Source organism: Puntigrus tetrazona, chromosome 23 (assembly GCF_018831695.1).
Source record: "Puntigrus tetrazona isolate hp1 chromosome 23, ASM1883169v1, whole genome shotgun sequence".
Taxonomy (NCBI): domain Eukaryota; kingdom Metazoa; phylum Chordata; class Actinopteri; order Cypriniformes; family Cyprinidae; genus Puntigrus; species Puntigrus tetrazona.
The window spans coordinates 5,683,031-5,755,119 of record NC_056721.1 but is presented as its reverse complement, the minus strand read 5'-3'; the positions used below and the strand labels follow the sequence as shown (position 1 = coordinate 5,755,119).

The 72,089-nt window shown below is 39.6% G+C and overlaps 1 protein-coding gene and 2 pseudogenes across 1 annotated transcript; all 3 read left to right on the top strand.

Moving 5' to 3' along the window:
- Positions 1-28,856: 28,856 nt before the first annotated feature.
- LOC122329292 (transcription factor PU.1) lies at positions 28,857-32,632 on the top strand. The gene is made up of 6 exons (XM_043225521.1): positions 28,857-29,180; positions 29,368-29,388; positions 30,157-30,307; positions 30,813-30,955; positions 31,070-31,214; positions 31,906-32,632. The coding sequence occupies exons 2-6, from the start codon at positions 29,368-29,370 to the stop codon at positions 32,211-32,213; spliced, it is 768 nt and encodes a 255-aa protein (XP_043081456.1). The 5' UTR covers positions 28,857-29,180; the 3' UTR covers positions 32,214-32,632.
- A 3,295-nt stretch (positions 32,633-35,927) lies between these two features.
- On the top strand, positions 35,928-40,186 carry LOC122329194 (annotated as a pseudogene).
- A 26,457-nt stretch (positions 40,187-66,643) lies between these two features.
- Positions 66,644-70,637, top strand: LOC122329291 (annotated as a pseudogene).
- Positions 70,638-72,089: the final 1,452 nt, after the last annotated feature.

The window sequence follows — 72,089 nt, the reverse complement described above, 5'->3', positions numbered from 1 at the left end:
GAACTGTGCAGTCACCATAACGCCCTGGGATGAGGGCCATCCACTAATCCAGAGGTTATGAACCAACACTAATGTTGTCATTCCTAATTGAGTAATGAAAGTCACAGGCAGCACACAGACAGAGGATGATTCTCTAGTGATTTTTGTAAAGCTTGTGCACAGATGAATCATGCAAAGCAAGAAATGTGTTATGTCAAGAATACTTGTAAAGTAAGCTGAGATCAAAGACCGTTTTCAGAGGATTGTTGTAATAGTGTTGCTGGGATGTTTTGAATTTGGATACATACACAAGAGTTTAAAAGTTTAGTGTTGTGATAGCAAAGCTGAATTTCAAGCAGCCATTAGAATGACCCTTCAGAAATCAGTCTTCAATGTAATTTTTAATCAAATATAATTCTGTAACGACTTATACTGTAATAGTGTCACCAAAACAAGTTCTAATAGAGACGTTGTGGTCATTGAGGAGCCACTCTTTGGGCTCTCAATGTACTGGCCCTTAGTAATTACAGGCATCTATCTTTCACTCAGTGCTGCTTCTAACAACATCGTCTTGGCCTGCAGCCAAACACACACTGAGCCGGCAGCAATGTGAGCAACATCAAACCGCACCCTGTCCTCCTCAACAGACTCCCTGTCAACACATTTCCTTTGAGTCTTCAAAGAGAGAATTGGTGATACTGTGAATGTACCTGCTTCTCACCGCATATTAGCGCTCTATGTACACATTCTGTGCTTTCAGACTACGGGGTTTACTCATGCTTAAATAATAACAGTAGAATACAAAAATTTATATTCTGGGTTCAATACAAATATGTGTCACAGAAAATAAAGCAGTGCACTTTACAATGGACAAGGCATTGTACATATATAAATGCTAAAACACATGACCATAAGGACTGGATATAACTTAGTTTAGAATCTTGATTAGCGTCTTTATAATTTCTGAATTAAGATTCAATTTGATATTTTTTGGGGTATAATGAGTTGACCTAATGCAAATGTTGCAAAATAATATCCTGACATCAAAATACCCACAAAAGCTATTAAAAGAGTGCTGCAGGAGACTATAGTTTTATAGATCAACTATAGATTTTACAGAGACATGAACTCCAATGAAATAACGCTTTGCCCCAGTAAATAAAACTGATAACTGAAAATGCAGAGATTACGTATACTGAGTAGCATTGCTTTTCGTGAGTTTATCAAAGTCCAGTGTAACAGGTTAGCCTTTTAGCCAGGTTAGCCTCTACATGTGAATTTTTATCTTCATGCATTGTAGATACTACAGCCACGTGGGAGAACCAGCCACAAGCCAACACCCAAACTAACACCCATTCCTTCCCGGTGAGACGGGGGCGGAGGCTCCGGGGAGTTTGAGAGGAACAGTCTGGAGCCAGCAGCCTGATGCTGGGGCTGATAGTGGCCTCACGTCCCGTCCGCCTGGCTTCAGCGCGGCTCCCTCTCTCCTCTGCCGCCTGCCTCTGGAACACAGTCCTGTTTACAGTGCTGCTTGACCTGGGTCAGCACCGAGGCAACCATCGCTCCACTGACATAATGGGCAATCCGCATGGAAACCATTTTTTCTTTACGGAGAAAGAATGCAACACGGAAGAGGGGAACCTAAGAGGAAGAGATTAAAGTTTGGAGGGGAAGTCTTTGAGAGAAGTGAGACTCTGTAGGCCAAGACACACGCAAATGTTTCCGACTGTGATAGGAATGTGTGTTCACGATTTCCAATAGCGCAGATTTGCTACGTCCCCAGGGACTGTGAGAGTAAACAAAATAGCTAATCTAGATGCTACCTGTGAAATGTCAACAATTGTCTCATTTGTGTCTATGTACAGCTTAACATGCAATCTTATTTAAGTATAACATGCAGCTTCCAAGTAATAAAAGGAACACTACATGATATAGTATATAGTATATACGTGAAGTGCCCAATGAAATTAACTTAGGGTCTCATGGGTTTGGCTTTAGTTTATACTGACCGCAAAGATAAGGGTGTGAGACCAAGAGAACAAGCAGAAAGCGCAATTGAGAAGGAGACAAAGGAGAAACAAATAGATCTAAAATATAGACAGAAAGTGAGGGAACGAGATGCGAAGCGGCAGAACAGAGTCGCTCCTGCTTGTGGTCTCACCCTCTGGTTATGAGAGTCTGGGTGGTCCACACACACACACAGGCCCTCAATTTCCCTCAGCTCTTAATTCGCTTGTCGTGATTTTTTCTCCACAGGCCAGACTCTGTTAGCCATCACCACTGCAATGCGTCACATAATGACAGCAATTTGTGGTCGCGTAAGGAGAAAAACGAGAGAAAAGAAGACAGAAAAAAGACATGAGTCTTACTCTTTTTGTGGAAGACAGAGCCACAAATATCCGAGAGTGAAGGGATGAGGAATCAAGTGGATGAGGAATGGAGAAAAATCTATGTGGAAGGACAGACAGACCCCAGAACTGTCTCGCGGCTTCTTTGACCATGCTTTGAAATGACATCAAAATATATCCACGAGATTGCTTATCGCAACTGATGTGTGGATTCAAAATCTGCCCAAACTGTCACAGAAAGTGGTTAGAGTTAAAATTACGCAATTGAGATGAGGCTACAAGCCACACTATGTACAGTATTCCATAACTTAAAAAATTCTTCTCCGCTTTCTTCAGGACTTAAGCCTCAGAATAGGCTGATCCACTTGTCACAATGTTTTGAGACTACAAATTGATTTTTTCTGTGGCGTGTCTTTTGCATAGCAATACAGTGCACAAATGATGGCACCATAAAATACCCTTGACTGTTTAGTCTTTAAAACAAGCCAGATTCAGTCCACATGGACACGCATGGCTATAGACACTAACAGCTTCAACAGTATCTCAAAACATGTACGGTCTAGCTGTCTCTTTGCCCCAAAAAGAGAAATTCTTGTTGTAAAATAATATCAAAGTTTGCATTGATCTGTATCTTGAACTTTACAATATTTAAAGCCTAGTTCTCCAAAATATGTCAATACATTTTAAAGTCATGTTTCAGATGTAGTCCAGACTTCATTTCAGTCTACAAGTGACTTTTTGTGCTGCAAAAGAGAGTTAGTAAATCACACATGTTTTCATTTTTATGATGCATTCAACATGTTCTACTCGCTGCTCATCCGAACGTGCAATAAATCATTACAGGGCCCAATCTGTAGTTTTGTTCAGTCTTTTACAAACAAAAATTATTTTCTGACAAATACAAGTTTACACTAAACCATGCAGACCAGCTTTCTAGGAAATATATAGAGTGAATTGATGTAAATATGATGCAGACATGAAATATGATCTAAAATACAATCTGGATACATTTAATATGTATGCTTGTAAATTATTGTAGTAAAAAAATATCTAATTTAAAAGCAATTCAAAAAGCCACTACCTTTATATATAGTAAAATAACCAATCAACCTCACTAACACCAAAGGAAGCAAAAAAAATTATTTTAAAAATGATCCAACAACTTCTCTACATGTTAAGACTGTTTGCTACCTCCTGCAAACTTCACTCTAATCAACTATCAAAGAGAAAGTCTTTCAAAGCCTTTTCAAAGCAGGAGTGCGCCATTTAATGTGTTGCCTAGAGAGATGATTATTGCAATAAATTTCCTGTTGTCCCCAGTGGCGAGCAGCTGAGACAGCTGCAGGTCGGGGTGGAGAAAACTCCTCTCCATCTATCCTTTTTCACTGGCTGGAGATCACCCTGTCCCTGGAGGTCCCAATCTCAACTCTACAGAAGATGTACGAGATGGATCGCCGGGACTTTGCAAGACACTGGCCGTGGGAAAGAAGGCGTGACAGATAAAGACTGTTCAGTGTGGCAATGACAAAAGTTTTTCCATTGACATTTGCTTTGAGTTTTGAGTTGGGAAACCTAATCTGCATGTCAAAGCCAATGGAAAAATCATATGGTGACCTCAACATCAGCTCTTACTCTTTTTTTCATTTATTTTCATCAGATACTGTATGCTGGAGCATCTTACTTGATTCTTAAGTCTCAAAGCACAACAAACTGTCCATATTCAAAGTGGCAAATCATCTGTAAATGCTTTGATGTTCACCGCAGTTTGGCAAGTAAGAACATACAGGTTTTAGTCGTAAAGATTATACCTTTACAAATGGCAAATGTTTTTGCCTGCATTAGTGGTATTATTGTAAACCGATCACATTCATTTATCAGCATTGGTCAGTTGGTCAGGTTGGGGACATGCTGTGTTCAACTTGAAAGTACACTAGCACTCCTATCTTCTCGGCACACATTCAAACAGGCCTTTTCCATCCTTCCGGGAAATAACTCCCAGAGTGGTAATTTTCACTTTATTACAAAATAATTGGCTTTGATTTGAATTATTCTCCCCACAGTCACTCCTAAAATGCACACCATGTTTTCTTTGGCACAACTTTACATAGCATCAAACTAAGTTACGATTTTTTCAAAGATCTTGTTTACAAGGTTCCTGATGTGTACATTCTTCACAGTTTAAGGTCACACCTGCATTTTCGGGTATATGCATGGTGAGGTATGAGCGTAGTTGGTTGGTTTTACGATGCAGTGGAAGGCACTGAATTGATTTCTTTGGACCGCAGTTCTACTTCTTTCAGAGATGTGCAGCTGCAAGTGATGCGACTCCGCATCGCCACGCATACTCATAGCTCCCCTTCCTAAGCAACCATTCTCTCATCTTTTCCTGCTAGACACAATGCCAAGAATAAACTAGCCATCCATCAGAAATGCCCTAGCTTGAGTCCTCCACAAAAGACTAAGAAAGTGTGACTCAATTTATATTCCTAGGTGATTCAAAAATATTTGTCCAATTTATGACGCAAAATATTCCTCTCTCTGGTATTGACATAGGGAAGCAGGTTATGAGATTTCCCCTTTCCTAGTTTGGTGAGAAAAGCTTCAAATAAACCTGATACATAGATAGTAACCAGGGATTCAGTGAGTAATCTTTCCTGATGCAAGGCACAGCCCTAAATAGTTCAGATAAGGAAAAAATTGAGTTAAAAAATTCCTGCTTTGAGCCGGCCTCAGTCTGGCCAGTGATGCTTCCTGGTCCACATATTGCAATCTTGGATGAGTTGTATATTCTCAATGTGGCAAATGTAAGCAAACTCATTAAAAAAAGCATTAAGAGGGGACTGTGTAACGCTGTAAGCTGTATGCATGTAAAGTAATCTATTTGGAAACCTTGAAGGTTTCATTTGCTCCCTCCATTTGAGTTGATGGCTTTTCACATGTGTGGATCCCAAGCATCTCTGGATGAACAGTTAACCATTCCCGCTTTGCTGTGACTGGGTTCTTTATGTTTAGGATCATGAATCTGAAATCTGAGCTTCTGTATAAACCATTTCCACTTAACAAACAATATTCTGGGTATCTTCTTTCCCAGCCATTGTCCTCCTTAAGGTTTCCAGTGGTGTTTGAAGAGGGTGAGAACAAGTCACCTCAAAAGCAGAGTTTATAGCTTCTGTCAGATCCAAAGAGCCGATGGTGAAATGTGGCTAAAGACTTAACTTACAGGTTAAGAGACCCCCACAGAGGTCTGTGATGGATTGTCAAGTTTGCCCAGGGGGTGATTTATGAACCTCTGCCATTAAAAAGGACAGAATCCACACTTAGCCACTGATTCAATTGTTATTCTCTCACCAGAACCCACAGGACAATTTTATTGTTCAGTGGTTGCTCTTTCATTCACCAGGCTAATTCTCACTTAGGTTCACTTAAGAATCATCTTTGTCACAGATGTTTTTCTTAGTATTTCTCTGAGTCAACCAGACCATCTTTCAATACATTCATATTGAGATGTCTTATGATGACCGATTGGGATATCTTATATGTCATATCTGACATCAGTCTGAAACTCTTCTGAAACGTGTTTATATACATTCATGTAAAAAGCAAAGTAAATGATTCCCTTTGTTCTGTACTGAAATATAAAATAAATTTAATTCTTTCTGTCCTTCACAAAAAAAAGAAAGAGCAAAGATGGATCAGGAACTCAGGAAGGAAATGGCCTGGAAGGAAAGTCTCAAGTTGATAACAGTTGATGATGTGACAAATTTCTACATATATGCAATCCTACTATAATTTTTAGGGGTCCCATACAGGGTTTGCTCATCAGGTTTGGTTTTTCTGACAACATGCTGAGTAGAAGCATCTGGTCTTCTCCTCTAGCTCTGGATCTATTTAAAGATGTTCTGGAGATGAGGCAGTCTGCGGTAGGTCCACTGGTTTATTTATCCTGCATGGGCTCTGACTATTTTCGGGCTGACTTCACAGGGCACTAATTGCTCTCGTTTCACTGTTAGGTAACGGGAAGAGAAGGAAATGAACAATCACTCCCATGTTTGTTTGAGGGTGAGGTTGAGTCTGCAACTCTGCATGTGTACTAGCTTGTACACAAATGGAGTCGTGTGTTAATGACAAGACGCTCTCTTGGAGAGAAAAAATGAACGGCCTGTTTTTTGTTTGTTTGTTTTTTCCATTCAGCCTTTTTATCCGGAATTTGAATTGAGGAAGTGAGGAATTTATGAAAGAATGTGTTATTTTTTTATCCTCTACAAATTGCATAAGTTGCATAGGGTAGTTTAAAAGTCATGTATCATGAATGTGATTTGGTTCTGCAGTAAGGTCATAACATTCTCAGGTGTAAACATACCTCTGTCTGTCCTACAGCCTGAGGGAGGGTATGTTGTACATCCTGACCCCTCTCACTCACTCACTACATTGCACATCGGTGTGGCAGATTCCTATGTCTGTTTGAATTGTCCATTGCTCTGAAAAGATCAAACCCTCCCCGGTGCCTTGTCCATGACCTGTCCTGACACACAAAGCAGGTAAACAGGCCACTGGGGTACCATGAGCTGAGATCTACGGTCAGAGGTCTAAGCCGTCTTCCCGCTTCTACCAGACATAATACATGACTTTCACCTTCTTTTCGCCGGTCACTTAACCCATGGAGAAATTTCTCACCCCAGCAAATATGCACATCTCTGTAAACTGTGGACTTCGTCAGCTGGGGCTTTAATAAACTCACCATTCCAGATATCCTGCTGACATTTGGGAGCCTCACTTGAAGAAAGTTTTTATTCTCTTTTCTGAGGAACAGTCAGCTGGAATGCCAAATTTGTCCATGTGTTTCATATATTTGTTAAATTTCAGTATTACTTTTTGGAGACTCTGGGTTTTGCAATGGCCTGTTGATGGAGGGTCTACGTACAGCAGTATAAATCCACTGAAGCACCTCAGCTGTGATGTTATTCCTCAGCTCTTTGCTCCCACGTGAATCCCGGCCTGTGTTGCTTTTGCAGTGGTACCATAAGCATCAAAGCTGTGAGTGATTGTCCGTGCAGTTTGTCTGCTAGCACTTCTGGAGGGATCAGCCTACAAACTTACCACATTATAAAGCTCAAAGCGTTCACCACTGCCAGGATGAAAAGACCATTATCACCCTGTTTCATTGAAGAGCTTAGGTGGTTAAACGCAGAGAACATTAGAGCCCTTGGAGCCGTTTAATGATGTAGGCTGCCAGAGTTGATTCACTAGGATTCAGAAGTGCATAAACAACCCTGAAGATCTGAGCCCCGATCCTGAGAGAAGTCCTTCTTCTAAACTTTTTGGTAATGTTTTTACCATTTTATTGACAGTATAGAAAGAAGACAGGAAACGATGCGACAAAGAAGCGGAAAGAGATCGCAAATGATGTAAGCCCTATTCAAACTTCTCTTCTCAGTATGAGCACCATGTACTAACCTGTGTGTGTTAGCTACTAGTTACTAGCGCTAGGTAAAATTTACATTTACATTTGACATCTCTTTTCACAACAGCATTTAAATCAAAAATAAATAAACAAAAGTAGTCTTTATCAAATTGTAGTTAGCTTTTGGAGTCAGTAGCCTCATGGGCAGTGCTTTTGGTGGCATGTCTTTGAAAAAAAAAAAACATTTATTATTTTTACTACTGACTTGCATATTAAAGTGCCAAAGATCTCGCATCCACTAAAAAGCAGTTCATGAAAATAAAATTTTTGTTTGTTTTTTGAATAATTATGAGACAAAAACATAATTAAAATAGGGCTGCTGGGTTAATATTTAAAAAAAAATAATTTAAGCACTTCTTTCTAATCAACCATACATCCCATAAATAAATGTCAGCAATGTAAAAGGTTAAAAATGCAACAACTTGCCAAAGATACCTCCTTTACTCACATTTATTCCCCTCGCTTAATATCTGTATTTATTCATAAATATATTAGTAACTGGCATTTTGTGCTGAACTAAATTAAAACTTGTCACATGGTCATGTGACATAATTGATAAGTGTATCTAAAATGTGTTCCAGCTGTTTGTAATATTTGTTACACAGTGATTTAGGTGTTAACTCTTCCTGTTTGACCCTTAAAATATAAATCACTGGCCAAAAGGGCTGCAAATAGATTTATGGCCCTCAAATCAGATAACACAACACACTTCAGAACTTGAAGGCATCTTTCACACACTCGCTCTGTTCTTGTTTCTGACTCTAAAAGGTTTCAAGGCCAAAGCACTGGAAGTTGAGGCAGACCAGTAAGTTTAAAACATGTGTCTCCAGCCTCAGCTCGAGCTCAGCATTAATTTGTGTTTGTGTAGAAAATTGCCCTGAGAGAGATGAAAATACATGGACCTTGGCTTCAGGGAATGGGCAGACAGCTTTGAGGTTTGAGCTGGATATATGATGATATTTTAGCTGGTTGATGCTTGTACTCATCTTCAGCTGAGCTAACCTGATGCTAACTGGTTTCAGTACAGCTCTAAAAGACATGTTTCTTTGAATTGAGTTTTATTTTTTTATCGTTAGTTGTATCTATTTACAGTTATTTAAATGTTGCCTTAAAGCACTCCTGCTTTCTAATATATAGGAAACAACTGTTATGTATGTGATTGTAATATAGTTTAGTTATAATATATTATACAGTTTTAAAACGCTCTTTAATCTCCTAAAGGCTAAAACGCTTCTATCTGCACCTGTACTGAAAGACAAACATTAATTTAATATTAAAAAAGACTGAAAGGTGAAAATTGTCATCTTTTACTCAACCTCAATATACAAAAAAACAACAATGACATTTTTTATTTATTATGTTTATATACAACTACAAAACACATATTTATTACGTGTATATTTTAACAAAAATATGTGATGTTTATATATATTTACATATAAATTATATGATAATTATATTTATTTTTTAAATTATATTTATTTTTTTATAAATGTTTACACACTGTATGTGTGTGCTTTCTGCTTTATATATGCACAATGAATATACAAATATTACGTAAACAAAAACCTTATTTTGGATGGAATTAATCATTAAACCATTTGTGTTCATTCAATGAAAGTCAGTGGGGCTCCAGTGTTGTTTTAGGCTGCATTGGACGTTACAGACAAAACAGTTAAAACATTCTTCAAAAATATCTTCTTTTGTGATCTGCAGAAGAAAGAAAGTCATACAGGTTTGAAAAGGAGGTTTAAATGAAGTTTGTGTGAAGACTTTGTTTCCAGGTTTTTAGATCTTCCATATCTACAAATATGCATCAATCAGCAGTCATTGTGTTTAGGAATGTGTATGTGAGTGTTATACATGTTAGTACAAAACAGCAATCTCTAACTTTCTCGTCTGATGTACCTAACGTCCACTGTGAAAACCAACAGAAACAAACAGAAATCAGTGCAAAAAACAGACTCTCTTGGTGACAGAGTTTTTCCGCGCCTCAGGGCACCTGTTGTCCCATATGGGCGATCGCTGCAGAGCGAGAAAGGACAGGCATTTAATACTGGCAGAATGTCCAGTGCTGCTGCCTGCTTTCTCAGTAGCACGTTCACACAGCTCCCACTTGTGCTTTACTTTTTGCTCTATAAACTATTTTATCTAAATATAATGTTAATCAAGACCCACCAAGCATAAAAACGGGTGAAGATGATATCTGCTTGTTAAGTGCTAAGAAAAAACAAGCAGTAATAAAAGCATAATATTAGTTGAATCCATTGAGTAAGGATGCCTTTGCAGAGATAATTTTTTCCTTTGCAATCTCAATAATTGCAAGACAAATTAAAATAGGGGGGCCAGGTTATTACTGTAAATAATACTCAATACATCACACAATTAAAATGTAAGCAATGCAAAATATTAAAATAGGACACAGACACTAAATGCATTTTAAAGTTTGGTGAGTTTTCAGTGCAGGCATTAGAAGTTATAGCAGTTCAAAGTGGAATAATAACGACAGGCCAGGGCGTAATAAAAGAAATCAGACCGGAAAGCAGTTGCATGTTCTGTACATGTCTAATGCAAACACTTTTTCTTTCGTTCGCCTAAAAGTTTGGGCATAAAAAGACAATGCGATGAATGAGCACTTTGAGTAAATGGCGTCAGTAGAACAGAGCTTTCTTGCAGAGCGGTCCCGGTCGTGCTTAAACACACACTTTGACATCTCAACAATGACATGCACTTCAAAGCTCAGTCAATATTTACATCAATCTGCGCTCCTCCGCGCGAAGAAAGCAAGTGTTAGACGAGGCACTGCATGTGAAAGACTGCTGGTCTGATTTGCACAGACTCATGATGAATTTAAAATCAATAACTTCATGAACGTTCGTGAAATACTTGGCAGAATCAGGTTGACCAATTATTCATTGAAAACAAGTGAGACTGCAATATTAAAGCTTCACTAAAATCCTCATTATATTAACGCTGCAGTGTTTGAGTACTAAATGCACACAAATTTTAAATATGGAGTCACTCGATACATTGCACAACGCAATAAAAATCCCTAAAACACTAGCGAATAAAAAAAGAGATACAATCTTATACACTTGCGACTGCCTAGAGACGCTGCTCAAGACGTTTCAATATGTTTATAAGGTTGCGGTACAAGTGTTTGCAATCCAATTCCCAACCATGAGCTATGCTTCCTCCGAAGCCTGAAACACAACTCTCTCCAGTTATTGATTCACGTGAGCTGCACAACGTTTTATGAGCGAACATTTGAGTCCTCCTTTGCGTCATCATTCACAATCAGGGGACATATGGCATGCCTTAGCGATTAGCATGGACTTAAACCCAACAGGCTTCCAGCTGACATGGAGAAACCCAATACTGTACGGAGCGCCCCACTGCATCACTCTACACACACGTTCCCATCAGATACCGCTGCACTGAGAACTGTCACAGGACACATGGGAAACAAGCACTGCTTTTCACGTACGGTAACGAACGGAGCAGTCTGTACGGGTCGCCAGCGCTGAAAGTGTCCTGTTGGGTTAACAGGGTTTCATATTTTTGAAACAGTCCTGATTAAAGGTGCACGCCAACACCGATCTCATGTATGTCGTACAACCTAAATGGGATCAGGTCATTTTGATCTAATTTCATGATAATAATTTAAATCATAAAGATCATTTAAAATATAAGCAATAAACAGAGGAGAAAAGCACTTCCCATATGGTTCTCAAGCTGATATGTAGGTCAAGCGCCAATTAAACAATGACATTTTAGCGCAAATCCATCTGTCACTTAGTAGAAACAGTCAAATCAGACAAATGCCAGATAGCCTGACTTGCACTCATCCTCATAAACCACAAACAAACTACTCAAGATAAAAGAAAACACGCCACAGACTACATTAAATACAGGTGCACTTGGGCATAAATATGATTTATGAAGCTCGAAATGTGTTTTGTGCAAACATGAAACCACAAAAATGTTCAGTCTATCTCTTGTTAATAACTTTGCGTATGTTTGTAGCTCAACAAATTCTAATAGACCTCTGAACAGTCGCTAATATTTGAGTGATACCAGGTCTGGGTCTTGAAGCAAAACCGGTTGAGAACCACAGAGTCTGTTATTAACCGAGAGCCTTTCATGTCTTCCAAACCCCTCATCCAGGCATAAAACGATAATCTTTCAGCGCCCTTTTGAAGTTATTTAAGGTAATCAAACCAAACATCCCTTGAGAACTATTCACAAGCCCTTACTGTCTCAGCAAAGCGGGTGATGGAAGCAGGAGGGTGTACTCACAGGTAAGACGTCAAAGGACTTAGGTCAGCTGGCACACTGGATAGTCCTTGTTCGGAGCAGTCCACGAGCAGTAGGATGCCATCCTCCTCACACTGGCACGCAGGCGGGCACTGTTTCCCAGGCAGGAGGCACCTCGCGCCCCCGTGAGAATGGGCACGCGAGACGGCATGCAGGATCAGCAGCACCACCAACATGACAATGACTCCAACTGTTGTCTTTCTGTATATCTGTCTGCCTCTCAGCAGTCTCCCTCAGCTGTAGCTCTGTTTGTGTGGACGTGTCTGTCCGCTCTCAGCTCTCTGAAATGTTATCCTGAGCCTCGTCTCTGTAGATTTATTCTGTCACTTCAAACTCCCATGGGTGAATGAGTCAGTTAGGGGCTTACACAGGTCTTCTCTCTCTCTCTCGTCTCATCTCACTTAGGAGACATTCACCTATTGTAGTGGAAGCTTGCAGCGCTCCTCTGATTGGCCGGAGCTTTTGGAGGGCGGAGCCGGCCGGCACAGCACTCCTCCTACTTTCTCTCGCGCGCTCTTTCTGCCTCGGGCAGCTGGAGCGGATGGTTGGAAGAAAGCAGGAGAGCCGAACTCTGAGAGGGGGGACTGCGTGCTGTATGCGGAGATTCATTTTCACTATGCCTGCCCGTCATACCTTTAGAGCTACCACAATCCTTCTACAACTTCTGTAATCCAGGCTTTAGTGAAAGTTCCCATAGATCCTGCAGCACAAATTTAGCTGTCAAGCACCGCTGACCGCTTCTCCTGCCGTTGCTTCATATAAATCATACGTGAATGTTGTTGCGCTCCATTTCTCTTGGAGCAACGCTTACATGGTGTTTATAACCCCAACAACAATAATTGAGTTAAGCTGCGGACTCCCCTCAACACCATGCTCAGCCAAACAAACTACAGATTTACTACTTTGCTGTCCCAGCTTGTACAGCGGGGTGTCTCTTTACCGCAAGAGGCATGAATATACAGAGCGAGAGACATTCTCATAGTTCAGTGGGTCTCTGTTTTAGCTAGCGGAAGGTACAGTTCATGAGTTGCAATGTTTCTTCAATTGGAAAAGTGGACAATGGAATTTTTCGGTTTGCTAGGCGAGAAATACTATTTGTTTATGTCCCGAAGGATCACGGAACTCCTGATCGATTGCCGTCAAGGGTCCTAACAGTGGCAACAGCAAAATGTTACATAAACATTTCAGGAAAAACACTATAGAGATGTACCACAACACATAGCCTCCAGGAAATATCCAGGATATTTCCAAAAGCTGTGGAAGTTTTCCTCCACGATGTGGCTCCAAATGTCTGTAAAACTCTTTAAGTACTTTTCACCGTGGCTCTATTGTTAAACAGGACAAAATGTGAATTGAGAAAGGATGCACTATTTATGCTTTTGTGATCATCTTCTACTATGTTGGCATTGGTCTCTGGAAAAATTCCCATTGTGGATCTTGCGTAGTATAGTGCCCAAAGCGCTATCCTCTCTCTTGTTCTGTTTCATTCGATTATTTTTAGGCTTGTTTTTGTTTTGTTCATGGGGGGTCTTGATTGTTGGCGTGACACATTTTCTTTTGTGAAACTGTGGCCAGTTTCTGAGAATCAAATAACATTAGTTTGAGTGCTTCAGTTGTTTTGCATTAATCTTAGTCATCCCATCTGTTTCAAAATCTCTTTCTAGTAGTTAATGCTTTTTATGCTTTCAACTTTGCAGTCCAGCATGAAGATCTCCAGCGCTGCTCATTCATCTGATTTAGAATCATTCACAATGGGCTCAAATGAATTCCTTTAATTCATTAAAATTCCTCAGCTGAGCCCATTTTCTGTGGACCCTTTGTTGCATTGCCTCCAAAAAAATGAACTGTAGTCATTGCTGCACATTATCTCTGCATTATCCACACACACACACACATCAGCAGATTGGTCGACCTTTCACACACCGAACACCATCAAGAGCTCAATTCTCATGCAAACACTCATTGCGGTAATTGCTTTGCCTGAGGACAGCCTCAATATAGATCCACAAACATGCAATACTCCCCTCTCTCTGAGGTATAATTTATGTCAGTTCAGTTTCCAGTCGTGTCATGCAAGACGTGATGAAAGGTAAGAGATGCTGAATAAAAAAGATTAAGTAAATAAAACATGAAGATTGCCTGTACCCAGAGGAAAAATTAATTGCTTAAAGGATGCATTGTCATAGCTCAGGATACTTAACAAAGCTCTCATTTATCTAATATTTCTTCAATAGAAGTAGAAATAAATAATAAAATTAATGTGAGCTCATGTAATTTGGTCAAGGAAGAATGTGAGTTTTGATAATGACATCATTTTTTTTTTTAAAGCATAATTTTTATGTTTCCATTTTCTTTATTTAATCTCATTTCTCTCTAGTAAAAGCAAGTGAAATATTAATATTATATTACTCAAATTTTTATTTGAGCTAAATCAAACACTCTGTAAAACATTTTTTTCCACTGTACTGCTTTTATAAATTAATATTTATCTTGTGTATATTTAGAATATCAACTAAACTGCATTGTTTAGATCATTTTACTGGTAAACTAGCTAAGGAACATACTAAGGCAACATTTTTGCAGTGCTTTGTGACTGTGAGGTTTGTGTTTTTCTCGCAGCATGAATGAGATCTGCTCTCACTATTTCTCCTCAAGAGCAAAACAGAAAGAACGAGCAATTCTGAAAAGCTCAGACGCTGAAAAGCAGGGATTTGTGAACAATGTGCCGGCAGTAAAGGAGAAGTTGAAAGTTAGACGTGCTGTCACCAAACACAGCTCTGCAAACAGTTCCCACCTCTGGGCACCTGCTCGCTGAGTCGGAGGCCAAAACAGGGTTGGGTTACCTATACGGCTGGAGCTACAGGGACCGCTGGAAGATTTGCCCCGTTCCCTGCCCCTGAAGATCAAAGGCCTACACTCCCCACTCAATCTCATATCCACCCACACACACACACACACACACACTCTATCCAAGCATCGGCAATCTTTTAAGACACAAAAGGGAAGCAGTTACCTGGCTCTCACCTGTCTGAATCTGCCAGAGGTTATTCGAGCTCCGTCAAGCACGGAAGTCCATTCAGCGGCTGCCTGATGAGAGGGAGAAACTGGAGACCTGGTTCTACCCACTTACCGAGGCTGGGAACAGACAATTACGGGTAAACGCAGTCATATCTGGCTGCTATGACCACCTGCTCAGTTCACTTGAGGCAACGTCTTACAATAAAAGCAAACAGCTAGCAAAACAACTCTCGGTTTCTATATTTCTAACTTTGCTGCAGTGATCAAAATGTTGTTTGTTTAAGTATCACTGTATGTAAGGGCTTTTAATAGGCTTTAAGTAAATTAAGTATTAGCTACTAGGGTATTACTGGATGCTTTTTATGTCATTACAAATGCATTATTGTTCTTATTAGGGAGATACTTGTGGTTGACTGGCCATTCATATAGAAATTTACCCCACTGTCTTGTTGAAAACTACAGCATATGCTAGGTTTGCATCTTAGGACCAGAACATGACCAGCTCAAACCAGCATCCCAGCTTCAAAACATACCTAAACAGCATATGGTTCATTGACAAAGCCCCAGAAATTAAATAAAGTCTATATCAAATGGACAGCATAACATTTTTAACCATATCTGTATCACTCCGATTATGAAGCTTGATTCTTTTGAACAACAGCTAGCCTAAAAGAAAAATAAATGAATATTGGCTAGCATTATAGTTACTGATTATATTAGGTTACTCAGCATTTTTCTACTTACATTTATGAAAGTAGTAACACGTTCAAAGTATCGTCGCGCTTCTTTGAGCAAAGTCGACACAGCCTTCCTCAATGAATATGATTTTGATTTAATTAACGATTCATTAATCGGTTAAAACAGGCAGTTATCGCCACCAACTGGCGTAAAGATGTAGGAAATCCCCACCTTTAATGTCCAGACAGCAGCCTGAGCACAGAAACGGGATATTAATCTCCTTTGTAAAGCCGCTTTGCTAAATTAACTTAGAGTACATGAACTTAAATCGAGTATAGCTAACAGTAGGTTAATTGTCTTTTGAGCAAGACACCCTCTGCAGCCATTCAAACGTAGTTTTGAGCTGTAAAACAACAAAAAGGAAGCAAAAAGTCCTTTATGTTGCACCTAAATGTTATCGTATTGTATTATCATCATTAAAACGACGTTGGTTTGTCGTGCAGATAGGCTTATTATTTGTTATAGTACTTTAAAGCACATCTGTACGTCTCGCACATTGACAGGAAATACTTAATCATTGACAAATAAGTGCATAGCCAAAGTGGTTACTTGTAATGGTCGTAGAGTCCATACGTTTTTTACATTTCTGAACATTTTGTCACCCGTTTTATTGTACGCCACTGAAAGGGGAAGCAAACAGGTTGCATGATAAGGACTGTAAAATACAACACTAGAAACATGGGAAGTTTTAGTTTAGGTTTTATTTTCAACGTTTCATCTTTTTCTTTCTTCATTTTGAAATGCCATTACCTCAAGACGTTTAGCTGTGAACCCCGCGCAGAGTTCATGTCCCATAATGTTTACCCCAAAGACGGCAAGCTGGATTCGTGTTGGCTCACTCGTGAGAATCACGCTGACAGTATAAAAATACAGTCAGCTAGTATACGTGATAACACTTTCACGAGTCGGAGCCTGCCGGGAGAACAGAGAAAAGAAAAGGATCTTATTTTGGATTCTATTTTAAGTCTTGCCATTGGCAGTCCAATTATAGTAGTAAAGGTAAGAAGGGGGGCATAAATTAAATAGCAATAGCCTAAATAAGGATGATAAATTATCGATTGTATCAAATTTTATTGCTTCAATTATTTCCAGGCAAAGACTTGTTGCACGTGTTACTTTGGGGCAAGTCAGACGGGTTATAGGCTTAGAATCTAAACTCTTTCGATGGCTCTGCATCACATTCAAAGATTTCTAAGAAATCTATTTAAGATTTAAGATGTGTTTTTTTGCAGGAATAATTTATACTTATCGTAGTAACAGAGGGAGAGAGAGAGAGAGACAAAAACACAGGTACAGTAAGTGATGATCGTATCTGGCATGCAAGCTGCGATTACAGCTCAGGTGGAATGTTAACATTGCCCGATAATATTTTACTGTCTCCATTTGAGTTCAGCCAACCAGAACCAGAGAAAAATGATAGGCCTGAAAAGCAGGGTGTTCGTGTCCATAAAGGAGGGACCTCTTCAATTTAGTCAACAACAACGAGACTAATCACGACATTAAAAAAAGAGATGTTACATTTATTTCTATATATCGATATCTTGATTTTTAGGTTCCTAGCAGATAAAAACTCTGTGTTTCTTTCATTCCTTCTGTTTTATTCAATGATGACAAACCAAGGTCCTTTAAGTGCATTTCTTCCGTAAGTGCTTATGACAATGTAACATTACGTGATGTTATTTTGTTTACATAAAGCTATAGTGAAAGTATGTGTTGATACTGTAATGTGACATCTCCGGTGTTGTTCGCATACTTTTTATTCAAATTAATATCCTGGAGCGCCTCCTAGAGCATAAGGTTTAGCATGACACTGAGGGACAACTCGGCAAAGACAGATTTGAACTAAATTAAATATAAAATTTAGAGTCCATCCTTTGCATTTTAAGCAGCGTTTGCCCTCTGTGCACTTGACGTATGTATTGGAGACATTGCCACAGTCTCAGTTTGTTCTGTTTCTGGACGGTGATTAGATGGATGCACTGGATTTTTACAATTGATAGCAAAATTGGACTGATATGTAAACTGATATTTAACTGATACTGACACATCTAACCATTGAAAATGCTAGCTTTTTAATTTTGGCCACCACTGTATGTATACCGTGCCCTCCACAAGAATTGGGGAACGGAAAGATAAAATCGCTTTGCTGTGATGTCCATAAAGAACCTGTTTCACAAAAGGTTCTTTTTGTGACAAAAAGAAAGTTGTTCAGATTACAAAAGCTATAGAGAAGCTCGAATGGTTCTTTTGGAACCAATAAATGGTTCTTCTATGGCATCGCTGTGAACAGTCACGGTTTTTCTGGGGGTTTATTTTTTTTTATAGCTTTTATGACTTGTCTGTCATCACCTCCTGTTATTTTTATGGTTACCACAGACTGCAACACTGAAAAAAAAAAATTATTGAATTTACTTTATTTAAGTTATTGCAATTCATTTATTTTATGTACATTTAAATAAAAGTTAAGACTACATTTCATATCTACACATCTAAAATAAATTGTTTGCAACCATATAACTTTAATAATATAGGTATTTTTTGTCCCACTTCATATTATTTCCATCATCGGTTTTGTGTTTACTTGGTTTCTCAGCTCAAAAAACAGATGCATTAGTAACTGAGACTGCCAGTCTGTGAATAGCCTTACTTTCCTACATCCTAATAATCTTTTAGTTTGTTTCAGTAAAAGAGGACAGCAACACGAAGGTCAACAAATCACGGACGTCTTGCAACCTTCTCAGGTGAGGTTAGAAGCCAGGTTATTTGTGTCTTTCACGTTATGTGGCATAAGCAGATAAACCGAGCGTCTGTTATCTGTGGCTCCCTCTTATGGCAGAAGAAAATACCGTCGTTGATTTGGAAGACTTAGAAAATGTCGGTCTCAGCCATAAAGATGTGTGATTCCTGAAGAAGGCTCATTATTATTCCATTCATCTCAAGGGTATAACTACTAAACGCATAAAGCATGTGCTTTCAGAATTGTTTCAGTCAGAATACATCAGTAGAGAAAGATGCTTTTTCGGTCAATAGCTTTTAACAGCCTGTTAGTTAAAACATTGAACAGCCCGGAGAAGTGTTTTTTAAACATGCTTTAAAGATCTTGGAAGAAACTGCATAATTACCTGTGATCAGTTTGTGGAAAAACTATACTATTGCCGGTATGTCTTTGCCCTTCCAGAAGAGTTTGCTTCTACTGTAGGTTGACAAATAATGAACAAATGATTGCTACAACAGCAGATGGAGAACGGGAGTAGGAAATAACCAGAGGGACTACTGTACGGTTTCATAACAAAGCCTGTGTGTGTGTGAGTGTGTGTGTGTCTGTGCGCTTCTTCATATCTCGTACCGTGGGTCTTTTCAGATCCGCGTGGTTTCAAGCTCGTCCGCAAGATGACGCTGGAAGGCTCTCTATCTTATCTTTCTCACTTGAGAAAACATGATTTACATTCATGCATGTTCTACTGAGCTACAGATAAAACGGGCTTTGTTTGTCTAGGAGGTTTATTGCCTTTGGATACCAGCTGGGAAAGTGTTGTCCGTGGGATACTGTACTGGATCCGTAGGGCTTCGTGTTTGATCACCAGCATTCCTAGTCCTAAATCATTTTTGGATAAGGGGCGCAATGTCGCATGCTACAAGGGGTCAGGGGTTAGGGAAAAGCTGGTGTTTGGTGTTATATCCACATTCGCCCTAATTAGTCTCAGATCATCGACTTTTATGACAGGTGTGAGTTGTCAGGACAGTGGAGTTATTGTCTTTTAAGTGTCATAGATCAGAAACAAGTGTCATAACGCTGCAAGAATCAATAGCACGGGATGATTCGGGCGTTGGAAGGGAAGGGTTTTCCCAGCTTTATAGTAGGCATTTGTGAAACAGCTTTTTCCTGCGTGTGCATTCATCAGAAGTTACACAGTAGTTAGATAAGCAATTATTGATCAGCATTTTACTGCACAGCTGCTTTCAAATGAATGATGCACTTTCTGCCAACCAACCAACCAGAAGCTGCAGGAATTAGTTTAGGCTTCATTCAGTTTTAGGCTTTCCAATATTGATTGATTATTTAAATTTCATTTCATTTAAAATGAGAGTAAACGCAATACTGAACAAAAAAAAATAGCAAACAAATATTGAAAAATAGTTTTTTTTACTTTCTGTTCATCTGATCATCTACTCATTCATCGATGTAGATATATTTTCAGCATATTCAAATGACTTCTGAAGAATCGTGACACTGAAGACTGGAGTGTTATGCTAAAAAAAATCAGCTTTGCTATCCTAAATATAAACTAAATTTGAAAATATATTGAAATGGGTAAGGTAACGTGATCAAATAAATGCATTTTGCAGACTCCAAACTCATAAATGGTAATTATATTAAAATATTATATGTTGTTTATCATGTTTACCCTATTTTCTATATATTTAAACATGACTTTTTTTATTTAGTGCATATACGAGGAGGGAGAGTATGATTTGGTTATTCATTAGATATTTTTTTATTTATTAGATTATTTCCTCTGTGATATTTTGACAGACACACTAAGAACTTGTTTTTAAATCAATAATTGTTTGTTTTGTTTTTTTTGTTTTTCATACATATAAACCAGTCCCCAGTTTTGCTAATTCATGCTCAGTCGGTGGCCTAAAGTGTAAATGCATCCAAAGTTGAATTTTTATACAAATACTGTGTATCACAATTTAAAAACCACCCCCTCAAATTTGGGTTTGTTTATACACAGCTCTATTTGTTCAGTGCTTGAAACTGTCTATATCACATGCCTGTGGGCCTTTAGGGGAAATTCCCAGCAAACCTCTATCTGCGTGTAGCTAATTTGCTTATAGTTTGCTATGTGTGAATTCGGTTGGGGCTCCTTTTTAAACTGTTAAGTACACCTGCACTGTGCTGACAATGATTCAATTACCCTTAATATTTCCGAGCAGCTAAGAGCCGTGAAACGCCAACCCCCAAACCACCAATATACTCAGACATACACAACATACAGTACAGGTCCATGAAGGCCTGTTTGTATATCAGAGAGATAAAGGACGTATTTGCATGCCGGAGTACACAAGTGCAGTCAAACAGACACCACTTATGAAAAACAAGACCAAAATAGATATTTATCTGGCTCAAAATTCGGGTTCTAATAACCCAGGAATAATTGTAACACGATAACAAGAAAAAAAAGATTTAAATCGAAAAACATTTAAATATAAAAACATAATGATATAAAAATGACTTCACAGCAGTAAACGTGCACTTACTTGTTACAAACATTATGCTTAAACATTGAAACAAGAAAGAAACATACAAAAAATATATCAACCCTAAAAAAGTATGATTTAAATTTGTAATTAAATTAGTTGGCGGTTGCCGATAACACAATACATACAACTGATATTAATGTAATGGGCTTATATCAATATAATGCACTATAATATAATTCATAATGTAGTATAATCTGCTTATTTTATTCATTTTATTTCGAACAGTTTACACTAAAAGTCTAAACCAATCAAAAAAAAGCAATACTGTAGTAACATCTTAAAACATATTAACAAGAAGAAGACCGTTCCCTCATGACACATTACATCATTAATCCATACGCAGTTGTTGCTGTGCCTTGTACAGTAAGTCTAACTAGTCTGACTATTAATAGAAGATAGTTATTTTTAGAAAACACTTTCCTCATTCCTGTCAAGGTCGGTTGATTCTGAAAGCAGCTCTCTCTCTCTAACAAGAAGCACATCTCTAAATATTTGAAACAAGAGTAAACACCATATAACTTTGAATAAACTGAATTTGATTGATTGTTCATCCATTCAGTGAGCAATGATTTATGTATATTTTTTTAATTATTATTTTTTGTTACGAACAAACTAAGATAAATAACGATAGAGATGTTGATTCATTCAGAGGACTGGTTCTAAATAAATGTTATACGGTTATATAAAAAACTGTTATAATAACTTTTGGATGAGATTAATCGTGATTATTTGACAGTCATATATATATATTGTCACGGGGCGGATGAAGCACAGCACAAACAGAGGCGTTTGAACCCCGGAGGGCGCGTTTATTTAACAATATATAGGTGATAGGTGAATGGTGAGCCGGTGCACAACCGCTGTCAGTGGCGTTATCTTCTGGGTGCTCGGTGCTCTGGGTGCAGTCGGTGAGTACGGCAACGGTGATTCTTGGGAATTAGCTCCGTGTCGCGTTCAAGGACTGGCTTCTAGAAGATACAAAAGAGATAACAGTCAGAGACAGCATGTAGGAGTGTCGTAGCTCACTGGAGTGCGAGCCTGACGTGGCTTATCTGGCCACCGGCAAACGAGCTCCAGGTGCGGCGAGTCCGGTGATTAGTGGCTTTCCCAGGTGATGGTGGTTTATTCCCAGGGCAACGCTGATGGTAGCTCGGGACGCCCGTCACCTCCCCAAGCGCTGTCCTGGTCCTGGCGGAGAAAACAGATGAGATCAAGGGGATACTGGGGTGGGCGGGGAGTGACCCTGACAGACCTGCAAAAGCTGACCACAGCCGGGAGAGTCCGTCGGCGTTCCGTTGGCGGTTCCAGCGCGGTGTTTCACATCAAAGTGGAAGTCCTGGGCGCGAGGAACCAGCGGGTCACCCTGGCATTGGTGTCCTTGGCCCGGGACATCCATTGAAGGGGTGCATGGTCGGTCAGCAGGGGTGAACCGCCGGCCCAGAAGGTAGTTGCGCAGCTCCAGGACTGCCCACCTGATGGCCAGGGCCTCCTTTCTCCACCGCTGCGTAGTTCCTCTCGGCTGGGTTCAGCTTCCTGCTGATGAAGAGCACGGGATGCTCCTCACCTGCCTGGACCTGGGACAGGACAGCTCCCAGACCACGCCGGAAGCATCCGTTTGCAGGAGGAAGGGGCGAAGTCGGGGCTCGCAGAACCGGGCTTGAAGTCAGGACTTCCTTGATCCGGTGAAGGCCTCCTCCCGCAGCCGGGCTCCAGGGTATCCTCTCGGGCTGCCCCTTCCTGGTCAGGTCTGTCAGAGAGCGGCTATAGAGGAGAAGTTGGGGATAAAACATCGGTAGTATCCGGCCAACCCCAGAAAGGCGCGTACCTGGGACTTCCGTGGTTGGACGTGAGCCTCCCGGACGGCCGTGACCTTCTGTTCTTGGGGTTGGATTAGGCCCGGCCAACGCGCGGTATCCCAGGTACTTGGCCTCGAGAGGCGCCAGGTGACATTTCCTGGGGTTGGCGGTGAGTCCGGCCCGTCGAGATCCCGCAGCACCGCTCCGAGCGCTCTAGGTGTTCTTCCCAGGTCTCAGAGTGAACCACCACATCATCCAGATGGCGGCATAGTGTTGGTGAGGCGGGTAGAATGTCCATGAGCCGTTGGAACGTGGCGGGTGCCCGTGCCCGAAGGGGAGGGTCCGGTACTGCCAGTGGCCACCGGGGTTGAGAAGGCCGTTTGGGCTTTGCCGTCGGTTAGGGGACTTGCCAATAGCCTTTGGTGAGGTCCAGTGTTGAGATGTGCGGGCCCTCCCAGGCGATCTAGCAGTTCGTCCACGGGGCATCGGGTAGCCATCGAACTCAGAGACCTGGTTGAGCCGCGGAAGTCGTTGCAGAAGCGGAGCGAAAGCCGTCAGGCTTGGGGACCAGGACGATCGGGCTGGACCACGGGCTGGTAGATGGCTCAATTACCCCAACTTCAGCATTTGTTGGATTTCCTCCTCTAGCCCGCCCGACGAGCCTCAGGGATACGGTAGGGCCGCTGTTTTACTATGATGCCGGGAGGAGTTTTGATGTCGTGCTGTAGGATGTGGGTCTGCCCGGGCGATGGCGAGAACACATCCGAGAACTGACCGACCAGATGTTTGATGTCTGACTTCTGGGCGGAGACAGCATGGCGTTCATGTATCGGCGACCGGGCTTCCTGGGTGGTGAGGGCCGCTAGGTTCTCCCTGGTCCCCACCCATTTCTTCAGCAAATTGACATGGTAGATCTGCTCAGGTCGGCGTCGGTCGGGTTGCCTGACTTTTATAGTTTACTGGGCCCAGCCGCGTTCCAGCACGGTGTACGGTCCCTGCCACGTGGCCAGAAACTTGCAGGCCTGGGTGGGGACCAGAACCATGACCCGGTCGCCGACTTGGAATTCTCGCGGCTGGGCGGGGCGGTTGTAGTGGCGTTGCTGAGCTCTCTGGGCCTCCGTCATGTGCTGGTCATTTTTGGAAGGAGTTGCGCTGCTTGAATGCGGGGATCGGGCACGGCGGGGCGCGGTCGAGCGGCGGCACCCTGGGCAGCGAGCTCCTGCTCGAGCTGCCCTTGTCGGTTCGCCAGGTGTTCTACGATCTGCTGCTGTCGAAGGGACACCTCTGTGAGTTGCTGTAGCAGCTCCTCCATCTCCTGGCGGGTCGCGGCGCTTAGCTGGAGGGGGACAAAGAGAAGAAAAAAAGATGAGTCGGGTAGGTGCCCTTTAAACAAAATGGCGTCCGCGGCGTAATGTTTCGTTTTCTTCTCTTTGTTTCGCGTGTTTGTGAGTGCTTCAACATGGCCGCATTCTCCACCACTTGTCACGGGGCGGATGAAGCACAGCACAAACAGAGGCGTTTGAACCTCGGGCGCGTTTATTTAACAATATATAGGTGATAGGTGAATGGTGAGCGGTGCACAACCGCTGTCAGTGGCGTTATCTTCTGGGTGCTCGGTGCTCTGGGTGCAGTCGGTGAGTACGGCAACGGTGATTCTTGGGGGAATTAGCTCCGTGTCGCGGTTCAAGGACTGGCTTCTAGAAGATACAAAAGAGATAACAGTCAGAGACAGCATGTAGGAGTGTCGTAGCTCACTGGAGTGCGAGCCTGGCGTGGCTTATCTGGCCACCGCAAGCGAGCTCCAGGTGCGGCGAGTCCGGTGATTAGTGGCTTTCCCAGGTGATGGTGGTTTATTCCCAGGGCAACGCTGATGGTAGCTCGGGACGCCCGTCACAATATATATATGTATATATCTCGTAAAACACAAGTGCACAATATAATTGCCTCACAATATGAACTCAACATATTATAGGGTATATATAAATGTGATTATCCTCGTGGTGGGAGACAAAGAGGAGCTTTAAAAAACCAAGCCATGAGGTCAAAGGAGCTGTATCAAAGGCACAGGTTTATTGAAGCTACCCACAAGCACTCTGACTTAATTACTAAATGGAAGAAGTTTGGCTCATTTAGGACTCTTCTGAGAGCTGGTCGTTCAGCCAAAATGAGCAATTAATGGAGAAGGGCCTAGTCTAGATGATGACCAAGAAGCTGATGGTCACTGTAGATGAGCTCCATGAGCATACAACAGAAGGACAAACATCTCCAACACTCCAGTAATCTGCGGTGTGGCCAAACTCCTCACCTCAGTCAAAGTCAAAGTGTGCTGCCTCATTCTGTGAGGCTGTTTTTCAGTGGCAGGGATTGGAAGAATGGTCAGGGTTAAGGGAAGCTGAATGGAGGAAAGTACAGAGATATTCTCAGTGAAAACCTGTTCCACGGTGCTAGGACCTCATACTGGGCTGAAGATTCACCTGCCAACATGACTTAGGGACAACTCTGTGAATGTCTCAGTGAACATCTCTGGAGAAACCTGAAAATGACTGTCCAACCAGACTGAGCTTTGCAAAAAAAAGTGGCAGAAAACCCCTCAATCCAGGTGCATTAAACCCAGAAAAAATGTAATTGTAACCCAAAAGTTGGGTTAGTCCATATTTGACCCAAAGTTGGGTTGGGAGTGTATTGTTTGATGTTTAAAAAAATCATTGACAAGTCCAACTGAAATATATTTCCCAAAACCTTTTTGTGTTATTTTGAGACACCGAACAACATTGCGTTCACAATGAAGGCTCTATTAACGTGGTCAGAGATCTGAGAACGTTACCCGTTTACCCGGGAGCCTGCTTGTTGTTAACTATTATCAATATGAAGTCTGCCCCATTGGCTTTATTAATTATGCATGTAGTACAAATAAAGTCAAATAAAATATTAACGTGATAAGAATCTGCTCTCTCGTGTTTCTGAAAACTACACCTGCAGCTATCTCTCTTTTTTTTGTATCTTAACATCACTAATCAGTAGCAGGTGCAAGAAAACACAACTGCCAGATATTGTGTGAGCCAGGGGTTTTCCAAACGAGCTCTTCTGGTTTACAGCTCTCCCTCGTAGGACCAGTTGTGTGATTGTTGTTATTATTGTTTACGTCTCATTTTTCTTGGCTCGTCTTTAAGAAGGGGTTATCCAATTCAACACACCGACATTCCAAAAATCCAGTTTCACACCTCAGCGGTTACCAAGAGTCAAAACAAAGCCAAAACCTAGGCAAACAATTAAGTGTAAATGATGCAATCCAGGCATTGCTTATGACCAGAGGCTATGCTTCTGACAGGAGCTGCTGCGTCGGAGTCTTCAAGTCGGCCACGATCGATGTCACTCCGGATAGCCAAAATGAAAACGAAACAATCTGGAAATTCACACAGTAAATTCCTATTTGGGGTTCACATTCAGTCAGGTACGATTACGGCTCTGCGTATGTGCCGTACACAGAAACCGATTCAGAGCAAATACGTCCACAAGCGAGTGAATTGTTACGGGATTCTCACAGGTCGAGTGTTGTAAAGGGATTTCAGATGGCTGTTTGCTGAGTAAACAGTCGCTCGGGACAGTTTGATAATTCGGTGGAGGTTAGGCTGAACTGAGCGGCGAGTTAGTTCATAAAAACCGCCATGTTCCAGATGGTGGACTTTTATCTGACAAGGCAAAGCCAGAGAGCCAGATGTGTTTTCCCAGCTGTCGCTGAAGCCTGCGATTTCATTACTAATCACTTCTCACGAAGAACAGTTCAAGACCTTGTCAGTGTATCGTCTGTGATTTTCATAAAACCCAGCACAGAAAATCCGTTGAACCTATCATGTGACCTTTGTGTGTGTCTGTGCACAGGGAATATTTGTTTAGATGTATGCCTTCTCGCATGATGATCTATTGTTTAATGTAAGGACAAATGAAAGTGTGTGAAGTGCGTAAGTTTTCACTTTAAAACCAGAAATTTGTCATTCACATTGAGAAGTCAGATTAAATTCACCTAACTGTGTATGCGCAAAACCTCATTAATTCCTCTTAATATGGACGGAAGGCCAAAACTGACAGAACAAGATGCATTTTCAAATAGGCAGACACCTACATAGTGTTTCTTTTTCTTCCTTTTTAAAAAGTGACTGTAGTGTACTTGTGTAAAAGACAATCATACGCTGATCTGTACTTCCTGATTTGTTTACGTTGTTCATACCTTCACATCATTCTTTTCATCTGAAAAGGTATTTTGTTTGTTTTTGTCCATAGAATAAAAAATTGTTTCAATCCTTAAATAGGTCCGACTTGGTTTGTGGTGATCAGATATTAAAATTAATGTGATACATAATTATGTTTTTATTTGTAACACCCAGGACCCATAAAAGGGATTTTAATATATATATATAAATGAATACTTTGGATAAAACTGTTTTTAAAGCTACATTCCATAGAAATGAATTTTACTTCATTCAGTTATGACGATATCTTTTCTTACTTACCGTTCAAATTTAATTTAAAACCTTGATGGCGCCTTTTTTCATTGCGATATATCCACGTGATTATGTTCTGTTATTGACTTCTATTTGCAATAAATCTCATATATTCATGTAGTCCTTCAGCTGCTCCTGGACTCTAAATCCACTGTGGCCTTGAAATTGTTTTCTTTTTGACATTTATTACCACATTGCTAAATTAAAGGTTGAACCAACCAATTGACTGTCAGGTTTTACAGGCTTTTTAATTTATCTTCTGCACTAAGACGCGCTTTTAAATCATACAGCTTGATAATGTTGTTTGCAAAGGGTTTGGTGAATCGCTTTTGGAAACAGTAATGAGGGACTCGGGCCATGTCTCGAGATCAGGGGGGAAATGCGTCCGATAAAAGTGAATCAGGGTTTACCAGAAAGTGGTTTGTAAGTGTGAGTTTTCTAAAGGCCTAAAGCTCTTCCTCATTTCACTTTCCAATCCTCTTCTGTTCCTCTAAGCTGTACATTCCTGCTATGCTATGTTTTGGAGAGGTACTTCCCCGTTTCTACCCAATGCAGTAACACACTTCGTGTCGCCGGAGTGTTACTTCACTATCTGACCGCCTCATGTGCTCAGCATGCTGTTTTTCATGTTTCATCAGGTGACGTGTTGCCAAAGAACATCGTCTTACTGTCGAAAGGACGTTATCGTGAGATTGAATTAAAGGATGGGATTTTTAATAGTAACACAGAATAAAACATTTTATTTAAAAAAAAAAAAAGTGCACCATGTAAGTCTTTTTCGCTTTCAGGTTCAGTTCTTTCAAAGCACTGTAAAGTATATATAGAAAGGACTTTTAAGAAAGAGAAAGGGGAATCAGATCAGGATCTGATAGCGGACTCGCGTTGCTTCATAAACACATGCACTATATTCGAAATCTTCAAAATTCAAGCCAAACACTTCTCTGTTGAACTCTATTTACTGTACAAGTACAGCAGAATCTTTATGCACCTGATTTGTTATTACATAAAATAAAATCATAATACAAATCAACAGACTTATATTCAAAAGCCTTAATAACCTTAGGTAGCGTGTATTATACATATTAAAGACCTTATATAGTACAAACTAGTACAGACTTGATGATATGGCAGTAATAAACCATTAGAATCTTGTTTCTGTTTTAATTAAATTTCAAGATACTGGTCGTACAGCTTTATTGACTACATAACAGAAAGACGATGATTCATATATGCATCAACAAAGCTGTTCATCTCATTTTATTTGTATACAAATTAACATTAAATGAACAGAGGATAACACATAGTAGTAGTTTTCAATAGTTAATCTTTTGTTTCAGATTTGGGGTTGTGGATCTGTGTAATACATAAATTACCTCAATATTCACTCGCGCCAGTTACGAGCCAGTTCTTAGGACACAAAGTAACAGAGCAGACCGCATGCCCAGAAGGCTTTGACACAGACAGAGGAAAGGAGAGTAATCACAAGACTCGCCCATACCGTTAAACCCAGATCAATGTTTGATTAATAGAGATTTGCATTCGGTTGATGGAAGGCTGGCTCAACGTTATGAGTATTCCAGGAGGAGGCGGGCAAAAGCAGAGACAGAGAGACATTTGGAGAATATAAAAGCATCAGATCAGACAACAGGTGCACTTCACAGGTGATGTACGGCTCCACCCTCTCTTCCAGTCACAGTCTTTTCCGCTTGTCTGTCGTCATACACCAAGTCGTCTTATTCACTGGAAGCGCACTGAGGTAACTGAACATCCACACGTCTACGATGTTGTTCATATGTCGGCGTTTTTAGCGCTTTATAGTTTCTGTCTGTTTCTCTTAACTGTGAAGTGCGTTTCAGAAAAACTTTGCATTGCGTTCGGTTCTGTTCAGTCATGCAGAGTCACATTAACCTGTTTGGACTCATTTGACTTTTTTCTGTTTTCAGATGTTGGCAACTCTTGAAAACGTGAGTATTATTTATTTATTTATACTGCAAAAGCATTGGGGAAGTGCATGAAAGGCTGGCAGGTGATTTATTATATCTATAAAAAACAGCTTTGTGATATATTTAAGTAAAATATATATATATACTCTTAGCCAATCATATTAGTAGATTAGTAGTAGTAGATTTTTATCCTAAGTGTACTGGAAATTATATTACCTTAATAAAGAGATGGAATAGTTATTATGTCCATACGTGATCAACAAATATGCAGATTTGAATTATTGCATTAAAGTTTTAGCATTAATGTAAAGTAGTACAAAAATTAACTCTTGAAGAACATTTAGTATGAAAGCATGAAATTAAAATAAAATAAATGATACCTGATGCTTAGACATTTTGTCGTTTAATGCAATGATATTCAGACATTAAGCGATGAATTGTTCCTATCAAATAATGTGTATGCATTATACACAATACTATCAAAACAGAGGCCAAATATCAATATCACACGCTCACAATGCAAATATTTATTTTGGTGCAAATAAAAAACAAATTTTACTGAGGGCAGGAAGAATGCACTAGTCAGGCAAATTGTTGCAGCTTCCTTTCAGTATTCCCGTTAAACAGTTGTTATCCATGGGTCGTTACACAATCTTTTCTAAGTAACATGTAATATTTAGTTCATAATGAATTTAGGAGAAGGAAAGAAACTGCTTGTGTCTTGTACTTTGTGCAGTGTCTGTACCGCATTGATTCAGTGTTTGCTAACATGCATTGACTCACCTACAGATACAATACTTCCAAGATCTGGGCCCTAGAGAGCCGACGTCTGGAAACCTGGACCTCGACATGATAGAGGAGTACCTGCAGGAGCACTCGGTGGACGTGATGTCAGCACCAGGTGTGCAGAGGAGAAATCAAGAGGAGCACAGCATGGCAGGTGAGAGACTGACAGTCAGCCAAACACTGGAACAGGCCGCTGAGGGAAAGGTCACTTCTCCTTTTGTTAATTGAACAGAAGTGGGTTTTTGGTTTTGTAAGATCAGTAATTTCCCCTTTGACAAAGCTTCGCTTCTGTAAAAATCCATGTCATGGGTGATAAAAGTTTTAATGAGTAGAAACTGGACCAAAAAAAAATCGTAAATTTGTGATGAATGAGCTCACGAACACAGTCACGCAGTGTTTAAACAGATTTACCTTCTCCGCAACTGCCATTGGTCGGTCAAGATGATAGCCCCGCCCCCAAACTCACGCTATTGGTTGAGTTGTTGCTATGGCAGGCTGGTCAGATGCGCAAAACAAATAGCAATGTTTTGAAAGTGAAAAGCAAGAAAAGTGAATTAAACTACATATATGATCATAAACATCTTCTTAGAGCACGCATGTGTTGTTGATTCTAGCGAGCAGCGTATGTGCTGGTGATAACGAATGAACTGTTTCCATAGAGAACAGCTGGCCTGGACATTATACATACGAATGGCATTACGGCGGAGTAGCAGGAACAGATGAGACGCACGAACAACAACAACATCCTCCTGCTCCGCAGCAGCAGCAGACGTGGGTCTGTCAGTCCAGTCTCAACGAGTGGGTACGTCTCACCAGACATACAGTACTCATACAGTCTCACAGTACTGCATGCGGCTTTGTAAGCGAGGAATGAACAGTTCATGGTTGTAATTAATAATCGTCAATCTATCTTTAGGGACACTTCCAGTATGACAGAAACCAGTACAGCGATTCAGATTCGCTGTCCACCAGTTCTGGTTGCCAAGAATTCCCACCGTCTCCGACCTCTGACATGAAGGGTCAGATTGCGTATGACTCCCTGACCCTAGCACCGCTTTCAGGTAAGACTAACGTGCCAGGCTATCATATCAACAGAAAGGTCATTCCATATTAGCGAATTGGTTTATTTGGAGTTTTAATTAGTTGTCTTTGTTTACTCAACTTCATGCCGTTTCATACCTGGGTGACTTTGTGTGTGTTGTGGAGCACAAAAAGGATATTTAGGGGAATGTTTGAACTACTTTTGTTAATTCATTCAAAGTCGGTGGGGTCCAAAACAACACCAGTTGAGTTAAAAACATACAGCACAATAAGTAGACAGTTGCGTAAAGATCTTTGACTAGTCTTAAAACTGGTAAGAGGTAATCGGTTCTACTTTAGAGATTTAAAAGTCAAAAAAAGAAACAACAACTAGGACCAGTTATGCAAATAGCCACAGATTATCATTGTGTCAGATTTTGGGTACATTTATTTAGTACCAAATGTTGTATTGCTTATGTTTCCAACATGTCACCCAACTTGTAGTTTTATTCCCTTACAGTCAAGTGAATCGCATCTGGTTCAACTGATTAAACTACATCCAGTTTATAATTTATTATATAAGCTCATTTTTAATCTGGCGTTTGAAAGGCCGTAATAGGTTTTGATAACAGATGGCTTTCATTGTGCAGAGATCAATGGACAGATAGAAAAGATAGACAAATATTCAGTTGTCACTAAAATACATTTGACATTTCCAATGTCGTTTCTCAGGTAAAAGGAAAGAGCGTCTGTTTCAGTTCTTGTACGAGATGCTGCAGACACCAGACATGCGGAGCTGCATTTGGTGGGTTCAGTCCAACAACGGGACGTTCCAGTTCTCGTCCCAGAACAAGGAGAAGCTGGCCGAGATGTGGGGCCGACGCAAGGGCAACCGAAAAACTATGACGTACCAGAAAATGGCGCGCGCCCTGCGAAATTATTCGCGAACAGGGGAGATCTGCAAAGTGAAGCGTAAACTCACCTATCAGTTCACCGAGAGAACACTGAGAGGCCTTCAAAACAACAAGATTCACGGGTAGTTGATGTGGCACGCACACCAAGAATTTCTCCTAACTGGGAAAGTGTAAACAAATACTGAGTATTTTACAGAAAATGGTTTTGCCTTTTGTTCATAATGTAATGTGGGCATGAAACACTTTTTTTCTAATATTATTTGGCTTAATTGAGGCTCAATTGATAGGGGTGTAATGATCCGCGTATCATTTTTCCGGTCTTTTTAAATGATCAGAGTGACCTTCGTTGTCCCCTTGTTAGTGAGGACTTTGGAGTGGACAGAGCACGTGCGTGTCATTATGTAGTCGTTTGGACCTCACTCGTCAAAGGGAGCGATGTTATTTCCTCATTATTTTCAGAGTCGTTTACAAATTGAGGTGCGACGCTCCCGCGGGCTTCCGTAGGAGCTGAACAAGGCGGAAGTTAAAGCGTGTCATCCATCGGCCGATGCTTGGTGCTTCTTCTCAAACACACTCGCCAGAAAGTTGAGGAAATTACTGCAGCTTTTGGCATTTTAACGCATTAGTTTACTTTACGGAAATCTGGCCAGTAGTTGTATTTTATGAAACGCGTTAATGTTAATGTTTTTGTTAATTTTCGGAAAATAGGAAGTTAGCGTGAGAAACAGAGATCATAACCAGATGCTAGTTATCATATTTTTACGTTTTTAGTCTTCATGCAATCATTCGTTTCAGTGAAGACCTGTTAAAGCAAAACAAGAAAGAGTGTCCCTGAATGCAGTTTTTTTTTTTTTTTTTACTTTTTTTATATTATTGGGTTAAATTTCGTACTTGCTGACCTTCTTGAACATTCACTTACACGTGAATGTCATAAAATAATACTGAGATGCGAGTATAATTACGCGTTTTAAATTCAACATTTAAAAATAAAACAAAACGTGTAAACATTGACTGCTTTGTACGTATTAGTTTTTATATATTAGCAGATTTTAAAAGCATCTAAAATATAAGATGTATGTTTATTTGAAATTCGTTAAGCTAACGACCAATAAAAAAGACGCGTGACATTAAAAACAGCGACATCTGCTGACGCAAACCGTGCCGCGTTCGTCGTCATGGCAACATCCCAGCTGAAGATAATGAGGAAATGACGTCGCTCCCTTTGACTACATAACGACACGCACGTGCTCTGCTCACTCAAGTCTGCACTAACAAGGGGATAAGGACGAGCACTTTGACTTGAGAAAAAATGACCACGAATCGGACGATACGCAAATCGTTAGACCTCTATCCATTAAAAGTGGGTATTGTGTGTATAATGACACGGAATAGCATGACATTCTGAGAAGCTGATGGTGATCTTTGAATTATATAAATCTGAGGATTGTTAAACATTACACTACGTTATATGTAGGTATGAATCCGTTTTGATAAAATATTTGCCCATTTTTGTGCCCATTTCAATGACTTTGTAACAACATGAAAATGTTGACGTCTGATGTGCCTGAATAAATTAATTTTAACGTGCAAAGCTGTATTTTTGACAATAACAAGAAACCCGCCAGTTTAATCTACACAGTAAAAAGCGTGTTTGAGTAAATAATTGTATTCAAGTCAAATCTATTACTTTAAATGACTGGTTTGGTTTTGAAACTCTAGTTGCTAGGTGCTTTCTATTCTGCTAGCGATCACATCATTTACCACCTGACACAAGCCTCCTGCAGCCGGACATTGGTTCAGTGTTTGCTATCAAGTTTGCTCTGAGACCCTCCACCTCCCCCAGCACCGCCTGTCTGGATCTGCTACAGGACTAACACCACGTAAATCTTTCCCCGTTTTCAAGAACTGGTGTGAATATATATAACTTTATATTCAAAGAGAGAGGGTAGTCCGTGCCTGATGTTTAATCGGGATGTTTTCTAGGTGAGATGCAGTGTGTGTTTCATTCATACTCGGAGCATCTCCAACATCCTATCAGGAAATTCCTAATATGGGCAAAAGCGGCCAACTATTGCTGCAGGAAAACAGTTTTCACAGAAAAACACAAATGTTTGGAAACATGAAGGCGTTAAACACACAGCACGATTGCGACAAGATTATTGACGTAGCATTTATTACAGTATGCTTTATTATTATGTGATAAAAAAAATTTATTATAGATTGTATCAAATCAGTATAGTTTCAAAAAACACTACTAGTAAATACTAGTAAAAAGTGAGTGAACAGTACGTTTTTTAATATATTTTTTTAAAAAAGTCTCTTCTGCTCTTCTAGCCTGCATTTATTTGACCTAAAGTAGGCCTACAAAAAATGTTTTGTAAGTTTTGTAAATATATTCACTATGTTTCCTATTTTAATATATTTTAAAATGTAATTTATTGTGATTTCAAGGCAATTTTATTTTAGCATTCTTACTCTAGTCCCATTATGACATTCTCAAACATATTACATATTATTATTATTATTATTACTATGATGTTGAAAACAGCTGAACTTAATTTTTTCAGGTTTCATTGATGAATGGAGAGTTCAGGAGAACAGCGTTTATCTGAAATAGAGATAATATTCATATTTTAAATGCTTTTGGATCTTTCTATTCATCAAATCAATAAATATTAACAATAATAATTAAAAAGGTTTCTTGATCACGTTCAAATAGAAGGCAGTTGTTTTTACAGAGTAAAACTGTATTTTGGACCAAAAATAAATACAAAAATGCAAAGTGATTCGTAATGTATATCACTACATATATCATTACAGTTCTGTCCCCCTCACTTCTGAAATTATGCCCCTGTGAATGATTATTCATAACTATTCATAACTATTCAAGTGATATCTGATTGGTTTGCATTGTTTGTATCACATTGAATTTATGTGCTTATGAGCCATATTGTTCTATGAAAGTATTTAAAACAATACATCATACCCAAACAACATGAATACATACCACGTTATCATGGTATATATTCAAAAATAAAACTGTACTTTAGTTTGTCATGGCGACAGTGAATGATAACATTTGAATGGCATCAACAGAATGAACGTGGTTGACCGTGCAGCCACATGTAAACTAAGGGGTTTGGTTTTGCATCGTATTTGAAACAGTCTGCTGCATTCTCATACTGATAAGGCCTATCAAGTGAAGCTCAAACACAGATCACAACATCACTGACAAAGCCCCGGCCTCCATCTGATGGCAGTTTACCACAAGCCCCCCGCCTGCATATTCACACACATACGGTCAAATATGCAAATATGTGTGTACTCTGGAAAACCGCCACTACAACAGAACTGTTAATGATTGAGGAAAAGAGGGAGAGATGGTGTTTGAGTCACACACGTCAGGGGAAGAACTAGAGCTCTCACCACCGAGGAGAGACCCTTGAGCGAGGCCCCGGACCCCCATCTGCTCCACTGGCTGCACGCTGATCCGTGTGTGTGTGTGTGTGTGTGTGTGTGTGTGTGTGTGTGTATATGTGAGTGTGTGTGTGTGTGTATATGTGAGTGTGTGTGTATATGTGTGTGTGTGTGTGTGTGTGTGTGTGTGTGTGTGTGTGTGTGTGTGTGTGTGTGTGTGTGTGTGCGTGTTCACATGGCTTAAATGCAGAGCACAAATTTCAAGTAGGAGCACCACACCTGGCCACAAGTCACTTCACTTTCACTTTCATTTTCACTTTGCTGTTAAAACCACACAAGATATTTATATATAGTTATTATATTTTAGAAAACAGTTGTAAACGCACATCAGTGTGATGCACAAGTTACAGTTTACAGGACTGTTGTGTAAAATCAAAATAAGTTTTGCAATCATATTGAAGTACTGAACATGATCTTTGGTCAGAGTTGAAAATTAACATGTGGAAGTTAAATTGATTATTTCTTTAATGTTATTCTGCATATTCCTTGGAAAGTGTGCCCGTTTATACATCATCGTTCATTGTTTTGGAAACGATCGACAGAAAATAAAACATCAAAAAACTACATCTTACTAACAAAAACTGTACATGAATCAATGAAGCATAGTTGAATAAATAAATGTTTTATTTATTTGCCTGTGGCTGATGAATGCACAGACACAACACTGCCCCCTGTTGTCCGCAGCAGGTACACAAACCCTTCGTTTCTTAAAATGAACACGATGCGTTTATGAACACTGACCAGCAGATGGAGGAAGATGGAGGAAGACCGGGTGAGGTACACGAATGGAGAAGAGACAACAAGAGGAAGAAAAACAGGTTTTGCGCGTGTCTCTCTTTTCACTTTTCTTGCCAAAGAGCTGAAAATTGATTCTCCAGTATAACATAACATATAACATAAATATTCTCTCTAACAGTAATCACATACATTTTTATTAGCTGTCAACTACAGTTCTTTTTATTAAAGCCCACTTGCTGCTGGCGCACTACATATATATGATAACTACAATATGACAGAGGTTTTGGTGATTACTGGACTCATATGGTCTCTGTGAACATGTTGTGTATATATTTATGTATGTACTTATTGATAACTGCCAATAACAACAATTTGTGCGCTATGTCTTGGAAACCATCTCCTCTAAACTCAGCACATTTTCTTCCCGATCGTGATTGGGCTGCTGAGCTGGCACTATGAACCAAACCACACATATCACGCAAAAAAAGGGAAATCAAACACAAGTCAATCATCTGTCCTCGGCAGGGTTTTTGAACTGCAGAGTTTGCGTAGAACATGTGGCTGAAGTTTATAGATCCCTTAACTTCTTCTTTTTTTGCCACAGTGAGTATATATGTATATATACAGTACATGCACGTGAGGAGGTCATGTGTAGAATGCCGTTCTATTATTATTGCACAATGCATTATATATTCCATTTAAAGAAAAACCAATAGTAGGCGCAGCACGCTTAGTATAGTAGCAGCTGAAGACGGCGCTCAAGCACCTGTGAGGTTGAGCTAGAACTAACACGAGCAGCCAGCTTCCCATCATTTTGATTGCGACTTGGAATTTAACATCATTATTCCGTCCGCCTGCAAATGGAGTTAGTTGATGAAATACAGATGTGACCGTGAATAATATTGTCTATTCAGAAGGCTTATGAGTGGAAATGAGACCCCCAGAGATGCACACTGAAGATCAGGGGTGTGTGTGTGTGTGTGTGTGTGTGTGTGTGTGCGTGCAGACCAGATGGTCACAGGCTTCTTCACACTCGACTCAGGCTGGGCTCTGTTTGCTGGTGTCGGTTCGTCCTCATGGCCTGGCTGATCTACACCTCTCTGGAGCTGGTCATCTCCCGCGGCCTGCTGCCTGGGGAACGTGCTGGTGGTTTGGGCCGTGTGTTTGAGGCGCACCTTGCGTCAGCCCACCTTCTGCTTCGTGGCGTCTCTGGCGTGGCTGATTTCCTGGTGGGGCGGTGGCAGTGCCCTGGCTGTGCTGGTGGACGGCTGGCTGGAGATCCCGTTCCAGGCCTGTCTGGCGGTCAGCTGTGTGCTGCTGGTGCTGACCCAAGCGTCTGTGCTGTCCCTCCTGGCGATCGCTGTGGACCGATACCTGCGCGTCTCAATACCTCTCAGGTCAGAGCTTACGAAATATATACATATAAAAAAAAGAATATTATTGTCTCTTCAGAAGACTTTTGGTAGCAATTACTAGCAATTTACTTGCAATTTTGGATTGAAAATTGTTTTAGCTAACATTATAACAGAAAGTCCTAACATTAAGTCACAGAAAACCAATATCTTTTCAAATCACAGCTTGTATGGCCTTGCACAAAAGAGGCCAACTTTCTGAAATTGGGACTTATACATCAGCTGAATAAATCAGGTTTGTTAGAACAGGACAGTATTTGGTTGAGACACAGCTATTTTACAATCTGAAAAATTAATAAATATTGAGAAATGAGCAAAGCATTTTACTAATCAGTAAGTACGTTTTGATATATTTATGGTAAGAAATGTACAAAATATCTTCATGGAACATAATCTTTACTTAATATCCTAATGATTTTTGGCATAAAAGAAAAATATAATTTTAACCCATATATTGTCGGCTGTTGCTACAAATAATTATGATACTTATGACTGGTTTTGTGGTCCAGGGTCACATGTACAGCCATTAAATAAGACAAACTGTTCTCAGTCCCAAGGTATCTGATCACAATAATAAAAATCGTCCCTAAAATGTTTGTCATGGTCACAAAATTACACCACAGCGATATAATTTCATGATAAAACGTCCATGCCCTTCCTGTCTGCAGATGTTTCTGACTGAAATCATTTTAATCATCGATCCTTTCTAACAGGAAGGTTTTGAATTCTCCGTTCCTCAGATGTTTCTGACACAGCGATCTTTTAGAGTTATTTTAGGCTCCGTGAATGATGTTCTCACACTTACTGCATTTATCTAAACAATATGCCACTTGTTGACTGTATTCCCAACCGACGTGTAACAGATGCTTTTCCCACGTCCAGAGCTCAATGAGAAACACATAATAACTGACAAACAAAGCAAAGGATCAGGTAACAGGCCTGGGCTGCGTTTCCCAAAATCATTATAATCTTACAGGCACCAAATGGGTGGAGCTAAACAAACTGCAGAACCGGGATTGGTCGACGAATCGTGACTTTCGCAGGGTTTTTATTTTTTCTTTCACTTCCTCCACTCAGCTGTCCATGAGTGTTTTTAATTACTGTTTTAAAAAAGGAGGCTACTTACCAAAGCACTTGATTTTAACTATAGTGTATTTTTAGATGTTATATTACAAGTTAAACTATTTTAAATGGGCTAAACTCTGAACAAATGTGACCCTGGACCACAAAAGTGTCATAAGTGTCAGTTTTCTTTTAAAAAAAGAGAGATTTATACATCTTCCAAAATCTAAATAAATAGGTTTTCTATAGATGTGTGTTTTGTTAGGACTGGACAATATTTGACTGAGATGCAACTATTTGGGAAAAAATTCTAAATATGTAGAAAGTCACCTTTAAATGTGTCCTTATTAGTTCTCATGCATATTAATAATCAAAAAATAGGTTTTATTAATTACGGTATAATTTCAAACGTCTTCATGGAACATAATGTTTATTTTTGGCATATTATTTTGACCCAGCCACTTAAGTTTGGTTTTGTGGTCCAGGGTCACAAGTGTGGAATTATAAATATATTCAAATCCGTGACTTAAATAGCAACGCATCAAAGTATATTTTAGTTCATCAAATGCTGATCAGTTCATTCAGCAGTATGCCTTAAATCGCATATAAAAGACAAAAGAAGAAATTATGAAATTACATCGAAAGAAGTCCCAATTAAGTTGCTCGTGTCAGTGTTCTAAAGCTGAGCTGTTTGCATTTCGATGTAAATTATAATCAGTTCACGCTTAAGTATATTCATTTTATATGAAGTGTTATTTTAAAACTTTTGATGCCCAGTCGACATGCTCTGTGAATGCAGGTATAAAGAGATCGCCACTGAGCGGCGTTCCTGGATTGCAGTGGTCCTGTGTTGGTTGATATCTTGTCTGCTGGGTTTCACCCTCTCTTCGGTTGGCATAACGGCCATTCCCAGTCCACCTCGCTCCTTAACTCTTCCCAAATCAACTGCACCTTCTTAGCTGTCATCTCCTGCCCTATATGGTCTACTTCAACTACCTGGGCTGCATCCTGCTCCCATTAGCAGCCATGACCCTTCTTTACGCTCTGGTCTTCTACAGCCTGCGCAAACGCTCTCCGGGGAAGACCAGACTTCAACACCTGCTGAATCTAAACTAAGGGCCTTTCTGATCAAGGAGAAGAGGCTGGCGTGTTCTCTGGCACTGGTTCTCCTGCTGTTCGCAGCGTGCTGGATGCCTCTGCACGTCATGAATTGCGTCTCGCTTTCGACGGGTCCTCGAGGCGCCCCCCAGATCGCTTTTTATGCAGGAATACTCCTCTCACGCCAACTCAGCGGTGAACCCTGTGGTCTACGCCTTCCGTATCGCGAAAATCAGGGAGGCTTACCTGGAGATCTGGAGACGCTACGCACTGTGCTGGAGAGACGAGGCGACTTCTCAAGTTCTTCATTGAGATCCCAGCCTGGAGAACCGAACACTGGCCATCATTTCCCTCCAACACTGGCAGATGACTCAGGCAGATCCATAATCTCTTCATAATTTCACTCTATGATACAATTCTGAGTAGTGACAATATATTGGAGATATAGGCATCTCATGAAAGTGCATTTAAATAGAATCCCAAATAAAAATAAGAGGTAAATGTCTACTTTGGCGTATATATGCTACTCAGTGGGTAAGATTAGGGTCGTCGGCAGACGTGTATCATATGTACGCCGATCACGCCGATCACGTGAGTATCATATGCACGTCAAAGTCATTTTTGCACATCAATAACACAAGTCTTTTGTTTTTATTTGGCGTAATATTTATACGCATTTTCACGAGAACGGGCTCCCAATATCGAATTATATCACTGAAAAAGCCTTCAGGAGCTAGAAAGCCGGATGATCACTAGAGGGCGCCACAAGCTTTTACAACGACACGGTGAAGAACGAAGTCGGAATTTCATTAGGTTTTTTGTTTATTTAATAAACATTTAACAGATTGTTCATTTGTTTGTTCGAAAACTAAATAAAGAGGCTGACTACTTTTGTAACGGGAAGGATAAAAAAGAGCTAATGCTAATTATGACTGAGTTGACTCACAATTGCTATTATAACATTCTTAGATATTTGATTGGCGAGAGTTTCACTTTATTCCTTTTTAACATTGTGTGGCTAATCCCTGTCATTTTGTTGACATACTTCATGTGTTCAGATAAAGGCTGTAACACGCAGGGCTTTAGACCAAAGTCCGACTTGACAAGTTTTGTTTTGTTAATATTTGTGCACAGTAACATTTGTTAGCAACCAACTTTGTCGAAAAACTAAATGGATGTTTAAAAACAGGCTATCGAATATAGCATACGACTAACCTTATCAGAGTGAAGAGTTTTGCTTGAATTAAAGGAATAGTTCTGCCAAGGAGTAAATGATGACAGAAATAACATTTTTGAGTCAGCTATTCCTTTAACTTCAAAATATTGACATGTCACCGCTGTATGAAATGTGTTATGTGTATATTGTGTTTGAGTAACATCTATAAGCAAAATTACAGTAACTTTTTCAGTTTGTCTCCATACGGTAGGCTTACTGTAAATATCAAAGTGTCTCTCACAAGGTATATTTTATTGGCAAATATAATTTTCCCTCGTAAAAACATCATAAAATTATAAATGGTTCTAAGCTCAAATCTTTTATTCAAAAGCACAATGAACTAAAGTGCTGTGCAGTGTTTGTTTTATGATTTTATAAAGGTTGCGCATCAAATCAATACATACTGCATAATCTGTATGATAACTCTTATAAATCAACTCTTAGAAAAATAAAAATATAATCAAAAAGGCAAAGGATTATTGAACAAAGCTATTTTATTCATAGACCAAACCATATTATGCATACTATTTTTCATTCATCGAAATGCCACATGCATTGTCTGATTGAAACTGAACTTCCTGTCATGATGTGTGAAAATCCTGTTTGATCACGAGCCAACAGAAAAGCTAAATTATTGATTAAGCCATAAATCTGAGCTCTGCAAATCTCTTTTAATCTGATTTTTCTCTTCATATGTAATACTAGATCAGCAAGTTAAGCTGGTAGGGGATGTTGTTCAGGCTTGTTAGGTAAAGAGTTCACAAACACACACACACACACACAAAGCCGTAAGAGTCTCGTTGTGCTTTCACACTCGCAGCTCTTCTGCTGCTGGATTCTCAGCATCATCACCCCAGTCTTCAGCGTGACACGTTCCTTCAGAAATCATGTTAATATATGTTGTGCAAAAGACATTCCTTCTTATTATCGATTGTAAAAAAGGAAGGATTTTTGCAAAGTTACGAATCAAACGGACACTATTGGAGCGCATTATATAATATTTCTACTGCAAAATTGTACGTTTAATTGAATGTGAGATTTCTTTTGTATCTAACTGTGAAACTTACTAGCAATTTCTGATAGACAATAGTTTCTACATGCTTCAGGATTCTCAGACGAGCAGAAAAAGAACGGGACGGCATTTATGTTAGAGAAATCATTTGTAAGTTTGGATTGTTAAAATGCATCTTAGCTGAAATTCATTTAAAAACGTACTGTCCCCAAACCTTTTAAATCATAGTGTAAATTACATGACCTTTACAACCAAATATTTATTAATCTATGCAGGACATAACCAAAAAGCATTAAGTGCGGATAAACTGCTTAACTCGTCTTGATTCAGTCTTTTCCTGCTTCAAAAAAGGCTATGCCGCAAATTACTGTTGATAAATAGGTCTGTAGGGCATTTTCGCCATATTTTGCGCATTTACAGTATCCGTTGCTGTGTATGCAGACAGCGTAAATGTTGCCTCCTGAAAACATGGATGCTGAAATAAGCACGCTGTTTGCACGCTGTGGTTATATTCATAGTTCATGCGGTGTGAAGCAGGCCGTAAAGTTTAAGCAATATTTAAGCTCCAGGGATTTTCCACTAGCTGGCAGACAGCTGGCACAACAAGGAAGGCAATAGACTGTATAGTTATCACCTGAACAGGGTTTGATCCTCCCACCAAACTATACAACCTACTACCTCACCCTGTCAAGACACCAAAGGGCAATCCCATCGCCTGACACGCTTGCGTGCACGTATGAAGTCAACATGACACGTCAATCCCAACCCTGTAACGTGAGCGATCATCCTCACTGGATGAATGCAGGCACTTGTTTGTGGATGTTTTGGCTGTCGCCTTAGGAAAGACAGTAGATTGTATAGTTATCTCAATGAGAGAGCGCAGGGCTCCACAACTATTCAATCTACTACCTCAGCCCCAAGGACAGCAGAACAGATGTCAACCAGTCAGAAAGCCGACCGCTGGATTCCTGCGGAGAGAAAGACGCTGGTTAGCACAACTATAAAGTCTTGACTGCACAGAACAGTTTGAGCCAGTGTTGCAATGCGTACACGTACATTTATCCACTTGAAAAAAGACGTGTGCTTGATTATACTGAAGCTATACTTGTAGTGTATTTGAAATCTTAAAGCATATTTTAAAATACAAGCATACGAACTATGGCCTAATCCTGGTTTAGGCTAATCCCCGTCTGTGAAACCAGGCCATATAGATGTAGTTTAGTCATACCTAAGTGTGTCAAAAGTTTAATTAATATAAACTATAATGCAATTTCATTGAATTGTAAATAACATTAAGTGTCTGAAATCACTGCATTAAGTTCACACTTAAAGATTTACTTCTGAAGTCATTTTTATTTTACAAAGGTGCATATTCGACAAGAGTGGACGTGTAAAGATTACTTTAAACAATTAAAACACTTTTTTAAAAAATATTTATTATGTGCTTAAGATATACACCATGTTTTAACTTACACACTATTTAAAATTAAGAAAGGAAATGAATAATCTTCCGGCATTTTTAATGTGAAGACCTCTTATTCTGCTAGGACACCATATGTGAACTTGAGGAGAATCGAATTCACACATCCACTAAAGTCACCTTGACACCAGCTGGTTAAAAGTTATTTCAAGTGAAGTTAGTTAGACGAGAAAAGCCTGTGCAGCATTTGTTTGTGATGCCACTTGGTTTAATTTTTTATTCTCTAAATCGAAGTGTCAAAACGAGTTCAAACTGGCGCCACAGTATTTTAAGGCATCGCCGGTCTGAATCAGTCATATAGATCTCAGAGCTGCTTATTTCTATGCAGTTGCAGAAAGACAACAGCAGATTAAAGCTTGGCATCTGTGTTCACCAGACTCAAGTCATCGGCGCTTATTTGAGTCGGAAAAACGATCAAATGCGGAAAAGACTAGGGAACTGTGAGGAGTTGAACCAGGATGCAGGCTAAAAGGGAAGCGCTAATTTTGAAAGCCAAAGAAATTACTCACTCATTCTAGCGAGGCTGGCATTGGATCATGAAGGAAAAAAAGTCTTGATCCTTCGCCAGGAATTCGCGCCCGTTTTGCCAAAAACTGAGCTCATTCCAACAAGACAACATTGCGTAAGCTACGCTTTTGAAGTAAACATACGATGTAAAACATGGCTTCCTCAGCTGTCTCCTGTAGCTTTAACAAAGCTGATTCTGCTATTCCGCACAGCAAAATAGAGGGGAAACAAAATGGCGTCATTTCGGCCATTTTAGGGTGCGAGTGCTGTGCATTCCTTGCAACCTCTGCGAGGTGTGCCTGAAAAACCCATTCACGCGTTCACTGTTCTCAGAGGCTGTTTGCAAGAGCAAGGGTCTCCCTCTCGACGCACTGAAGGACGCCTGGCATCAGTACAACCACAAGAAAGCCAAGATTCATCCTCGAGTCAATAGCGTTCTTTCACACACAACAAAACGAACAGATATGCTGTGGAAGTCATCTGCTTCTGGACCCCCGTTAGCATGCTAGCATACGTGACGAAGCTAAACATCTCTAAACATCAGCACTCTAACCTAGTAGCATCCAGCTAAATCGGTTTCTCAGTTTGTGAATGTTGCTGCTTTACAACCCACGTATCCGTAGGCTACCCTTTTCGCAGCAACGCCCAGAGACGCCAAACATTAGCAAAATGCCGATAAAAGCAGTTATTGTGTGGCGTTGAGAGGTGGAGCATGTCTGTTTTGCATAAATAAACATGCAAATCTCTTCCAGACATTGACTTTCGCAATTTGTTAACATACAAAAGTCCTCTTAGCTAATTAGCATACACATGCTCTTTCTGGCCCATTTGGCAGGACATTGATTGAAAAGTTTTGGCACAAGACGCAGTCTGCTGAATCACAAAGAGATGGCATGCTGTGCCAACTCGGATTTGCTAACTTTTCGGTAAAGGTCAGGTCAGAAGCTGTGTAGCAAAACACGCTGAACTCTTATCAGCTATGTGGTTCATCAGGTTGTGCATTTTATACAAACACCATCAGTAACGACACACAACTGCAATGTAATCAAAGAAAAATGTAGGCATTAGCATTTTGCGTGTTTGATGTACTGGCTATTCTAGAGCTGCTTCTTTAGTCGAGGACAACGTTTGATGCCTCGCCCGTGAAAGAGGAAAATATGCTAATATGGTTTGACAGATGTGGCATTTGGATCATTTTAGATTACATGGGGAACTAGTCTTCCTTCTGTTCCCTATATGCGGTAATCGCGTTGATGGAGACTAACCAGTGCTTTTGGTCCTTTGCCAGGTATTAAGGTCCATTTTAGTGCAGCTTAGATTTTTTCATATGTAAATGACCTCTTTAGTTGTGTTTTAAAAATATGTAATGCTAATGCTAATGCAAATTAGACACAAATGCCCTGATTTTTACGGCATGGGTATTTAAGAGAGCATTAGAGATTATCTGTTGCTTTCAGCGTAGATAGTGTGGGTGGAATTGAAAACGCAATCGTGAGATACCATAAAATACAAGCGCATATGTAAAAGTGGCTATATTAGGTAGACAACACTTCATTAAATGAATTCAGGCAATAGTTTGCAGTAATGAGCTCACAAATGTTAAGTATTTGTATAAAAAAAGTACACCTAATTGTACTAAGAGAATCATCTAAAAGAATGATAAGAGCTAAATGCTAATGACAAATTATGACCACACCCTAACACTACAGTATTGTAAGGAGATTTCCCCTAAGTGATTGAAATGTGACTTTAATTGCCTGCTAAATTTGACACTTAAGTAGATGACATGTTTAATAAATAACACCGCTACTAAAACGGCATGCCAAAAATTGTTTTAGATTAACTCTGAAAAAGCCTATTAAAAATTAGGTTATATTTAATAATGGAATTGAAATTAGATTATTGATTCATTTTAGAATGGTAAAATGTTTCTGCATGCATAAATATTAAAAAGCAAGCCCGTGAAACTAAATGCATGCAGGCTTGTTACACAAAGTCGTAGCATTAACATCAACAACTTAGCTCTTACAAATCTGCTTGTAATACTTCATAGCATTGTAGGCATTAGTGTCCTTATGTTAATAATTCAACATGTTTATTCATTTTAAATCAGCTTTAGCTTATAGCCTAAAATATGGGCGCCAGATTAATAACCGAATAAGTTAATAACTGTCACGGCACGCATTTTTGTCAAAGACTTCAGACTGTATTATGTATTAAGCAACTTAATCTGAATGAGTTTACAGTTGCCCTGTGCAGACGAAATGGTCTTTTCCAAATCTAGTGAACTTGCAATCTATTGCCTACATAGGCGGTACTATAAGTGACTGATGTGGAAGACTGTGGAAGTCACTAACTCGACTCAAGACTGATTTCAGTTGAGTCTGGTGTTAGCATGTGGCTAAGCTACCGCTCTACTACACTTGAAAATGCACACTACAATACTGAGTAAAATATTTTAGATTAATTTTTAGATGTTTTATTTAATGGCATCAATCTTTGAAAAATCATTAAACCTGCAATGCATTCTGGGTTTAGCTTCTCACTGAAGGACTCATGCAATGCATTACAATTCTCAGAATCTAGCTAAAGTGGAGTATCTTACCTTTTGGAACAGCCTTCATATCAGGAGAGCACATGTGATGACTTAAAAGTGCTTCCTACGTAGGCAGCTCACTAGGATTTGGAAACGAGCCAGTGCCTCTAACACATGAAAAACATCACAAAGGTTAAATGGATCTTTGCTTAATATCCCACACTGTGATACATGACAAAACCCGCCATTAAACGAACGTTAAATGTTAAAAATATATTCCTCTACCAAGAAACAGCGAAATGGCTGCCATTTTTAATTGCCTGCATTTGTTTACGCATCATCTATGCCTTGCCGCTTCTTGGCGTAATCATATACCAAGCATTTTATAGCCAGAAAGGATCATCTTACTTCCCTGTCTGAGGGTTTTGCAAATCAGAAAAGAGGTAAACAAATCAGATCAACAAAAGGCCTTCTATCTTACCTAGCGATCAAAGGACACAGCCGTTAGCCCTTGTGACCGTCCAATCGCAGGAGGTAAACAGGCAAATCAATTAGCCTGCTGAACGCCTCCCACTGCGTTATGGTTGCCAAGACCATATGTGCTTACGATATTCGCTGAAATCGTACACCGAAAATGGCTATCGATAACCAAGCATCAGATCCATCGAAACCGGCTGACTGTTTGGCATGAGCTCAGCGATTGAGAAATTGATACATATTCTTGTTTTCATTTTAATTCTCTCCTCCTTTCTGTCGCCGAGTCCCCTGAGTCTGGTGCCAAGAAAGGGGCAGTGCCTGTATGCCAGGCTGAATTTCAATGAACGGAGAAGAGGGTGGTGGGTAGAGCCTTGAAGGGTGGGGGATGTTGGCAGAGGAAGAGTATAGGAGGCCACATTTAAAAATAAAAATACGGAACTTGAGACGATGCCTTTGTGAAACGATAATTTAACGTAGGAGGAGCTTCCCGTTGAAACTCCCTTTGGCATCCGTATAACCGTAAATCAAGGAAAACATGAGATAGGGTACGAACAAACAATGCATGTTTCTGTGTCTACTATTAATAGTAATGTTGCTATCTCATCTGTAATCCTTTGTTTGTAGACCAGCATACCATTGAGTTCTAGCATCGTAGCATTAGCTTTATTTCTTAACATGAAACATATTTTTCATTCGTATGAATCATCGTACGGTTTCCCTGAACTACATTCAGCAACACTTTTCTTCCTGTTCCAGTCACTGTACGTGTGACAGCTATTGCGTCCGCGCCGCTGCTTTAAGAGTTAATCCATAACTCTTTGGAAATGTCATTAATCACTTTGCTTATGATCTCCTGTCATCAACCTACACCAGAGAGAAACGCCCTTAAAGCAAAAATAGCGGTCCCCAAAAACAGGAAGTTGGGCTTGGCTTGACCTTGGTTGACTCTGTCACGCGGTCTCCGGAGAGCCTGCTGTTACTCATCGAAACTCGACGATAAGGATTCTGCCTTGCCTTGTTTATACAAAGACCTTGCAGATTAGACTTAGATCTCTGCCCCCGTCTGGGGCCATGTAACTAATAGGCCCGAGCATATGCTGCGTGTCTGCGCATTTTCAGCGTGTTTTCTCACCTGCAGTAAATTTTCTGCTTTCGTTCGAAACGCTTCGTCCAAATAAAACTTTCAAAATACTTAGAGATTACGAAACCGCTGCTGTTCTCGGGCTGTTCCAGTAAGAGGTTGTAGATTTGGTTGTGCATGCAGCGAAATCGAAGTATTTTTAGGTTAAACGGTGTTTGTTTTGAAACTTCCTGTTTGCTAATGTGGGGTCGGAGCCCAGAGTGCATCTGATTGTCAGCTACAGTAAATGTAGGAGGGAGTGGAGCTGTATGGGAAAGAGGGGGGAAAAAAAGAGGGAGCGAGAGAAAATATGACGCTACATGATAAGTTCATCTGAGGAGAACAGGGGGTGGAGGAAATGCTCTCCTTTTCCTCCTCCTCGCTCCACTTTTTCCTGTTGCCATCTCTCTCTGTCTTTGAGCAAAATAAACATGTATATGCAAACTTTTGTGCTTCTCTTGGTTTTAGCTTAAAAAGCAGCAAATTACCTGCCCTCTTTCCTTCTGCTGACGAGCAATAAAAAGAACATTACTCAAGAAAAATCCTTGCTCTAAAGCTAAATCATCAGATATCAGCACATCATGGGTTGTTTAAACCTAACAGCACCATTTTTTTCACAGCTTTTCCATAACTGATTGCACGTGGAGAGCCGATCTGATGTTAAATAATGATATGTTTAAAAACGTTGCTGTTATTTGAAGGAGACTCCATTAAAAAGTCCCTCAAAAAATCCCTTTAAGTAAAATACACTTAGTACAGTAGTACACAAACACGTGGCACGTCGACGCCATCTTGAGAGCTTTTCTTTGTAATTTTTTTTTAAACAAAGATTTAAATCAAATTCATCAATGCAGTTTTAATGCCATTAAATGGCGGCGTAATTTCGTCCTAGTTATAACAGCCTCGTAATAAAAAAAGATGTCACCTTTTCAAAAGAATCAGATCTCATCGATTGCTCATCCCATTTTAAAGGAATTAACTGTGAATTTGACAAAAAGGAACTAAATATAAACATAATCGTTGCACTGATGGATTGTCACCACACTAACATTATGATCAATAGCTAAAATTTAGTCTTTAATTGTTTCATTTTATACAAACCTTAAATTAGAATAAAACACCTGTTTGTTGCATCCTGTCTGTAATATTTCATCAGTATTTCATTCAGTTACATCTGCCGATCTGTGTAACAAATGCCATTTAGTGAAGAATTTTATTCAGTTAGGTCCCAATTTCATTATTTTTCTCCCAAACTAGTTCTATTTTGTTTTCGTTTTTGCATTTGTGTATTTCGCCATTGCAAATACAACAGAAAAAAAAGCATTCAAATAAAAACAAGTCAAGCATTTCGAAAGAATACCTACTGAATATAAAGAGTATTTTACAACGCTCTTATACTGTATACTCAATACGAAATCTAAACCTTCTTAAATGCACTATTTCTGCCACAGGTTCCTCTCACTGGTACTTTCTTTTTAAAGAAATAAATCACTCAAAACTAACTGTAATCTATTGTTCAAAAATAAAAGACAATTTAAGGGACGTAAAACATATTTTTGACTACAGTGTAATTTATAGGCCATCCTCGAAACACTAGCATCATATCCAAACACAACACTGTGTTAATTTCCTCCAAAAACATTTAGGTAGCAGCCAAACACTATTTGTAAGTTGAAAATCATTAAAATCCTTAACAAACACAAACCCAAAGTCACAAAACTAAAGGGACGTGCAAGCTATCTGAAGGAACGCGTATGCTCATCGTGAAAATAACTTTCGAAAATATCAACAAAAGATATCTATTGTTAATAGATCCGAGCCTAAAAAACATTTCTCAAATGTACATCAACAATCATTTCGTCCGAAAGTCGTTTATGTGGTAGAAATGGCGGAATCCGAAGCATGGACTCAGGGGTAAAGCAGACACGTTTACAAGAGGAAGACAACAGTGAACAAGAGAGCCAGAGCTGCTGAGTGAAAGAATCGACATTGATGCTTTACGAGAATCTCTTAAAAAAGTGGCAGAATAATCTACAGGGCATCTGATTAAGTATGAAAGCGAGAAAAAAGCAGAATACCTGCAGACTAGAAGCTTCAACGTCAAAGAACACAAGGCAGGGTCATGGCGGCGAGAAGAGTAGACTCTTGCATACACTACGCCTATCTCGGAAAGAGAGACCTAGAAACGTGCTACCACCAAACATGCTCTTCCACGGGGTTGTGGCTGAAGAAAGAGCACATACAGCGGCCTCCGTTTCACCCGCCTCACCACGAGCTCTTTTTCTCCTGCCCACTTTGGCACAGGATGCGAAGTGAAAGACAGAAACTGAGAGAGAGGAGAGAGGAGGTGGAGAAAGAAAGGGAGTTTGAGTAACGTAAAACAAATCAGAGATCAAGACGAGAAGGTTTGCCGTGCCGAAAATCACAAAGTGCCTATAAAGGTACGTGGTTACCAAACTATAGCAAGCAAAACGTGACACACTAGATTTTACGGGAATGCAAGAGGGTCAACTTGTACCCCGACTTGCCAGTATCACCAAGTACACAGTCTGGAAAACAAGGGCTCAGAATTGATTATTCAAGGGAAACACTTGATCAGTCCAGTAGAAGAGGCGAGAAACACCAGAGCAGGTTAATACTTACTTGCCCTTTAGCCAAAGCATGTGACCGACCCCTTCAGCAATTAGTCAATGCTTTGGGTGTTTTTAAGGAATATAAATAACCCTCCTGAAAGAAGCTTGAGAGGATGAAGAGTTGATTTTTCTCTCCCCTGGGAATGCAATGATTGCCTTTGTCAGCATTTGGCATCTGTCCCAGGTAGTTTGAGCCTTCGAGTTATAGTCCTCGCTAATCATTACACACATCCAGAGGCTGTTCTGTCACCGCCTGCGTTTTGGATTTCTTGAAACATGACATGAGTGGACCGTGCTACTTCCTCAAAGAGTCTCTAAACACACCTCACTCGGGTAATCTCATTTTGCCTGACTGATTCAGTTGGTTTTATGACTCACCTTGTGTTTGACAGCGTCATCCAAGTTGCACTTTGCATGCAGTCATTTATTTAGAAGTAGCGAAACGCTATGCAAATAGGCTCTGAGAAAGTTACTGCAAATTCCAGCGGAGTCATAACGCTAGAAGTTGGTGAGGTCCTCAAGTCCTTATCATGAAAGAGGAAGTGACTGCAACGTTTCATTTGTTGCGGGGTCTTCTTCCTGTGCCAGAAAGCTCTGATGTAAAACAGGAATACGCTTTATAGTACGCAGATGGCATCTTGTCAAATGAGTCCACGTTTGTCCCGTCTGCTCTCAGGCAGTGTCCTGGGCAGCACAGCGCGTGACGTCACCGCTCCTTTGTTATTGATGCATTTACATATTTCTCATTTACTGAACTCGCTGAACTCTTCACTTCCTAGCACATCCGTTCCCTGTTCAGTCCTCCCAGAGAGAGAGCGAGAGAGAAAAAACATCTCTTTTAAACATCTTTTTTCGAATGGCGCCTTGCCAAAGTTGGGGAGCGTGAAAGCACAGAAGGAAATCCTTGATGCAGTGCCTTAGTTGCAGACGCTACAAAGATTTATTTTGCTCTTTTTTCCCCTCTCCTACAAATTTGCTCCCCATGTCTCTTCCTGTCGAAGTGAGGGGAGGCTGTAAAAAGTTTCAGCTGCGCCGGCAGAGGCTGTCTCATTTGGCAGCAGTTCAAAACAGCATTGCTTGCTTCCAAAAGCCAGTCTGCTTGCCAGCCGGGCGAGTTTGAAAAGGCCACGCTACACTCCGCCCATGTTTGGGAGAGCGAGAAATAGAGAGAGAGAGAGAGAGAGAGAGAAAGAGAGAGATGGGGAAAAGCTACGCGCCACGGCTCAGCCCTTCCCACTCTGCCTTACTTGGCAGAGCAGCTTTTTACAGGATAGGGGGGAATCTAGGTCAGACGCTGTGTGCCTGTTGTGGGACAGATCAGAACACCTTTTCATGTGTGTGAGGTGTACACCTCCCTGGGCACTTACCGTTTCCTGCACATGCCATCCTGTCCAGCTCCGGTTACTCCCGTACAGTAAAGCGTACCTTTCAAAAGACCCTCGGTCCACCTGCGCCTGAGCGCTTTCAAAGAAGAGTCTGTGCTCTTGCGTTCTGTGTAATGCATGTGCCCGGAAACGCTTGGACGGGATGGGCTGTGATGCCTGTGCGCTGATTGTTTTTCTGCGTGTTTGTTTTGGGTCTGTGGCTCCGGAGTCATCTCACTTTCCAACCTGAACTGTTGACATTGGCTTGGTGCACTCCGCAGGTGTTAGCATTGCATAAAAAAACACAGAGCGCCGCTCAGAATGACTGATGGAAGGTCTGAGCAGCTGACTGTCACATTTATGTTTCGGCTCTACCTGCAGAGCTTGTTTTAAACAAGTTCTTGTCGCTCATACGTAGTTCCCTTTTTTCTAGATTGTTTATTTTACTTTCCGTGAGGCCAGTGCGTTTGGAGATGATGACTTGCACTTTTGCGATATTTATAAATGTTTGATGGCAAAAGATAAGGTTTTTGAATCGCAAACTATGTTATGATTTCTACTAACTGGCGTTTATAGCACTGTCAGCACTTACACACTTAAGCACAATAAAACTAATGTTTGGAGAGAATATTTGGGGCGACAAACATTGCTTCAAATACACACCTGCATGCACAACTTCTTGACTTCTCTATGACAATCAGGTGTCAGAAACTAAAAGTTGCATTGCGCTTTGTTTATTAAAGTATTTCTGCTTTTTTGAATATGCCACCTACTGTCAGAGAATGAATTAGCATTTTCTAACACTTTAGTTCAGGGACCAATTCTAATGATCGACTTGTTGTTCATCAGCTTGCTTATTACCAGCATATTAATGGTTATTTTTTAAGTGCTTAGAAATCCCTTAATCCGACCCCATACCTTAACTACAACCTTACTAACTTACTAACAACCTTACTAGAAGCAAATATAGGAGTTTATTGAAGCAAATGAGACAATAGTTAGTAAATACTGACAACTTCTCCACAAACTAATGCATATCCACATTTTTATTCAGCCTGCAAGACTCTTTTTGGGCATCGCTCTGAACCGATGATTTGCATGCAAAGGCCAAACATTCATGTACATTAGTATACATTTACATTACTGGCTGCTTGATTCCAAGCTGAGAGCTCAACCATTCATCATATACAGCAGAGCAACAGGACATCATTTGCTTCAGTGTATGTACATAGACAAATCAGAAACTTTAAAGGAAGTGATGCTTCCTGTGTATTTTAATGCATTTGCCTCTTTAGATGTCTTTCTATTTCAGCTCCATTCGTAAATATTCAAACACGATCCTCTAAATGGAACATAACTTTGCCTTGAGAGACGTCCACCACAAATTCTTTCATTGCCCACTTCATCAAAGGACCAGCCTCCTCCTGCTCTGTCCACCTGACATATTTCTGAAATATGAAGCTGTGAAGCAGTCCTAAGTGCCACGCTGAAAGCTCTGTTGGAGTGCTTAAGAGAGTGAAGTGGTCCTCACTCTTTTCAGTGAGTGTGGTGGAAGTGTATTATCATTGGTGGAGAAAAAACATACCGAGCAGCTTGATTAATCTACTACATGTGATTTGAAATGTAAATGGTGGCAGTCAGGTGTTCTGTTATGAAAATTAACCATTGTTGTACTACAGATAAAACCAAAATCCAGAAACCATAACCACAAATTAACCATGGTTGTGCTATTTGCAGTACAGCTGTGGCTATTCAAATAATAATCAGTACATCAAAAAAAACATGGGTAGGCCTACTACAGTTTTAGCATGATAAAAGGTGGCTTATTTTTATTAGGGTTGTTCTGGTTGGGAAAAAACTATGCTAAATGGTTACAATAAAATGTAACTTGCTACGAAATTACTACAAAGTTAAATGAGAGTTAAAAATGCTTTCGGCATTTATTGTTGTTGATGCCAGTCTAATCAAACTTGTTTGTATTTTTACAAAAAACCAAATGTCTCTATCCTGGAAATCTTGAACAAAAGTAAGGTAAAAGAATACAACATAAATTACATAAAATACAGGTAAATGGACTACAAATTGGTGCAGCATGAAGTCACAGAAATTAAAAAGTACAGAAATATATATACAGATTCGCTCACGATTCATAACATATTACATTCATATTCGTTTTAACTGTAATAATATTCGAGAGAAGATTGTGTGGTGACTTCCTTACAATTGATCCTTTGCAGGGGGTTTGACTGAACTCTGAATCTGACAGATAAACCAGTTATCTTTTTGTGGTTGAAACAACCTGCTAATGTTGATTCATGATTATTTCCTGCTAAAACTAGTGCAGAGGGTGAGATGATCATTTCACATGCCCCTCGAACTGAGTCACTACCACGATCTGTCACGACTCATCAAAGAGCCACAAGATTAATAGTTATTAACGGTTACATTTCTTACAAAATGACAACATTTGAAAGCTGAGACTTTGTTTCAGTAGCAAAAGAAACCTTGCTCTGTCTTGTCTGTCATTGCGTTGTCAGTTTCCTCTTTGCTCGGCGATGAATTTTCACTACGTGTGGAGTGAGAGCGCCGTACCTTGACATAGCAACAGTAACCAAGGGGGCCTAGTTTGAGGCATCTCGTGACGCCAGCCACCAAACACTAGCATTAAGGGCGTTTTAGTTAGCACAATCCCATTTGCGTGATAAAGCCAAGCTACTATTGTCTGCACTTAAACGCACATAAAGTCAAAGTAATAGAACCGACATGAAAAGCGTTACGGCTAACATGCGGGCATGTTCAGTCTTCTTAGCACTCTAGTACAGAAGGTGACACTGCACGAGCCTGGCAGGTTCAGCTAAGGACACTGATTTTCAGTTGGCTGTTGGGTCAAAGTGAAGTATAATAAAATGCCCCGTCGTTCAAGAGCAGGATAAATACATAGCTGAGTATGTGTTTGAGACGGGCTCAATAGTGTCTCTGTACAAACAACAGAGCAGCCGATTGTCCTGGTTATTGCCAGTTACTAATCAACAATGGCCCCGCCTGTAAAACCCCGGTCAAGTCAGGACACATGTCTCTCTAACCCAGATTCTCAGAGGAGAGACAGAGCTCGGAGAAATAGCTACATCACAACACGCCACCCCGATCCCTGAGGGCTTCGTGTTATTGCAACACTGAACGTGTGTCATGATGTTGCTTTGAAACCTGCCAAACACACCCTAAAAATGTGGGAAGGCTGAAGGTGACGATCTATAAAAGTAAAATATAGTGACATTTAATGTTTTAATATGGCTTCTTTATATGCTCCACAGAGCTGAGGCCGGTATAGGCCGTCTGTGTTTACTGAAATGAGTCCCTGTAGTTTGTTTGTGGCTTCAGTGCAGCTTGGGACACTAACAAGCAGACATTTTCAAAATGCTATAAAGCCATAATATTTGCATGCGCTGTATAAAAAAAAAATCCATAAAGTATTAATGTTACATTTGTACTCACTCTCTTTCCCTCTAAGACGTAGATGAGTTTGTTTCTTCATCAGAACAGATTTGGAGATATGTAGCATTACGCTCATCAATGGATCCTTTTCAGTGAATGGGTGCCGACACAACGAGAGTCCAAACAGCCGCACTAATCCAGTCTGTCAACTAATGCTTTTTGACTTGAAAAAACTGTGTGTTTGTAAGAAATAAATCCATCATCAACTTCAAACTGATTTCCTTCATCTTGTCTGAGTCAGGAGAGAAATATGTGGGGATAAATGCTTGGTTTAAATATGAAAGCGGTCCAGAGCAGCTCTGTTTGTGGGTGGATTTTAATATGAGAGGACAACCAGAGATGGACTTTTTCACCAAAGGAAGTGTTATTATGGAATATATAGATACGTATTTTAGCTGAAAGTGGTTTCAATTGGAGCCATTTCTTGTGGATTACTGGGATGTTTTTTATCATCTGTGCGGACTCTTATTCTGACGGCACCCATTCACTGCAGAAGATCCACTGGTGGCGAGGCTGATAAACCTAATGCTGTCGTTTTAGTCCATAACAGCGAGGAAAACACAATTATTTTAATCTCTAGAGTAGACTGTTTCTTGCATTCTTTATTGCAGCTTGTGGAAAAAAAAAACATTTCCAGAGCACAAATATCAAGTTATATAATGCATGCTGTCATAGGCAGAAAAATATCAAGATATCGTGTAGTGCTGTCTATATTGTCGATTTCCAGTGCTCACGAGAAAGCATTTCTAAAGTTTCTTGATATCTCCGTGTTTATGTTAGGCCTTAAATGAACTAATAAAATAGCTTCCCAGAATGCCCCTATACTCTTAAGTAGTACCATGAAAATAGTCTGGTCTTCTGACTGACATAATATGCCGACGAACTGATAAGAGAAGCATGAGGGCCTAGAGTTATCTCGTTTAACTAGGGAAAATGTACAAAAATGACTTATTTTTACATAGACGTTTGAGTTAGCGATACAGGTGTGTTTATTTAGTACAGTGCGACCCAACTATAAATATCTTTAGTTTATAAGTAACCCTTGCAGCATTTTCGAACCAAGAAAGGCTTTCCACTCATAGACCATGGCATTGTTTGGCGAATAAATGATTAATTTACAAAGATTATCATAAACGCACTACGGATCTATGGATCTCATTTATAAAACAGAAAAAGGTCAACTTGAATTAAATCGCAGTGAACATGAGAATGGTTTTACAAACTGGGTTCACGTATGAAATGAAATGTCTTCAGAAATAGCTCCAAATTCTGTTTTGTATGCGTTAAAAAAGTTATTTAATTTAATATTTCATATTTCGGGAAGAACTGCATTTTGTACCCATTCAGATTCGGTCAGCTTGGTCTTATGAATGATTTACAGAGAAAGTGTTTCATGAATGAGGCCCAATATATCTGTTATCTCACAATTGTAAGTCATAAATCTGTCCTGTAAACTATCAAACAGGTTTTGTCTATAAGAAGCAGAAATGTCTGAAAACTCTTTTGTGAAAAAGTATGCTTTATATATATTCCATGTATTTTTAAAAACATGTAGATAATATAATATCATTAAATTAATTATTAATCAAGGCTTAAGTCATGAATTTACGTTGTTTTCATATTTGTTTTAAAGAAAACCACTTATTTTGATGTGACTAACATACTAAAGAACATTAAAAGTACTTCATTAAAATTTTCTGATTACTTAAGGTTTATATGCATAAATGTAAGGTTAAACGTTCTTAATTCATAACATTATCATTACATACAAGCCATCAAAAATATATTCAAATACACAACATGCAAGTTGTGCAATTTAAAGCATAGCGCATCGTCGTTTATTTGTATTCGATTCACTAAATTATTCATTTTCTATACTCCTCCTTTAATCTTTGGTGATTGGTCGATTGGTCTCATTTTAATCTCATCATGTGTGTAACGTCTGATAAAGCAGTGTTTGTGAACTTCGGTGCTGTTTTGTGTACAGCGTTACCGTGAAACAGGTATTTTTACTGCTCCAAAAGCGACATCTAGTGGCGAAGAACGAATTTACATTTTTCGTTCAGACCAAGAAGAAAAGACCAACAAACAAGCGGATCTTTCTTTTGAGAGACGATAACTTCACACACGGTGCACTTTCAGAATTATAACTTTGCAGGACGTTTTCAGTCACCTGGAGCTGTGTTACAATTTTTTGCAATTATTTAAAAATGCATAATAGGGGCGCTTTAAGAAAGCGACTCAGTTCAGAAGTTAGAAACCATAGCACCACAGAGTGAGTGTGTGTGTGGATACAGTGAGAGGACAGGAGCATTTGAGAAGGCCCCGAGGGAGAAATGTGCACTTGTTCACACTGCCCTCCATCTGCTCTCTGTGAGGGCGTCAGAATATGCCATCTTTCAAGCGCGCCGAGCCTGTTGTACTGTAACTCATGACAAATCATCTGACAGCCTTTTATTAGAAAAGAGAACACCTCCCGTGCGCCTTTTGTTCCTTTTCATTACATCGCCTGCTCTCCTCTTTGTTTAACACCCTCCCTTTGTGTATTTGTGTGTGTGTTTGCAAAATAAGGCACACTCTGCCCCGTACTTCAGTCCCCTAAGGACGCTATCATATTATCCGTAGTTTCTCATTTACTTTTGTTTGATTTCCTTCGATGTAGAGCGCCCTGTACCCTGAAAATCTGTTAGGGTGTGCATTATCCTGAACAAGACGTTCGTGCCAACACTTTACACCGAGAGAGACATCAGTCGGGCTCCGTTCCAATGCTAGCTCCCTCGCTTCGCTAACGACACAAAACTCCAATAAGAGCAAAACACGTCACACAAAAACATTGCGTAGACGCACTATATTTATAATAATACTGAACTACTTAAAAACCTAAAAAAAAGAACATTTACTTGCACATAATGAAATAAAGACCTCAGTATCATGCATTTCTTTACACGCTTAAGAGCAATTTTTAAAAGTTCACTTATAATAATGTCTAAAATTAGCATGTCTAATGTCTAAAAGGTCAAAAAGCAACTAATCCAACTAATTGCATTTAATATGAATATGAATCATAGTAATTTTTCGTTTAACTACGATTAGCGTGCATTTAAGTGTCCATATTTCAAAGTGACAGCATTTTGAATGAGTTTTTCCTCTGGCCAGTTCAACGGAGCATGCATTATTTAAAATGACGCATACGTGTATTTGATTCTGTCGGGAGTTGAAATCTAAACCTGAACTTTAGGGATGAATTCAGGCAGAGTTTTGCCCTTGAGAAAATACGTCCGGATTGACCTAAATTCACCCCGTACTTTCCCCTGCGAAAACACAAAAAGCACACAGGAAGTCGGTCGGCAGCAGGTTGCAGCGTGACACTGTCCCTTTAAGGCCCGAGGAGCTTCGCCACAGTGGGTCAATTCACTGGCTTCTCTTGGGCACCATGCCAGTTGTTGGGAAGGCTGTCAGAGAGAGAGAGCCGGCCAGGAGATCCATTAGTCTGAACTGCCATAATCAGGCAGGGAGAGGGGTACAGAGGACAGAGCTGGACCCCGCGGGTCAGGAGGAGATGTGTGCCAGGCCACTGAACTCTGACACCCTACTTCAGGCTCATAATTAAAGCTACAGGTTAAAAGATGCGGTCGTGTTTTCAACACTTGGCAGCCGGCCCACACGCTTGCGAGTATGGAGACGGGAAATGGAGAGGTTCAATTAGCGCACGCTTTGGATGGAGCTGTTAATGCACGGGACGCCTTCACACGCATCTGAACATTGCATGTTATTAAAAGTTGCGATCATTTATTGTGTGGTCAGTATAAAGAGTGTTAAAGGGTAAACGCACTGTGTTAATTAACATACACAGTTTTATAACACATGCATTATGACAGAAAAGCGCTTCAGTTTGCACTATATTTTAAATACATTAGAACTATGGCTTGAATGAACTGAGTTTATCCCAACTACAATAAATACTGTGATACCCTCTTGTGGCAAGTATTGGTAACTACATAAAGAAACACTAAAATAAAATAAAATGAAAAGCTACACATACGAACCCCATTAAAAGGTACATTTGCTATACTATTTAGTATCGTTTAAACATGATTATTTGTGATTCTACAAACAAAAAAGTGATGTTTCACTCAGAAATGGATAGTAAAGTAACGTGAAATTCAAAGTAGAAAGAAAATATTTGTTTATATTCTATAAGTCCCATTATTTCAAATGTTTAGGACGTATTATTTTACTATTACAAAGCTATTTTTAATGTTGTTGTTTTTGTATTCTTGAAATGCACATTGTTTTATTCATTTCTCTACCCTTAGCATCTAAATCATTATAATACAAGTATCAAAAAATAAAATGAATCACCGTCATGCTATAATGAGACATGAATCACTTGCTCTTATGGTAACTTATTCTCTACTGTATTTAATTAACAGAGCATGATTTTAATGTACCTATGTGTGAGCTCCCCAAAGAGACATGTGGCTCCTCTAATTCTGATCACAATCCTATTAAATCTTTGCAAGTGGATGGGTTAGACCTCCAGTGACTGGTTTTGTAATGGTTTGTCCCCCATTGACAGATGGCACACTAATGCTAAAAGCACGCTGGGAAACAGCGCTCTCATCTTATTGGTCTTTCAAGACAACCAGTAAAACCCAGCCTGCACGCAAAGGCGTGCCGTGTCTCATAGGCCACGTTAATAATCACCGGTAATATTTTTGATGCGTGCTTTGATGAGCGCTGAGATTATTATTTTTTCTGATTCGCTGACTGGGTGAGCTTTGGAGATCTCATTGGAGAAGAACCGGGAGGTTTTGGTGTCTTCACCCCATGCCTCTGCAGAAAGAGATCTTACAGGAGGTCTGGACAGAAGACTGGTGAGCAGGGCCTTACCACAAATATCGTAATAAGCGTATCTGCTTTGCTAATAATGCTGATTTATCTCTTAGCCCTCCTAACAATGACTCCAAAAAGGTCAGCGCCCAGGTGAGTCATGCATCAGGTGTTGACCAGTGTGCGTTTGCGCATGTCTCAGTTTAAACACCCAAAGAATAACATTCTTGGATAAATAAGTTAGTTAAATAATAAGTTATTAAATAAATACACTCTTCCGCTGAAAGGTGAAGATGCTCTTTGGATGACAAACTTATTAAGATGATGCATTCTGAGTGGCGCTGTTGCTAAAATATTCTGAAACTCCTTCCCAAATGTAAAAATGTCATTAATAATCTGCATAACCGCTGAAAAAAAGTACAAAACTAACTGGGTTGACACCCTGTGTAAGCTTACTTAAAATGTGTACTTTTAAAGCATATTGAGTTACCATTTGGGGGGTCAGTACGGTACCTCTTAAGATTTGTACCTAACACTCTTAGAGAAGAAAGGTACAAAAGCTGCGTCCATGACATACCTACCATTGAGTAACTAATATGTACACTTTAGCAACTAATATGTAACTTTGAGGTACTGACACGCACACTTTAGAGATAAATAATGTACTATGCCTGTGACAGCTTACCTTTTTATCTAACGCAATAACGGAAACTTATTTTATTTTGTGGGTAAAAGGTGCGTTCCTCTTGAGTTGTTTTGGTTGCTCCTGAGGCAGATGGGCTTTACACCGAATCCTATTATCAAGCTCTCTGGACTCAACTAGCCTTCGTAATCAGCCACACTGACGCCCTCAGCGCACTCTCATATAAACACACATGAGCGCTTCATCCGCTCTCTTGCCTGGACTTTTACTATCGAACCGATGTCATCTCGATAACCATGTCTTCAGAGAAGGTACATCTTAGCTGTCGTGTCTTAGAGCTGAAAAGAGTTAAAAATGCCTATAATACTGGATGTTTTAGGCAGTAAATGTTTATCATTCTGTGCCAGGCATACACACGTGAACTAGAAGGTACTGAACAAGCCTAGGTTTGTCAGATGAAGTTAATGCAAGTCTGTTTGATTGATTAGGGTTTTGTGTTTGTTCCTTTGCAGGACATAACATGCAGTATGTTGTGATTTACATAGAGCCAACCGGTTTATCTACCAATCTGTAGCTATATTTTAAGATGGCGAGGAACAGTCCATCTCATCTATCCACGAATCTAAAATTGATTAATCTACCCATAAACTATATGATCAAACATCTTTTTAATAAAGGAAAGCCTTTCGTCAATATTTTATGCCAGCTTTAGTGTTAGGGTTGGTGTATGCATCACTGGATTCAAGCTGTTTTGAAATATATTTCTTGTTTATGAAGAAGGCAATACATTCGACACTGGATTAAAAAAAGCCAAGGGAGCATTTAGGCTTTAAGATAGGTATAATTCATAGCCTAGGCATTGTGTAACATGTTGATTGGCTGAAACGACTCTTTGATCATCAAAATGATTGCATTTTCCTGTCGGCAGGATACAGAAAGGCTTTAGAAAAGGAAAGCACTGCTTTCGTAATGGATTGAGTTGGCTCTTGTTGTTGTTTCTAGACGGTTCCTGGTACCTCTTTATTGGTTAAATGCCAGGTTTAAATTAAATTAATAAATAAACATTTTTAAGAATTTGATATTAATGTTTAATGATTAAAACAAGATATAAACATAGTTTTTTCTCAAATATTTTTTTTTGTCATTGAAAGTAATTGAGAGCAGGCTTTCCACGTTAAATGTTTCAAAATGTTTGTTTTCCAAAAACAGGAAATATTTTTGCATCTGTTTCCTTTTTCCCTGCGTATCCTGTTACATTTTTAACCGTAAAAGGGGGAGAGAAAAGGCGAAAGAATATGTCAGAGAGGGGTTGATCGAGGCCACTGGAGCATGGCACTGAAACTCGCTGACCCTCGAGTAGACACGACTGAAATTATGAAAAGTGCTTAAACATTAACTCTAATTAAAAACTAGCCGGACGATATTTCTTCCGTCATACAGAATCTCCTTGGCTAGCGGCCTATGAAGGGGTTTTCCGTAAAATCCCCATGTGATCAAGAGATCCCACTGTCTTTGCTCTTTGTTAAAGTGAGGTCTATAAATACTCATTTAAGATGGGAACTAATCAGATTATATGCTCCCCACTCCGTGCAGTACAGAAGCAGGCTGTGACGTCCGGCCTACATTGTGTAAGACTATGACTTTCTCCATATCCTTAACCTAGTCTGGCCTCCCTTGGCGTTCTGTGCGTAAGAGGTCACGTCTTAAACCGTCAGTCAAACAGATTGAACCTCTTTTGTTCGAGCATTGTTTGAATGTACAGACACTTCTGACTGATTATTTGCCTTAAGAAAGGTGTAAGAAAGCGTGTAAGTGAAGTAGCTTAAATAAGAGACTCATGGGTAACACTTTATTTTACAGTTAACTATTAGTATTTTTTATTTTGCTAGAATATTAGCCATTTATTAGTGCTAATTAAGCACATATTAAAGCCTTATTGTACATAACCTTATTCTAACCCTTCCCAATAACAACTACCTTACTAACTAAATTAAGAATTTGTTGAGGGAAAAGTCGTAGTTAACAGTTAACAAGTGTTACCTGTTCTAAAGTGACTCGTGTATTAATTTCTAATGTATTCTGTTCATTATTTTGCCGCTTTTCGTTGATCTGCGACAATGGTACGTACAAAACCTCCGCTTCAATTTTAGCGACCATCACAAAAATCCACGAAGAAAAGGCCATTCATTGTCTTCGTTTACAGTGCAGAAGACAAAAAAGAAGAAGCCTGAGGCGGATTCTGGAAAGGCCAAGGGAACTGAAGCCAAACCCAAAAAGAGCAAAGCTAAAAAGAGTGAAGAGCTGTCAGGAGATGAGGACAGCACGCCCTCAAAGAGTCAGTCTGATGCATCTCAAACACGCTTTTAACTGTTAGGACTTCATCTTATAGGATTTGCAGTGTATTTGGATGAGAAATGAAATAGACAATGGTTATGTAGACAATGAAGTCTGTGGTCAAAAGAAACATTGTATTAGCTTGCAAAAGGCTAACCGTGTCACAAAAAAGGCGTTTGTAGGTCTTGAAATGGGCGCTAGTGATAAACTACACTTGGGGTTAACTCTGCTGGGACGTGTTGATCAGCTGTTGAATGGTCTATGGTTGTTAAAACAAATGTCAATTACTTATTTCTTAGCAGAAAGCAAGCGGTAAAGAAGAAGAAAACCGAGAAGGACAAAGAAGCATCAGAGAAGAACACAAAAAGAAGGCCAATGAGCACTCTAAGAAGAAGAAAGGTACATGTGAGTTTTAATAATCAACTGGGAGAAAATGAATATATTTTACTGAACAGGAAGATCAATACGTCCATTTTTGAAAACTAGTGAAGCTATAGGAATAAAGTGATATGTATTCTTCTCTGTTTTAAACTGGATGTTTAATAGAAGATACTTTATGGCGTCGATCATTAGGTGGTCGTTGGATAAAATTGGAAAAAGTATATGAAACTTGCATCGTTGTGATTACTAGCAATGTTGAGTTAGTCATTCTTCCTCCAGGTTTACTGCAAGCGGTTCATCTTCATTTAAAGAGGCGGTCGGAATTGTCATGTCAATTGGTTGAGTGAAGAATGTGAACTATGAATGTGGTTGTAAATTATGCCTAAAAGCCTGTAGAAATCATCCATGGCCTTCATAGGATTTATTGTATTGGGTTTACATTTTATTTCAGTGTACATTTTGGTGACTGAGTCACAGACAACACTATTTGGCTGATGGCTCCACAAGAACAGTCACAAACCTTTCAACTGTCTGATAGGCACAACACAGGGGAAATCATCAACAACATGAGCCCTTCAAAAGAAAATCGTTGATTTCTTCAACCTGCATCTACTATATGCAGTAGTAATCACATATTGCCAATATGTTTTCTGTCAATATAGTTTGCATGACAAAAATAGGGCGCTTTTTGCAATCTAGATAAAAGAGATAAGATCCTCATTTTGCCAATCAGACTGTTTTTGGCCCCACTGATTTTCTTCATATTTAGACTATTCCTTCAATTGAAGAAGGATCGTCATTTAAGAGGTCCTATAATTAGTCAATAACACAACAGTTTTGATCTATGCCAGCCCTAGCCCACAGGAGAAAGCCAGATGCACTAAAACACACATGCAACTCTCCACATGTAGTAGAAAACTTGGCAGAATCAAACCTCTGCTATTGATGACTACACTAGAGATCTATTTCATTGTCTGAGTCGTTGATATTAATAGTTCTTCAAACTCCTGTTTCTTTCAATCAGAATCCGATGATGAGGGGATGACGAGGATGACTAAGAGGAGATTCATAGAAGACAAGAAAAACTAAAAAGAAAACCACCAAAGAAAAGAAACCAGCGCTACAAAGGTCCAGCTGAGCGTGATTCACACTTGAATGCATGCTAACGAAGCGAAACAAGGGTCACTTTGGGCCCCTGCTCCATTCGCTTCAACAGTCAAGTAGCATTTATGCTGGTTGTAAGAGTCAAGCTCAGCTTTGATGGGAGTGTTGCTCGAGAGTATTTTTGGTCCCTGAAGCGGCTTTTGGCTTTTTTGTTTGTTTTTCCCCTCTGAGCAACTCACTTGATGTATCGAGTCAGAGAGAAACCGTTAGACAATGGCTTCAGTGTGTGTAACTCTTAATGTCGTTATGTACATGCGCATGAGGTTTTGCTGCTCAGGAAAGAGGATTAGCTCATAGGTCTAGGCGAGCTAAGAAAGATTAGCCGTGAACAATACAGCGTAGATCTGTCTTAAGCATCACCACCGGGCTTTATCTGCATGAGCAGTAGCGGCACTTTCAAGCAGAATTGGACTCCTTGTTTTTGAATTCACGCTTTTAGGGATCAGTTCATTCATCTTGTAAAGGCTTGGCCTCATTTTTCCTGTTGTTAAAGACAATTGTGTGCATTCCTCAGGGGTGTCTGATCAAGCCACTCTGGATAAGTGGAGAAAATTATTTCAACAATTGAAAAACAAAGTCCAGCTGCTAACTTATTAGGCGTTCAGCAAAGACCTAGATGAATGAAAACCTTCACAGAGGGATGTGAAGAGCATGTTTCAAAAGTTTAACAATATAGTGGGTGGAGAAAAGACATAAGAAGTGGCTAAATGGCTCTACTGAGACTAAGCTGTTTTGACATTTAGGCTAAATCTCTGGAGTTTGTCCTTTATGTATTGAGCCATCAGCAGCATAATTTTCATATTGAAAGACACTCTTTACCTGAATAAGTCCTAAGGAGTTCTGGGAACCGGTCCTAACCTGACTATCACATAAAGACTCTCAGCTAAATACCCGCATTGAAATGAACTCTAGCTTCAGTGACTCAGTACATCAACCTTACACTGTAAAAAATCTGGTAAATTACAGTGAAAACCTGACAGCTGTAGTTTGCGGAATTTACCGTAAAAAAATGCGGTAACAACGCTTTTTAAATTACATTTACAGTTAAATCGTAATTAATTTCATTAACTGACATAATGTTAATATACCAACTTATTAAAGTGCTGGAAATCTGTTTTGTACTTTTGATATACACTGATAACCACCAAATGCAGGCAGAGATGAGAAAGTCACATGTGAACCAAAGCCCATCACATGCAGCTTTTAAATATAAATATATATAGAAGTCATTCACACAAACACTAAACACCATCATGGTGAAGATTAAACTGAAATATGCAATAAACATTAATTTAACAACATTAGATGTAACAGACAACCCTAATAAACATAATAAGAAAAACTACAAAGAAACATAGTGATTTTAAAGAAAAAAACATCTGTTTACCGTTAAACATTTAACAGGTTTTCACTGTAGCATTTTCAGGTTTTTTTCTGTTGAAAACATGGTCATGTTTACAGTGTAGGTTTTGTTGTAGGCAGAGTTATTTGATCTAACTTTTTAATCTAACGTACATCTCTCTGCAGAGAGTAAAGGTGAATCAGAAAGCAGAGGAAAGACAGCCAAGGCTAAAAAGGAGCCAGCTTCTATGTTTCAGATAAATGGAGACAAACCAGATTTTATCGCAAAAAAGAAAGGTAATTTAACTTTTCTTAAAACACTATACATTAATCATAGTATTGCTAGAACATCATTGTGAATCTCACAAATCCTGTCAAATTTGTGGTCTGATAATGACTTCTCCTTTCTGTAAAGTGAAAAAAAAAATATATGTCTTGAATTTAGAAAAAAATGTAAATTACTTTAATTTAAATTACTAAAATGAAAATAATGCAATACACACACACATGTAATTGAATCGTGGGGACCATTATTTTTTGAATACTGACCAAACAATATTTTCTAACCTCTAACCCTAGCCATATAACCTTGCATGTAAAACCTGTTTGCATTTTTACACTTTTAGATAAACATGACAAGCGCAGGCCAGTCCTCTGTCAAAAATGAAAAGGTTATTCCCTTTAGCATAGACAAGCACACACACACACAAATCTACAGGTGTTTGGCTTTTTATTACCTGAACATTCTTTGGAATGTTTCATTAAATAATTCAGTAATGCAATTCTATGCATCCTTGTTCACAGTGTTTTGAAGAATACTTAATACTAATGGTGTGATTGTTAAATTTGTTGGCTGGATCAGCTCCAGTCATCAAGTCTGACAGCGATGAGAAGCAGCCAGAGACTAAACCCAGCAAGAGCAAAAAGAAATCCACCGCTAACTCCACCTCCATGTTTCAGGCTGGAGGAAACAAAGACAAGAAAAAGACAAGACTAATAAGGACAAAGAGAAGAACAACAAGAAAAAAGAGTAAGTGAATGATTGAGTGTGAATGAAGGAACAGCACAACATTTACTTCATATTTTGATCCCACTTTACATTAAGTGTGGTTACATGCTACATACACATCTAATTAATATGTCTGACCCACCTGGAAATTAACTAGAAAATGTCTGCACACATTTTTTTCAGCTCTAGAGCATAGTACATCAATCACTTTTATTTAAACGTTCAAGGAAAACTCCTTATAATAACAACAATAACTTTCGTGTTTGACATGTAGACGCTGCTAATCTGACATGTAGAAGAAAGTGATGATGAGGATATAGAAGTGCCCAGAAAGAAGAAAGGCAAAGGCAGGAAAAGTAAAAGGCAAGGCTTACTGTATACTGAGGCAATGCCATCCTGAGTGGCAAAGCATGTATATTCTGAAAGGTATTGATCTGTCTCGCTGACAGGAGGAGAGAGGCCTCAATCACCAGAGATCGAGTTCGATGACCTTGAGGAGTTTGTTCTTCAGCCTGCACCTCAGGGAACCACCATCAAGTGTAAAGTGGCAGAGACAAGCGTGGCATGGACAGGGGCTTTACCCCACCTACTGCCTTCATCTAGACAATGACAAGAAGGTGACTTGCTCTCACTTTTGTGTTCGTGACAATTCACGAGGTTTTCTAGTAAATGAGAGGGCAGTTGAAATGCCGGCCGTGATTTTGAGGTCCTCTTCCACCCCATCCTGCAGGTTTTCCTACTGGCTGGTCGAAAAAGAAAAAGAGTGCACGGCGTCTAATTATTTGATATCGATAGATGCCACTGACCTGTCGAGAGGCGGAGGAAAATTTTATTGGAAAGTTGAGGTAACCTGCATGATATAAAGCATTACCTAAACCTAGAGCAGGCATGTGTGCTACTGCACCTTCTTGATTTTACGGTTTGGCATCTCTTCAGGTCCAATCTCATGGGTACCAAGTTCACAGTGTTTGACAACGGCCTCAACCCCTGACCCGTGCGCTCAGAGACATGTCTAACGCCCGGCAAGAGCTTAGCGGTTATCATTTACGTGAGTACTCACTTAGTGTTGAACTGTACCGTGGACACCGTGAAGCTCACTTTTTAGCATGTATGGTTATCTTTATTAAAGTGAATGAATGAATGATATGTTTGCTGTTTTTGATAGTATTCCACTATGATCACATTACACAAAACTAAAAATGTCCATCAGAAGAACACATTAACATATTTTTTGAGACCCTCCCAAATTTTGCACCCTGTATACACTGGTCTTTCTGTCCAGGAAACAAATGTGCTGGGGTTTAAAGGGCCCAGAAAAATGACTGTCATCATCCCAGGCATGGATGACGATAATGATGCGAGTGCCGATATGTCCCTGACGGTAAGTTCAGTTATTAACGCACTGCTATTTCTGACCGTGGTATGCTACAACAAAAGGCAAGCAAGTAAATTAGACTTACTAAACATAGGCTTATTAGAAACATGCTTCCAAAATCTAAAAACTAGTTCAATTCAACGCAGTTTATGGTTGAAGTGAGCATTAGTGACAGTAAAACAGCAACAACTTTTATTTCTTTTCACATAAATCATCATTACAGATTATGATTATGGATTAATATAGACACAACACTGTGTTATGAACACTTTTAGCTTGGCATACGATAAGTGTTCTTATACATTTACTACGCTTGCGTCACATAACCGACTACATACGTTTGGCTTTTTCTTATTTGGTAACGTCAGTCAGTAAGCGCTACCTGGTGCAGCACTGCATTTGTCCCCAGAAACACTCGCAGTAAAAATCCTGTCAAACGTGTCACAGTTAAATAGATTAAAGACTTGGAGAAGCAAAAATTGCATGGTTGCTTAAGCGAATGCATTTTTTTAATTTCACATTTGCCCGTTTGTTTTAGGGTCAGATTTAGTAAATGCGGTTTTCTATTTTCAAGTAGCGTTAGAGTGGCTTTTTCAATAAGCTTTGATTGCAAATTTCAATAATGTCTAAAACAAAGCCGAGGTAACGCTTTATTTCTTTAACTTAGCAAGACAGTCTATTAACAGTGAAGTAACTTAGAGTATTAGTGGGCTGCCTGCTTAATATCTTCTAATGCTTTATTTTGATGCATATACAACATACTGAACGATCAGAAACTTTACGCATATGTAAACCTATTCTACTCTAGACATGGGTTGCAAATTAACGACAGTTAGTTAGCACTTAGTTACAAAGTTACTCACAGTTAGCAGCCTGTCTAAAGTGGACTACCAAATTTAAACTTAAACAAAGCACTGTTTTTTGCGCTAAGGACTATTTGCCAATGAATTTTACTGCCATTTGAGACATTTTTTTAGAGACCATAAAGAAACGCGCTTTTTGAACTCAGCGGACATTTCTCTTGAAACGCATGCAGTGCAAGGTACATAAACACAGATCTTTTATAAGCGGTGAGGTATATATTTTTATGAGGCCGGGTCGAGATTTAGCTTTACTGCAAGCTGTTGCTGCTAAAACTGCTTTCAACATTTAACCACCAGCCATTACACGTCCGATAACGATAGCTAGCTGGACCCAGAAACTCCAACGCTCACTACATCAATCATCTATTCACTTGCGGCAAATCTGCGTTATTTTACCCCAAGGACAGCGACAGCATACTCACGCGCTACCAAAACAGACATATGGACAACCTGGTTAGACTCACAACAAAACCCCAGTCTGGAACGATGACGGCACGCTTCCTACGCCCTCAACTTCTCCGGTCGGGTCACGCAGGCCTCTGTCAAGAACTTCCAGATCGTCCACAGCAAAGACAGTGAGTCGCACTGGTCAACACCGTAGCATCTATTGTTCTGATAATTCCTTACTGCGCTCAGAACCGTTTTCTGTTTTGTATTACTGTAGCTCGAACGTAAAGCTACTCCGACTCTTTTTCAGATAGCTACATTGTGGTGCAGTTTGGAAGGGTGGCAGACGACATGTTCACGCTGGACTATAATTACCCCATGTGTGCGGTGCAAGCCTTCGCTATCGCTCTGTCCAGCTTTGACGGCAAACTGGCCTGCGAATGAACACGAGGCACAAGAGTCATATCTCTGAGAGAAACACACGGTAACTTCGCCGTCGGGAAGACGATGAAGTACGACGTGTTATTTGATAATGTGGGACATTTTTATGATTTCCACTGTGCCTGAAAGTGACTGGGATGCACTCATCCTGGATACAGAACAGAAAAACTGACACCAGAGCCAGGCGCCAAACGCACGTCTCTGCATGTATGTGTGGCTACATAAAATGGTATAAGGCAAAAGATTTTTGATTATATTTTATGTTGTACTGAGATTAAAGAATGAATGATTTATATATATATATATATATATATATATATATATATATATATATATATATATATATATATATGATATACATATATATACATATATATATATATATATATATATATATATATATATATATATATATATATATATATATATATATATAATTGATTTTCCTCTCAAACTTATGAGGTGCAAAACATAAAAATATGCATACATGCATTGCATTTTTGTCTTTTTTATATTTCAAATTTACTAGAATATGTGTACTGAAACTGTAGTATCATGTTACTTTATTTTCGGTATATTTTGGTATGTTTTTACTATTTATGTCTAATGTGCATGCCTTTACATATTCTTCTGCTGAAAACAAAGTGATTAGTTTCGTTTCATTTATATTTAATGAATTCCTGCTCCACGCATTAAGGACATCAAGGATTTCAAAACTGTTTGTTTGTTTATTTTGTTTTGTTTCTTTTTTAAATTAAACTAATGTATGTCCGATGCATTAACATGAGAAAGACTCTATAATACTTTGTGATGCATCTTTTGCCCACATTTGGAGAATTATCAGAGATCTCTGACTTAATGGATCAAATGCTGAATTAAAATAAATATTGAAATACTGTTGCGTCATAGTGCTTAATTCTTATATTTTATTATTTTCATTATAATTTTGACACACTGGGACAAAGATGGAGAGGGGAAGATGTGGAAGAGCAAACTACAGAGTGCTTTATGGTGAAGTACCGAAGTTGTCCTTAGGGTGGTGCTGTTTGAGAAGGCTTTGAGGGCAGCAGACTACCGTGTAGATTCACAAGAGGCCTGTTCTCACCTGTCTGAACGTGTGTTCAGTCCTCTGATATTAATTCTGTAATATAAAACTAAACGTACACCTGTCTACACGCGCAGACTTCTTCAAGCTGTGACCAAATGCACGAGTCACTACACTTAAAATGCATTTTTCTTTGCACTGCTCTATTAAAATAAAAAGTATATATGTAATTATCCGTCAGAGGTCACTATATAAAATCCGACACTTCGTCTCTGTAAAAGCAGCACTCATGAATTTTAACGAATGGCTCTTGTGGGGAAACTTGCGTCATATCAACCAGTTTTGGCGTGGAGCCTGAGGCGAACTACCCTCTTTGGCCGACCAAGAGACGAGAGTGCCTGGTGCCTGCTTGGAAACAGCTAATAATACAAATCTTTTAGAGAGGAAAGTTAGGGAGTTAAATAGTTCATTTTGCCCTGATACATGTTTAAAGCGCCAAGGTCGACTAACACTTTATCATTTGTTAATGCTAGTTAATATGTAATAAAAAATAAAAATAAAT

What these genes read in the sequence shown, in the direction of transcription:
- LOC122329292 (XM_043225521.1), top strand. Translation starts at nt 29,368, where the DNA reads ATGTTGGCAACTCTTGAAAAC. An exon ending in AGAGGAGCACAGCATGGCAG is followed by an intron (nt 30,308 to 30,812) that starts GTGAGAGACTGA and finishes CTGTTTCCATAG; the next exon opens with AGAACAGCTGGCCTGGACAT. An exon ending in GACCCTAGCACCGCTTTCAG is followed by an intron (nt 31,215 to 31,905) that starts GTAAGACTAACG and finishes GTCGTTTCTCAG; the next exon opens with GTAAAAGGAAAGAGCGTCTG.